Here is a 60,948-nt window from a genome sequence, read left to right on the forward strand (position 1 = left end):
GGGTCATGGAATCATGCATGAATACATCAGATACAGTAGACAGCAGGTGAGAAGGGTCATGGAATCATGCATGCATACATCATATACAGTAGAGATATCAGGTGAGAAGGGTCATGGAATCATACATATATACATCAGATACTGAAAAGATAGCAGGTAAGAAAGGTTATAGAATCATGCATGCATACATCAGATACAGTAGAGATAGCAGGTAAGAAGGGTCATGGAATCATGCATGCATACATCACATACAGTAGAGACAGCAGGTGAGAAGGGTCGTTGAATCATGCATGCATACATCAGATACAGTAGAGATATCAGGTGAGAAAGGTCATGGAATCATACATGCATACATCAGATACTGAAAAGATAGCAGGTAAGAAGGGTTATAGAATCATGCATGCATACATCAGATACAGTAGAGATAGCAGGTAAGAAGGGTCGTGGAATCATGCATGCATACATCAGATACAGTAGAGATAGCAGGTGAGAAGGGTCATGGAATCATACATGCATACATCAGATACAGTAGAGATAGCAGGTGAGAAGGGTTTTGGAATCATGCATATATACATCAGATACAGTGGAGATAGTAGGTGAGAAGGGTCATGGAATCATGCATGCATACATCAGATACAATAGAGATAGCAGGTGAGAAGGGTTTTGGAATCATGCATATGTACATCAGATACTGAAAAGATAGCAAGTGAGAAGGGTCATGGAATCATACATGCATACATCAGATACAGTAGAGATAGCAGGTAAGAAGGGTCATGGAATCATGCATGCATACATCAGATACAGTAGAGATAGCAGGTGAGAAGGGTCATGGAACCATACATGCATACATCAGATACAGTAGAGATAGCAGGTGAGAAGGGATTTGGAATCATGCATATATACATCAGATACAGTGGAGATAGTAGGTGAGAAGGGTCATGGAATCATGCATGCATACATCAGATACAGTAGAGATAGCAGGTGAGAAGGGTTTTGGAATCATGCATATATACATCAGATACAGTAGAGATAGCAGGTGAGAAGGGTTATAGAATCATGCATGCATACATCAGATACAGAGGAGATAGCAGGTGAGAAGGGTCATGGAATCACGCATATATACATCAGATACAGTAGAGATATCAGGTGAGAAGGGTCATGGAATCATACATGCATACATCAGATACAGTAGAGATAGCAGGTGAGAAGGGTCATGGAATCATGCATGCATACATCAGATACAGTAGAGATAGCAGGTGAGAAGGATCATGGAATCATACATGCATACATCAGATACAGTAGAGATAGCAGGTGAGAAGGGTCATGGAATCATGCTTGCATACATCACAGACAGTAGAGAGAGCAGGTAAGAAGGGTCATGGAATCATGCATGCATACATCAGATACAGTAGAGATAGCAGGTAAGAAGGGTCATGGAATCATGCATGCATACATCAGATACAGTAGAGATAGCAGGTGAGAAGGGTCATGGAATCATGCATGCATACATCAGATACAGTAGAGACAGCAGGTAAGAAGGGTCATGGAATCATGTATGCATACATCAGATACAGTAGAGACAGCAGGTGAGAAGGGTCATGGAATCATGCATGCACACATCAGATACAGTAGAGATAGCAGGTGAGACGGGTCATGGAATCACGCATGCATACATCAGATACAGTAGATAGCAGGTTAGAAGGGTCATGGAATCATGCATGCATACATCAGATAGAGTAGAGATAGCAGGTTAGAAGGGTCGTGGAATCATGCATGCATACATCAGATACAGTAGAGATAGCAGGTGATAAGGGTCATGGAATCATGCATGCATACATCAGATACAGTAGAGATAGCAGGTTAGAAGGGTCCAGGAATCATGCATGCATACATCAGATACAGTAGAGATAGCAGGTGAGAAGGGTCATGGAATCATGCATGCATACATCAGATACAGTAGAGATAGCAGGTGAGAAGGGTCATGGAATCATGCATGCATACATCAGATACAGTAGAGATAGCAGGTTAGAAGGGTCGTGGAATCATGCATGCATACATCAGATACAGTTCAGATAGCAGGTGAGAAGGGTCATGGAATCATGCATGCATACATCAGATACAGTACAGATAGCAGATGAGAGGGGTCATGGAATCATGCATGCATACATCAGATGCAGTAGAGATAGCAGAGGAGAAGGGTCGTGGAATCATGCATGCATACATCAGATACAGTAGATAGCAGGTGAGAAGGGTCATGGAATCATGCATGCATACATCAGATAGAGTAGATAGCAGGTGAGAAGGGTCATGGAATCATGCATGCATACATCAGATACAGTAGATAGCAGGTGAGAAGGGTCATGGAATCATGCATGCATACAACAGATAGAGTAGATAGCAGGTGAGAAGGATCATGGAATCATGCATGCATACATCAGATACAGTAGAGATAGCAGATAAGAAGGGCCATGGAATCATGCATGCATACATCAGATACAGTAGATAGCAGGTGAGAATGGTCATGGAATCATGCATGAATACATCAGATACAGTAGAGATAGCAGGTGAGAAGGATCATGGAATCATGCATGCATACATCAGATACAGTAGATAGCAGGTGAGAAGGGTCATAGAAGCATGCATGCATACATCAGATACAGTAGAGATAGCAGGTGAGAAGGGTCATGGAATCATGCATGAATACATCAGATACAGTAGATAGCAGATGAGAAGGGTCATGGAATCATGCACGCATACATCAGATACAGTAGAGACACCAGGTAAGAAGGGTCAAGGAATGATGTATGCATACATCAGATACAGTAGAAGGGTAGAAGGGTCATGAAATTATGCATGCATACATCAGATACAGTAGAGATAGCAGGTGAGAAGGATCATGGAATCATACATGCATACATCAGATACAGTAGAGATAGCAGGTGAGAGGGGTCATGGAATCATGCGTGCATACAACAGATAAGGTAGAGACAGCAGGTGAGAAGAGTCATGGAATCATGCATGCATACATCAGATACAGTAGAGATAGCAGGTTAGAAGGGTCGTGAAATCATGCATGCATACATCAGATACAGTACAGGTAGCAGATGAGAGGGGTCATGGAATCATGCATGCATACATCAGATGCAGTAGAGATAGCAGGTGAGAAGGGTCAGGGAATCATGCATGCATACATCAGATACAGTAGATAGCAGGTGAGAAAGGTCATGAAATCATGCATGCATACATCAGATACAGTAGATAGCAGGTGACAAGGGTCATGGAATCATGCATGCATACATCAGATACAGTAGATAACAGGTGAGAAGGGTCATGGAATCATGCATGCATACATCATATACAGTAGAGATAGCAGGTAAGAAGGGTCATGGAATCATGCATACATTCATCAGATACAGTACAGATAGCAGGTGAGAAGGGTTTTGGAATCATGCATGCATACATCACATACAGTGGAGATAGCAGGTGAGAAGGGTCATGGAATCATGCATGCATACATCAGATACAGTACAGATAGCAGGTGAGAAGCGTTGCATAATCATGCATGCATACATCAGATACAGTGGAGATAGCAGGTGAGAAGGGCCATGGAATCATGCATGCATACATCAGATACAGTACAGAAAGCAGGTGAGAAGAATCATGGAATCATACATGCATACATCAGATACATTAGAGATAGCAGGTAAGAAGGGTCATGGAAACATGCATGCATACATCAGATACAGTAGAGATAGCAGGTGAGAAGGGTCATGGAATCATGCATGCATACATCAGATACAGTAGAGATAGCAGGTAAGATGGGTCATGGAATCATGCATGCATACATCAGATACAGTAGAGATAGCAGGTGAGAAGGGTCATGGAATCATGCATGCATACATCAGATACAGTAGAGATAGCAGGTAAGAAGGGTCATGGAATCATGCATGCATACATCAGATACAGTAGAGATAGCAGGTGAGAAGGGTTATAGAATCATGCATGCATACATCAGATACAGTGGAGATAGCAGGTGAGAAGGATCATGGAATCATACATGCATACATCAGATACAGTAGATATAGCAGGTGAGAAGGGTCATGGAATCATGCATGCATACATCAGATACAGTGGAGATAGTAGGTGAGAAGGGTCATGGAATCATGCATGCATACATCAGATACAGTAGAGATAGCAGGTGAGAAGGGTCATGGAATCATGCATGCGTACATCAGATACAGTAGATAGCAGTTGAGAAGGGTCATGGAATCATGCATGCATACATCAGATACAGTAGAGATAGCAGTTGAGAAGGGTCATGGAATCATGCATGCATACATCAGATACAGTAGATAGCAGTTGAGAAGGGTCATGGAATCATGCATGCATACATCAGATACAGTAGAGATAGCAGTTGAGAAGGGTCATGGAATCATGCATGCGTACATCAGATACAGTAGATAGCAGTTGAGAAGGGTCATGGAATCATGCATGCATACATCAGATACAGTAGATAGCAGGTGAGAAGGGTCATGGAATCATGCATGCATACATCAGATACAGTAGAGATAGCAGGTAAGAAGGGTCATGGAATCATTTATGCATAAATCAGATACAGTAGATAGCAGGTGAGAAGGGTCATAGAAGCATGCATGCGTACATCAGATACAGTAGAGATAGCAGGTGAGAAGGGTCGTGGAATCATGCATGAATACATCAGATACAGTAGACAGCAGGTGAGAAGGGTCGTTGAATCATGCATGCATACATCAGATACAGTAGAGATATCAGGTGAGAAGGGTCATGGAATCATACATATATACATCAGATACTGAAAAGATAGCAGGTAAGAAGGGTTATAGAATCATGCATGCATACATCAGATACAGTAGAGATAGCAGGTGAGAAGGGTTTTGGAATCATGCATATATACATCAGATACAGTGGAGATAGTAGGTGAGAAGGGTCATGGAATCATGCATGCATACATCAGATACAGTAGAGATAGCAGGTGAGAAGGGTTTTGGAATCATGCATATATACATCAGATACAGTAGAAATAGCAGGTGAGAAGGGTTATAGAATCATGCATGCATACATCAGATACAGAGGAGATAGCAGGTGAGAAGGGTCATGGAATCATGCATATATACATCAGATACAGTAGAGATATCAGGTGAGAAGGGTCATGGAATCATACATGCATACATCAGATACAGTAGAGATAGCAGGTGAGAAGGGTTTTGGAATCATGCATATATACATCAGATACAGTAGAGATATCAGGTGAGAAGGGTCATGGAATCATGCATGCATACATCAGATACAGTAGAGATAGCAGGTGAGAAGGGTCATGGAATCATGCATGCATACATCAGATACAGTAGAGATAGCAGGTGAGAAGGATCATGGAATCATACATGCATACATCAGATACAGTAGAGATAGCAGGTGAGAAGGGTCATGGAATCATACATGCATACATCAGATACAGTAGAGATAGCAGGTGAGATGGGTTTTGGAATCATGCATATATACATCAGATACAGTAGAGATAGCAGGTGAGAATGGTTTTGGAATCATGCATATATACATCAGATACAGTGGAGATAGTAGGTGAGAAGGGTCATGGAATCATACATGCATACATCAGATACTGTAGAGATAGCGGGTGAGAAGGGTTTTGAATTCATGCATATATACATCAGATACAGTAGAGATAGCAGGTGAGAAGGGTTATAGAATCATGCATGCATACATCAGATACAGTAGAGATAGCAGGTGAGAAGGGTCATGGAATCATACATGCATACATCAGATACAGTGGAGATAGCAGGTGAGAAGGGTAATGGAATCATACATGCATACATCAGATACAGTGGAGATAGCAGGTGAGAAGGGTCATGGAATCATACATGCATACATTAGATACAGTAGAGATAGCAGGTGAGAAGGGTCATGGAATCATACATGCATACATCAGATACAGTAGAGATAGCAGGTGAGAAGGGTTTTGGAATCATGCATATATACATCAGATACAGTAGAGATAGCAGGTGAGAAGGGTTTTGGAATCATGCATATATACATCAGATACAGTGGAGATAGTAGGTGAGAAGGGTCATGGAATCATACATGCATACATCAGATACAGTAGAGATAGCAGGTGAGAAGGGTTTTAGAATCATGCATATATACATCAGATACAGTAGAGATAGCAGGTGAGAAGGGTTTTGGAATCATGCATATATACATCAGATACAGTGGAGATAGTAGGTGAGAAGGCTCATGGAATCATACATGCATACATCAGATACAGTAGAGATAGCAGGTGAGAAGGGTTTTGGAATCATGCATATATACATCAGATACTGTAGAGATAGCAGGTGAGAAGGATTATAGAATCATGCATGCATACATCAGATACAGTAGAGATAGCAGGTGAGAAGGGTCATGGAATCATACATGCATACATCAGATACAGTGGAGATAGCAGGTGAGAAGGGTCATGGAATCATACATGCATACATCAGATACAGTGGAGATATCAGGTGAGAAGAGTCATGGAATCATACATTAGATACAGTAGAGATAGCAGGTAAGAAGGGTCATGGAATCATGCATACATTCATCAGATACAGTACAGATAGCAGGTGAGAAGGGTTTTGGAATCATGCATGCATACATCACATACAGTGGAGATAGCAGGTGAGAAGGGTCATGGAATCATGCATGCATACATCAGATACAGTACAGATAGCAGGTGAGAAGCGTTGCATAATCATGCATGCATACATCAGATACAGTGGAGATAGCAGGTGAGAAGGGCCATGGAATCATGCATGCATACATCAGATACAGTACAGAAAGCAGGTGAGAAGGATCATGGAATCATACATGCATACATCAGATACATTAGAGATAGCAGGTAAGAAGGGTCATGGAAACATGCATGCATACATCAGATACAGTAGAGATAGCAGGTGAGAAGGGTTTTGGAATCATGCATGCATACATCAGATACAGTAGAGATAGCAGGTAAGATGGGTCATGGAATCATGCATGCATACATCAGATACAGTAGAGATAGCAGGTGAGAAGGGTCATGGAATCATGCATGCATACATCAGATACAGTAGAGATAGCAGGTGAGAAGGGTCATTTAATCATGCATGCATACATCAGATACAGTAGAGATAGCAGGTGAGAAGGGTTATAGAATCATGCATGCATACATCAGATACAGTAGATAGCAGGTGAGAAGGGTCATGGAATCATGCATGCATACATCAGATACAGTAGAGATAGCAGGTAAGAAGGGTCATGGAATCATGCATGCATACATCAGATACAGTAGAGATAGCAGGTGAGAAGGGTTATAGAATCATGCATGCATACATCAGATACAGTGGAGATAGCAGGTGAGAAGGATCATGGAATCATACATGCATACATCAGATACAGTAGATATAGCAGGTGAGAAGGGTCATGGAATCATGCATGCATACATCAGATACAGTGGAGATAGTAGGTGAGAAGGGTCATGGAATCATGCATGCATACATCAGATACAGTAGAGATAGCAGGTGAGAAGGGTCATGGAATCATGCATGCGTACATCAGATACAGTAGATAGCAGTTGAGAAGGGTCATGGAATCATGCATGCATACATCAGATACAGTAGAGATAGCAGTTGAGAAGGGTCATGGAATCATGCATGCATACATCAGATACAGTAGATAGCAGTTGAGAAGGGTCATGGAATCATTTATGCATAAATCAGATACAGTAGATAGCAGGTGAGAAGGGTCATAGAAGCATGCATGCGTACATCAGATACAGTAGAGATAGCAGGTGAGAAGGGTCATGGAATCATGCATGAATACATCAGATACAGTTGACAGCAGGTGAGAAGGGTCGTTGAATCATGCATGCATACATCAGATACAGTAGAGATATCAGGTGAGAAGGGTCATGGAATCATACATATATACATCAGATACTGAAAAGATAGCAGGTAAGAAGGGTTATAGAATCATGCATGCATACATCAGATACAGTAGAGATAGCAGGTGAGAAGGGTTTTGGAATCATGCATATATACATCAGATACAGTGGAGATAGTAGGTGAGAAGGGTCATGGAATCATGCATGCATACATCAGATACAGTAGAGATAGCAGGTGAGAAGGGTTTTGGAATCATGCATATATACATCAGATACAGTAGAGATAGCAGGTGAGAAGGGTTATAGAATCATGCATGCATACATCAGATACAGAGGAGATAGCAGGTGAGAAGGGTCATGGAATCATGCATATATACATCAGATACAGTAGAGATATCAGGTGAGAAGGGTCATGGAATCATACATGCTTACATCAGATACAGTAGAGATAGCAGGTAAGATGGGTCATGGAATCATGCATGCATACATCAGATACAGTAGAGATAGCAGGTGAGAAGGGTCATGGAATCATGCATGCATACATCAGATACAGTAGAGATAGCAGGTGAGAAGGGTCATTTAATCATGCATGCATACATCAGATGCAGTAGAGATAGCAGGTGAGAAGGGTTATAGAATCATGCATGCATACATCAGATACAGTAGATAGCAGGTGAGAAGGGTCATGGAATCATGCATGCATACATCAGATACAGTAGAGATAGCAGGTAAGAAGGGTCATGGAATCATGCATGCATACATCAGATACAGTAGAGATAGCAGGTGAGAAGGGTTATAGAATCATGCATGCATACATCAGATACAGTGGAGATAGCAGGTGAGAAGGATCATGGAATCATACATGCATACATCAGATACAGTAGAGATAGCAGGTGAGAAGGGTCATGGAATCATACATGCATACATCAGATACAGTAGAGATAGCAGGTGAGATGGGTTTTGGAATCATGCATATATACATCAGATACAGTAGAGATAGCAGGTGAGAATGGTTTTGGAATCATGCATATATACATCAGATACAGTGGAGATAGTAGGTGAGAAGGGTCATGGAATCATACATGCATACATCAGATACTGTAGAGATAGCGGGTGAGAAGGGTTTTGGATTCATGCATATATACATCAGATACAGTAGAGATAGCAGGTGAGAAGGGTTATAGAATCATGCATGCATACATCAGATACAGTAGAGATAGCAGGTGAGAAGGGTCATGGAATCATACATGCATACATCAGATACAGTGGAGATAGCAGGTGAGAAGGGTAATGGAATCATACATGCATACATCAGATACAGTGGAGATAGCAGGTGAGAAGGGTCATGGAATCATACATGCATACATTAGATACAGTAGAGATAGCAGGTGAGAAGGGTCATGGAATCATACATGCATACATCAGATACAGTAGAGATAGCAGGTGAGAAGGGTTTTGGAATCATGCATATATACATCAGATACAGTAGAGATAGCAGGTGAGAAGGGTTTTGGAATCATGCATATATACATCAGATACAGTGGAGATAGTAGGTGAGAAGGGTCATGGAATCATACATGCATACATCAGATACAGTAGAGATAGCAGGTGAGAAGGGTTTTGGAATCATGCATATATACATCAGATACTGTAGAGATAGCAGGTGAGAAGGATTATAGAATCATGCATGCATACATCAGATACAGTAGAGATAGCAGGTGAGAAGGGTCATGGAATCATACATGCATACATCAGATACAGTGGAGATAGCAGGTGAGAAGGGTCATGGAATCATACATGCATACATCAGATACAGTGGAGATATCAGGTGAGAAGAGTCATGGAATCATACATTAGATACAGTAGAGATAGCAGGTAAGAAGGGTCATGGAATCATGCATACATTCATCAGATACAGTACAGATAGCAGGTGAGAAGGGTTTTGGAATCATGCATGCATACATCACATACAGTGGAGATAGCAGGTGAGAAGGGTCATGGAATCATGCATGCATACATCAGATACAGTACAGATAGCAGGTGAGAAGCGTTGCATAATCATGCATGCATACATCAGATACAGTGGAGATAGCAGGTGAGAAGGGCCATGGAATCATGCATGCATACATCAGATACAGTACAGAAAGCAGGTGAGAAGGATCATGGAATCATACATGCATACATCAGATACATTAGAGATAGCAGGTAAGAAGGGTCATGGAAACATGCATGCATACATCAGATACAGTAGAGATAGCAGGTGAGAAGGGTCATGGAATCATGCATGCATACATCAGATACAGTAGAGATAGCAGGTAAGATAGGTCATGGAATCATGCATGCATACATCAGATACAGTAGAGATAGCAGGTGAGAAGGGTCATTTAATCATGCATGCATACATCAGATACAGTAGAGATAGCAGGTGAGAAGGGTTATAGAATCATGCATGCATACATCAGATACAGTAGATAGCAGGTGAGAAGGGTCATGGAATCATGCATGCATACATCAGATACAGTAGAGATAGCAGGTAAGAAGGGTCATGGAATCATGCATGCATACATCAGATACAGTAGAGATAGCAGGTGAGAAGGGTTATAGAATCATGCATGCATACATCAGATACAGTGGAGATAGCAGGTGAGAAGGATCATGGAATCATACATGCATACATCAGATACAGTAGATATAGCAGGTGAGAAGGGTCATGGAATCATGCATGCATACATCAGATACAGTGGAGATAGTAGGTGAGAAGGGTCATGGAATCATGCATGCATACATCAGATACAGTAGAGATAGCAGGTGAGAAGGGTCATGGAATCATGCATGCGTACATCAGATACAGTAGATAGCAGTTGAGAAGGGTCATGGAATCATGCATGCATACATCAGATACAGTAGAGATAGCAGGTGAGAAGGGTCATGGAATCATGCATGCATACATCAGATACAGTAGATAGCAGGTGAGAAGGGTCATGGAATCATGCATGCATACATCAGATACAGTAGAGATAGCAGTTGAGAAGGGTCATGGAATCATGCATGCGTACATCAGATACAGTAGATAGCAGTTGAGAAGGGTCATGGAATCATGCATGCATACATCAGATACAGTAGATAGCAGGTGAGAAGGGTCATGGAATCATGCATGCATACATCAGATACAGTAGAGATAGCAGGTAAGAAGGGTCATGGAATCATTTATGCATAAATCAGATACAGTAGATAGCAGGTGAGAAGGGTCATAGAAGCATGCATGCGTACATCAGATACAGTAGAGATAGCAGGTGAGAAGGGTCATGGAATCATGCATGAATACATCAGATACAGTAGACAGCAGGTGAGAAGGGTCGTTGAATCATGCATGCATACATCAGATACAGTAGAGATATCAGGTGAGAAGGGTCATGGAATCATACATATATACATCAGATACTGAAAAGATAGCAGGTAAGAAGGGTTATAGAATCATGCATGCATACATCAGATACAGTAGAGATAGCAGGTGAGAAGGGTTTTGGAATCATGCATATATACATCAGATACAGTAGAGATAGTAGGTGAGAAGGGTCATGGAATCATGCATGCATACATCAGATACAGTAGAGATAGCAGGTGAGAAGGGTTTTGGAATCATGCATATATACATCAGATACAGTAGAGATGGCAGGTGAGAAGGGTTATAGAATCATGCATGCATACATCAGATACAGAGGAGATAGCAGGTGAGAAGGGTCATGGAATCATGCATATATACATCAGATACAGTAGAGATATCAGGTGAGAAGGGTCATGGAATCATACATGCATACATCAGATACAGTAGAGATAGCAGGTGAGAAGGGTTTTGGAATCATGCATATATACATCAGATACAGTAGAGATAGCAGGTGAGAAGGGTCATGGAATCATGCATGCATACATCAGATACAGTAGAGATAGCAGGTGAGAAGGGTCATGGAATCATGCATGCATACATCAGATACAGTAGAGATAGCAGGTGAGAAGGATCATGGAATCATACATGCATACATCAGATACAGTAGAGATAGCAGGTGAGAAGGGTCATGGAATCATACATGCATACATCAGATACAGTAGAGATAGCAGGTGAGATGGGTTTTGGAATCATGCATATATACATCAGATACAGTAGAGATAGCAGGTGAGAATGGTTTTGGAATCATGCATATATACATCAGATACAGTGGAGATAGTAGGTGAGAAGGGTCATGGAATCATACATGCATACATCAGATACTGTAGAGATAGCGGGTGAGAAGGGTTTTGGATTCATGCATATATACATCAGATACAGTAGAGATAGCAGGTGAGAAGGGTTATAGAATCATGCATGCATACATCAGATACAGTAGAGATAGCAGGTGAGAAGGGTCATGGAATCATACATGCATACATCAGATACAGTGGAGATAGCAGGTGAGAAGGGTAATGGAATCATACATGCATACATCAGATACAGTGGAGATAGCAGGTGAGAAGGGTCATGGAATCATACATGCATACATTAGATACAGTAGAGATAGCAGGTGAGAAGGGTCATGGAGTCATACATGCATACATCAGATACAGTAGAGATAGCAGGTGAGAAGGGTTTTGGAATCATGCATATATACATCAGATACAGTAGAGATAGCAGGTGAGAAGGGTTTTGGAATCATGCATATATACATCAGATACAGTGGAGATAGTAGGTGAGAAGGGTCATGGAATCATACATGCATACATCAGATACAGTAGAGATAGCAGGTGAGAAGGGTTTTAGAATCATGCATATATACATCAGATACAGTAGAGATAGCAGGTGAGAAGGGTTTTGGAATCATGCATATATACATCAGATACAGTGGAGATAGTAGGTGAGAAGGCTCATGGAATCATACATGCATACATCAGATACAGTAGAGATAGCAGGTGAGAAGGGTTTTGGAATCATGCATATATACATCAGATACTGTAGAGATAGCAGGTGAGAAGGGTTATAGAATCATGCATGCATACATCAGATACAGTAGATAGCAGGTGAGAAGGGTCATGGAATCATGCATGCATACATCAGATACAGTAGAGATAGCAGGTAAGAAGGGTCATGGAATCATGCATGCATACATCAGATACAGTAGAGATAGCAGGTGAGAAGGGTTATAGAATCATGCATGCATACATCAGATACAGTGGAGATAGCAGGTGAGAAGGATCATGGAATCATACATGCATACATCAGATACAGTAGATATAGCAGGTGAGAAGGGTCATGGAATCATGCATGCATACATCAGATACAGTGGAGATAGTAGGTGAGAAGGGTCATGGAATCATGCATGCATACATCAGATACAGTAGAGATAGCAGGTGAGAAGGGTCATGGAATCATGCATGCGTACATCAGATACAGTAGATAGCAGTTGAGAAGGGTCATGGAATCATGCATGCATACATCAGATACAGTAGAGATAGCAGGTGAGAAGGGTCATGGAATCATGCATGCATACATCAGATACAGTAGATAGCAGGTGAGAAGGGTCATGGAATCATGCATGCATACATCAGATACAGTAGAGATAGCAGTTGAGAAGGGTCATGGAATCATGCATGCGTACATCAGATACAGTAGATAGCAGTTGAGAAGGGTCATGGAATCATGCATGCATACATCAGATACAGTAGATAGCAGGTGAGAAGGGTCATGGAATCATGCATGCATACATCAGATACAGTAGAGATAGCAGGTAAGAAGGGTCATGGAATCATTTATGCATAAATCAGATACAGTAGATAGCAGGTGAGAAGGGTCATAGAAGCATGCATGCGTACATCAGATACAGTAGAGATAGCAGGTGAGAAGGGTCATGGAATCATGCATGAATACATCAGATACAGTAGACAGCAGGTGAGAAGGGTCGTTGAATCATGCATGCATACATCAGATACAGTAGAGATATCAGGTGAGAAGGGTCATGGAATCATACATATATACATCAGATACTGAAAAGATAGCAGGTAAGAAGGGTTATAGAATCATGCATGCATACATCAGATACAGTAGAGATAGCAGGTGAGAAGGGTTTTGGAATCATGCATATATACATCAGATACAGTAGAGATAGTAGGTGAGAAGGGTCATGGAATCATGCATGCATACATCAGATACAGTAGAGATAGCAGGTGAGAAGGGTTTTGGAATCATGCATATATACATCAGATACAGTAGAGATAGCAGGTGAGAAGGGTTATAGAATCATGCATGCATACATCAGATACAGAGGAGATAGCAGGTGAGAAGGGTCATGGAACCATGCATATATACATCAGATACAGTAGAGATATCAGGTGAGAAGGGTCATGGAATCATACATGCATACATCAGATACAGTAGAGATAGCAGGTGAGAAGGGTTTTGGAATCATGCATATATACATCAGATACAGTAGAGATAGCAGGTGAGAAGGGTCATGGAATCATGCATGCATACATCAGATACAGTAGAGATAGCAGGTGAGAAGGGTCATGGAATCATGCATGCATACATCAGATACAGTAGAGATAGCAGGTGAGAAGGATCATGGAATCATACATGCATACATCAGATACAGTAGAGATAGCAGGTGAGAAGGGTCATGGAATCATACATGCATACATCAGATACAGTAGAAATAGCAGGTGAGATGGGTTTTGGAATCATGCATATATACATCAGATACAGTAGAGATAGCAGGTGAGAATGGTTTTGGAATCATGCATATATACATCAGATACAGTGGAGATAGTAGGTGAGAAGGGTCATGGAATCATACATGCATACATCAGATACTGTAGAGATAGCGGGTGAGAAGGGTTTTGGATTCATGCATATATACATCAGATACAGTAGAGATAGCAGGTGAGAAGGGTTATAGAATCATGCATGCATACATCAGATACAGTAGAGATAGCAGGTGAGAAGGGTCATGGAATCATACATGCATACATCAGATACAGTGGAGATAGCAGGTGAGAAGGGTAATGGAATCATACATGCATACATCAGATACAGTGGAGATAGCAGGTGAGAAGGGTCATGGAATCATACATGCATACATTAGATACAGTAGAGATAGCAGGTGAGAAGGGTCATGGAGTCATACATGCATACATCAGATACAGTAGAGATAGCAGGTGAGAAGGGTTTTGGAATCATGCATATATACATCAGATACAGTAGAGATAGCAGGTGAGAAGGGTTTTGGAATCATGCATATATACATCAGATACAGTGGAGATAGTAGGTGAGAAGGGTCATGGAATCATACATGCATACATCAGATACAGTAGAGATAGCAGGTGAGAAGGGTTTTAGAATCATGCATATATACATCAGATACAGTAGAGATAGCAGGTGAGAAGGGTTTTGGAATCATGCATATATACATCAGATACAGTGGAGATAGTAGGTGAGAAGGCTCATGGAATCATACATGCATACATCAGATACAGTAGAGATAGCAGGTGAGAAGGGTTTTGGAATCATGCATATATACATCAGATACTGTAGAGATAGCAGGTGAGAAGGATTATAGAATCATGCATGCATACATCAGATACAGTAGAGATAGCAGGTGAGAAGGGTCATGGAATCATACATGCATACATCAGATACAGTGGAGATAGCAGGTGAGAAGGGTCATGGAATCATACATGCATACATCAGATACAGTGGAGATATCAGGTGAGAAGAGTCATGGAATCATACATTAGATACAGTAGAGATAGCAGGTGAGAAGGGTCATGGAATCATACATTAGATACAGTAGAGATAGCAGGTGAGAAGGGTCATGGAATCATACATGCATACATCAGATACAGTGGAGATATCAGGTGAGAAGAGTCATGGAATCATACATTAGATACAGTAGAGATAGCAGGTGAGAAGGGTCATGGAATCATACATTAGATACAGTAGAGATAGCAGGTGAGAAGGGTCATGGAATCATACATGCATACATCAGATACAGTAGAGATAGCAGGTGAGAAGGGTCACGTGATCCCATGATACACATAGTGTCTGAGATAGAAAAGATCATCAATAGATAGCTAGTGTTTGTAACAAAATTATTTTATTTTTATTTATGAAAACAGTTTAACCCCAAAATCCACTTTCATGACATGAGAAAACAATTGAAAGACAGCTTTGTTTACTGTAACATATATTTTCATTGACAACAATTCTAGCCAACCAAGGATCAGTTCATTGATACAAGCCTTAGCCTTGTCAGAACTGGCCCCAGAACATAAATACTCAAAATAAAAACCTCTTTAGTATTTACATAAACTATGATAATAACAACACTTGGTTATGTTAATCCATTTTAATGATCACCATACACTGCTTTCATTATTATCCCATCAATTTATTTCTTAATTTTATGATTTGTTTTAAATTAAAGCTTCACTACAGATGAGTAATCAGTAGTATAAGTCTACCAACCTGTCTCCCAAAAGTCTAATCGAGGCTCAAATTTACAGCATTCGTGCGTAAAATTCACAATTATGCAATTTATGTACACATTCGCATAGTTTGTTTTCATTTAATGAGTACTATTTTGTGCGTAACATACATTATAATTCAAGCACCGAAGCAATTCTTTACTGTTCTGTAAAAAAGCCCGGCCTGTATTTGTTCCAAAACGTAGGTGCACTTGTTAAAATTTTCCCTATTTTGGGAAAACTACATCATTAAAATTGACACGACTCAAGACTTTTGATGTCGCATTCAATCACTTCCCTTTGTTATGTTTGATGCAGGAGTGATGTAGCACATGACAGAAATCAAACCCTGTCACTGAACACAGATTTTCTCTCATCAAAATATTGCATAAGCAGAAAAAAAAGAATAAGGTTATCACAAGAATACCGCAAAGTTTGTATTTAGGCAGTACAGGATCGCATCAACCTTTGTTGCACATCACTCAATATGATCACCTTGTGCATACTTATCAGTAATTGAATGATAACTTCATATTACTAAAACAAAATACATTTCAACTAACATCAGCTTTGAAAATAACATGTCCTAGTCAAGACATGTACAGTAATGTACAAGGGTGTTAGTACTTTAATTAGAGCTGATAGTGATCATATATATGTAAATTAGCGATATAAATGTAGATTTGATGACAAAAGGGTTAAGCATATGATGGCAATCTACTTTAATAGTTACTACTGTCAAATTGAAGTGACACATGCATCACACTCAATACGACAAAAAGTTGTGACAAAAAATGTTCTCAAAATTGGATTGCATGAGACTGAATCTTTATGTCTGTAAATAATTGCAAAAATATTCACTCTATTAGTATTCCATACACATGTGTTAATGGTCAAACTTCAATGATCTAGAATACAATAAATGAAATGTTTTGTTTGAATGTGCTCAGATTGGAGATACACTTTTAATAAAGCAAATACAGGATAGATGCCCGTGCCAAAGTAATGAACAAAATCATACATCCTGATGATGGTGAAATCTTCTCCATCACAACTACAATGTAGTCATGCAGCGTACAGAGCTGCTTTTGGTCAACCTGTCATTGAGATTTGCGTAAATCACCTTCATAATGTATACTTGCAACACATATTTCAATTATAAGTGTTAGCCCACCACACTGAGGATTGAATAGTACCGGTAATGGTAATTCTATGTTTTATTGAAACTTTTCAATATTTTTAAAATTTGAAACAAAATGAATTGGCAGACATTTGTTACCAAAGATGTTTGATGTAAAGTGTGTTAAAATAAGTAATTTAAAGCGTGGTGGTCGTCGCGCAGCGCGTGTTCGAATTTCATATAAATAAACATTGTATTTTACAATATTGTATACTTCGCTATGAGTCTAATATCGAACAGGACGTGGCACGACGACTGCCGCCCTTTAATTATGCAACACGAGCATGACAAATAAGCTTTATATGAATGGGATCAATGAGTTAGTGCGTTACTGACAAAAGCGCAAAAACAATGTGTTAAAGGGTAGAGGCTGTCACGCAGCACATGTTAAAATTTCATGTAAACTATGTATTCTACAAGTGGTATGTACATCCCGCTTTGAATATGCAACCTTAAGGCGTATAATGGGCAACGCAAATGTGGAAATTGACAGGATGCACAAAAGTTGTACTGCAGGTAACAACAAAACAGAAGAGTAAGAGTAGGATGATAGGGAGGAGTTCCTCTCTAAAAACAACCACAATCACATCACAAACACAAACCAAGTAGAAATTTAACAGTTACCAGACAAATATTTACAACACTCCAAGTTTTGAATTAATGTGAAAGGCATGTAGTCATGAAAAATATTAAATTTATATTAAGATTAGCCAGGCTTGAAGACATAACTATAAAGCTTATAAAAAAAACATTAAAATATTCACAAAGCACTCTTCCCCAAAAAAGAAATTCTTTCAGACCTCCAATTTTATCACAATGGCTAAATAAAATCAGTCACATGAACTAATGGATGTAAAAAAATAATAACTTCTCATATACAGTTGGAACAAAAACAATAACGTAAATACAATTTTGCATTCAATATTCGGCGTAATCATTTAAGCGTTTCTTCACCAGCATATACAAACGAATGGCCGAGGTAGTACCGAATAGTATCATCACCTCACGCTCTGCACTTAGACTATCATGCCACCATGTGTAGACATCATCGTCCAGGAAGGACCATGCTTCCAATGGAGTAGCATCCTCGTCATCGTTGTCACGACCGGTTATCGTGTCAAGATCCAGCATGGTATCATTTCTCGTTGAAGACATTCGGCATGTTGTCTGCACGTTGGATGTGTCAACTTGGACGCCAAGTTCTGAATCGAGAAATAAAAGATGGGAGTCATGAAAATCATTTTCTAGTGCTACTTTATTTAATTCAGGGCGATGATCTCTATTTCTACAAATGGCCAGGCCTGCAGATTCCTTTGTTCCCCATTGATATTGGAGTGTCTGTAGAGACCTTCATAAGGCAATGTGTTATTTTGAATATGTACGTGAAGACGTCCGGTCAGTCCAAATAAAAAAATAAATATTTTTTTTTTTTACAATTTGAATAGAGAAGTCATTTGATTGGCAATCACACATATAGTCGAGCTATAAATTTAACTGCAAGTGTAAAATTTATAATTTATTTCACATTTTAAATAAACCATTCTATACTAAAAACAACAAGGTTGTAAATTCATTAAGTCTGTAAATTACACGCTTGCACGGTGTCAATGTTATTTATAATATCGAGGTCACGACCTAACAGCTCTTTGTTCGGGTTGTTTTTGTCGCTGCTCACACAATAACACGGAATATGCCCGTGGAATGTGGCGGACACACTTACCGTACACCCAGCAAAGTGCACGTCGCACCACCTCCAACCACTTCTGACGAATCCGGTTTTCGTACTGATCCCATTCCAGTTTACCGGTACCAACAAATAAGCTCTCTTTTGCTGAACAGCCATTGCAATTCGCACAGGAAACCTCCTCTCCATCACCGCCAAGTTTTGTTGTGCATCTGTACGCCAAGGCGATAGTACGACTGTTGCTTTCTAAACCTTCATCATGACTGCTGATTTTTGATAGATGCACTCGACAGACACCGGAAGTGAAAAGAAAGAAAAGTATAACGAAAATAGAGCTTTGTCCTGCCATGTTTGTTTCTCTGTGCTACTGCGACACCAACTGAAAATACGTCATGCGCGGTATTATAACTAGCCTAGGGAGTCAAATTGCCACGGCTCGGCTAGACTTCGGTAGTATTTTCCAAAACAAGCTGAAGGGTTGATTATTAGAGCTGGGAAGCAGATGATCGTACGTAGAGGTTTATTTCAAGACCTACTTGAAAAAAAATATATTTTGTTGGTAATTACATTGCATTGAGGCGGGTATTTTAACTGCCATTTTTATTTTAGTTTGTTATTGTCGTTCAATATTTATTTTCATTAACTGTCATTTTCAGTTTTTATTGTCGTTGAAAACTATTAACAAATTTCAATTATTTTTTTCATTATATTTTTATTATTCAATTTTTGTTTTTTTATATTTAAACATCATACCTGCTTTGAGAAAATTTACTTTTAATGTTTTACTTTTATAGTTCACATGCTGAAATTGTGTCACATAAAATTTACTTTTATTGTCATCCGTTTGATAAGTCATGCCGTAATTGTTGCCAAAGTATTATCGGCTCCGCCTCTATGTTTATTTTCAAAAAATAAAACACGGGTCAAAATTTGCAGGCCATGTACCGGCGGTGCACTGAAACACAGAAGTATGTTTGTTAGTACAAGTGCGACTTCCTGGGCAATAAACGCGCATATTTCTTAATAATAATAATAATAATAATAATAATAATAATAATAATAATAATAATAATAATAATAATAATAATAATAATAATAATAATAATAAGGACAATAAATGTCGGCTGTTACCTGTATTACCTGTGTTACCCTGTATTAAATAAACACTTCCGTCGAAACGACATTACATGTTAAAGTATTATTATATTATTTGTAAATTGTGGACCAAACTGTTCAAATATTTAAAGAAACATAATAGTTATAATTTTAATGATCTGGTTATTAAAGGTACTCGACATTGCATTGAAACACGAGTCGAAAATACGTAATAATTTTGTAAATGACTTACATGGGCAAACGAGCTCGAGTTACAAACTTCGTAGCAACAAAATACATACCAACAATTACACCGTAACTAAACAACCAGAGAGCCCTAGTTTTACAGAGTACAGTCAAATATTATTATTTTTTGTATTTTTAAAATCATAAGAAAGAATTTAACAATTTAAGATGTGAATGAACATGTCGTTGCTAGTCATATCGTTTTATACAGCCTGGGTGTACACGATGGGGTCAGCACTATGCACGATTTACCTACTGGGATGTGTCGATAAAATGTTATGGTTTATATCAGAGGTACATTACTTGGGGTTTGCAACGCGCATAGTACTGTATGGTGACATCATGTCAAGATCCCATTCAAGTCTCATCTCGTAAATAGCGAGACTGGTGCTACGACCTTCTAACATGAGATAGGCGGTTTGTAATAAAATAATAAAACATGTATTACCACATTCATAGTGAAAAAATGTAATACATCGAAAATGTAAAGAAAATATAGTTATCGTAATCCGTCATATCGTGAGCAGCTATTTTGATCCACCTGGACATTCCAGTATCCTAGTTACCTCGGGCATGCGCATTCGAATTTTTCTGAGTTGGAACACTTATGCGAGAGCGAGATTGAAACGGGATCTTGGTATCATGTCACCGTAGTTGCAAACCCCAAGTAATGTACCTCTGTTTATATTTATTGTATTCCTATATTGGTATGCTTCAACTTACTGTCACCCATCTCGCATATATTACAAGCAGAAATCGACAGTTTCCCAGTCTGAGTCCGCCTACAGTGGTAAAAATAATAAGTAATATTATGTGTAATTATATTTTATGCCCTGCTTTTTTTTTATCTGGATATATGAGACATCAAACGTTGTAGTTGATATAAATGGAATAATTTTTTTAGATATAATATGGGTGTAATTTTGTTAGCTGTCAAACTATAAACATGGTCACACTTTTGAGGGTATGACGGCACCCCCCCCCCCTGTGTTACAATGTATTCAGGCGTGAATTTGTGTTACTGAATACTTGGTGAATACTTAGGGAATATTTGATTTCCGAATCCTGAAATATTCGTGTACGCCTACGCTCTCGCTAGAGGGACACTTTCCCGGGAGGAGAGAGAGTTCTTAATCGGCTTCCCGAGAGAATTGAGCAACTTCAATCCAATTTCTAAGTAGTTGGTTATATGAATGACAATGCAAGGTGGTTGCCAACTTGAAGTAATTCTGTGGTATCTGTACGATTGAGGAATTAGTAGACAAAACAAAAATGATGTTTTTTTTAAAAAAAATGAAAGAATTTTCTCAAAGAGTTCTGGTATTTCAAAAAAAATTACTTACGCATTCCCATCCATACACAGGCGAAACAGGAATACAAAATAAAAAAATACAAATATAATAATGTTGCACATCGGGTATTATAATTCAAAGTTGACTTCTTCACAATGTGGCTACAACCAAAATGTGCCAATTTGGCCAAGCATCTGTTATTACATTGTATATGTGTTATTAAATTGCAGCATAAACTTGAGGAATACTTTCAGTGGTTAAGAAGGGTCTGGTTAACAGCTATTAATACCAAAGATCACAGAACGACATGAAAACTGAAACTGCGGAAATATTTTACCAAACAAGGAAACCGCTCGTTATAGTTCCTTGTCGATCCACATAACACAGCATCGTTACCATCATGGGGGGGGGGGGTCGTCACCTGGGCACACACGGGAATTGAGTCCCGGGCGACCATAACAACACGCTAAAACGCAAAGGCTCGTGGGTAGACGCTATGACCATTTGACGCATGCGCAGGTGACGACTCCTCCGCTTTAAATATCTTGGCGTATGCTATTATGTTATCCACCAATAGCTGCAAGCCATTGACAGATTATGTAGTTTCTATAGGTATTAACTCCCATGGGTAAATGGCCCTATAAATGCTTACTACAGAATATTTTTAAACATAATTACTACGTTCACGTTACTGGATCTGGGCACGTGCCGAAATTGTTAATCAGTTGTATTTGCAGAGGGATTACAGCAGTTGTGTTCACGTTATTCAGGACCCACTTAGGACCGACTGGGCTCGTGCCGAAATCACGCTCTCATTCGTCGATCTGTTGGCCCAAACGATACGCATATGACGATAATATTATTTGCTATAGTGAAATTATATCCATTTGTTGCAATGCTGTTTATTACGAGCCATCGTGCACGCGAACGGCAAAGAAGATTCAAAACACAATTATTTTTTTCACGTCAATGTAAAATGTGCAAGAAAATAGAGGTTGTAGCAGCACATAAATATGCGTCGCTGATGTTTACCATTCGATAGGATATACGCCCATTATATGTTTCAAGTTTATGTTGACGATTCATTGCTTAATAAGCATGGGATAGCAAGCTTAATAAGCATGGGATAGCAAGCTTAATAAGCATGTGATAGCAAGCTTAATAAGCATGGGATAGCAAGCTTAATAAGCATGGGATAGCAAGCTTAATAAGCATGGGATAGCAAGCTTAATAAGCATGGGATAGCAAGCTTAATAAGCACGGGATAGCAAGCTTAATAAGCATGGGATAGCAAGCTTAATAAGCATGGGATAGCAAGCTTAATAAGCATGGGATAGCAAGCTTAATAAGCATGGGATAGCAAGCTTAATAAGCATGTGATAGCAAGCTTAATAAGCATGGGATAGCAAGCTTAATAAGCATGGGATAGCAAGCTTAATAAGCACGGGATAGCAAGCTTAATAAGCATGGGATAGCAAGCTTAATAAGCATGGGATAGCAAGCTTAATAAGCATGGGATAGCAAGCTTAATAAGCATGGGATAGCAAGCTTAATAAGCATGGGATAGCAAGCTTAATAAGCGTGGGATAGCAAGCTTAATAAGCGTGGGATAGCAACATGTACGCGATTTTCTGTCAATATAGTGACACCACGGTACTAAATAACCGGTACTACTACTAAGTAACCGGTACTAAATAACCGGTACTAAGTAACCGGTACTAAGTAACCGTGGTGACACGTTACATATAGTTGCGTCTTGCATGCATATATTAAATAATAATCTACAAGTATTTTTATATTAATTTGATAGTTTGGTCGAGATGCATTGTTTCGTAGTGTGTCATTCATTTTTCTCTAAAAGTAAAAAAAAACTTTGAAAACAAAAGTTTTGAATTGTACGTTTCATATTCAGAAGATAAACATATTGATAAATCCTTGAATTCCTGGATGTGTATTGTCGCCACGTTACTTTCATGTCATACGTGTTCAGTAACTTGAAACTTGACTGCCATAATAAATAAAATAACACAGTGTGACAGGACTTGACACTCGTGAACATATAATAGTAAAAACCGGTTCCACACAACAGCAATGATGTAACGATGATTATACGTGTTTATGAACATAGGTGGCGGCAAGAAATTGAGCATGAGGGGGAGATCTTACTAGGGGGTCAAGGGGCGTACTCTAACTTAAAAAATTTGAAATCTATACCATCTGAAACGCTATTTCCTGCATTTTCAAAGACAAATTGTGCTGACACAAAGAGTATCAGCTTGATTTGGGGGGGGCGACGCCCCGACACATTTGTTCCGCCTCTCTGCCCCCTGTGCCGCCGCCACTGATTTTTACTTACGAAATACCGAAACTAGCATGCTAATGGGCATGTTTATTATATACTAATTGATCAACAAACGGTTATAAAGTATATTTCTTTGCGATTTTCAAACAATTACATCTATTAGGTGTATTCTTAACCCCATAAAGAGAGCTCTAGAACGCCGTCTACCATGGAACGGTTTTGAGTTTATCATGTTTAGCACTATAAAGTTTTAAAACGCTGGTAACTTTTTCTAATTTAATTTAATTTATCTTTATTTTGAAATTTTCTAATCGACAATTGCACCTTGTATTGTTTACGCTTGATAACATGGATAGCATAGGACCCAACAGAGCAATCTCTTTCCCCATATCTTGTAACATACTAGTATCACAAAGGCTTTTTCAAAATTAGAACTTACAAAATAAATTAATCCTAAATTAAAGAGGTGATCGTGAATGTGTTTTTTCTAGTGTTTTGAAAAGAACAGAAAAAGCGAAACCCGAAGTCGTCAACTGAAATGCGTTTGAAATAATAATATCAAACATATCCATATTATTTGTCTATAAACCCTGGTGGTTACTAGTATTTCATTGTCTTCCAGTCCTATTGTTTTTTCCATAGGGTCTACAAAGGGTTGACTCATGGGGGAGGAGCTAACCGTAATTACTCGACAACTTTAAGACAGATTGATCAAGAAACTGATCGGCATATATTGTACCTAAGACATGGGTGATATAGCTGAATATGAACAGCAATGTTTAATCATGTGTCTGGACCACGAAGTGTAAAAGTGTTCATAGGTGTGGCTGTAATGGTGCGGCGAACCGGTACGACGAACAATGCACTTTTCAACGACTTTGGTAGAGTTTATTGCAATCATCGAGGGCTTTAACAATACGGTCTTACGATAAGTTAACGTCGGTTAATTTATGAATATCGACATGAACGAGAGACATTTTTAACATAAACAAAAAGTCGATAAACGTTTGCCCATTTTCTCAATTTCACGGCACTCGTAACAAAGTATGTCCCTCCATTAAGTGTCAAGTCGGTGTACCCTGTTTAAAATGGAAAGTCCTGAACTCGTTCGCATTGACGCGCCCCTTGTATTGACAACAACTATTCGACAGAGAACCACTGACTTGTCGTTGGAAACACACCCAGCAGGTATTTTATTTTCTCGTACACTAATCGTTTAAATCTGCACACAGTTACATTATATAATTTTGACATTATCAACCGTAGAATAGTCAAATCTCTCAGGTTATGTACGAGAATGTCAAAACTAACCATGTAATGCTAAACTGGGACACTCAATGGACTTTGGAACTTTAAATTCCACATGTTTACGTTGCAGAAGAGAAATTTCACTGAAATGACACTTTTTAACTTTACTTCACGGCTGACTGTGTGATTTATCTCACAACTCGAAGTTATTTGCTTTACCTTCGAGACTAAAAAGTACTCGAGTCTAGAGTTTGTGACCGCTGGTAAAAAAAAAAATCACGAGACCACTATAACTTCACGGGACAACAATGAGTGCCAGCTCAGCACTTACATACAGGTAGACGGCACAGTAACCCGATACCATTGAAAACCGGAAAAAAACTCAGCTAATATTTGCTTAATGTCCAATATTGTGTGAAAATATTACTTTAGGTTTCCGAGCTCTATGAATCATAACTGATTACGGATATGTCAGCCCCGGTTTTTACGGCCAAGTCGCGCCCTAGTTTTGTCCTTGGTTTATAAAGGTGAAAGGAATAAAACAAGTAATCGAGGTCTCGGGGTATGTGTCTCTATTCACTAGACAAATATCGCAATGGAAGGCGAGAAAGCCAAAGACAGATATATACTGGTACTGAAAGACGGCACCGAAGTGCCCGTTGGAGATGATGTACCGGTAACATACGATAATCCAGTAGCCCAGAACCAAGCTGAAGACGTCGACATAATAGTTCCGGCGGTAAGTTCATTCAATTTAGTCCTTATTTTCTAAACAGGTACATGTCGGTACTTGTTCTTACTCAGTTTGTGAGTGAGATCTATTTTTACCTCCATGGTTTTTGAATGTTATTTAATCACCTTCATAAGCGTTCCACATCGGCTACTCATTGCAATTGTATACCTACAGTCTAGTGTGGGGTGGAAAACGAACAACCAATTGTTGAACTGCATTGAAGCCTGATCCCTGAAGGTCACATGACCTCGCAAAAGCTGTGCATTCATTATAAAACACTTTACGATGTTGTTATAACAAGTAATACAATTTAGGGTCCGGTGTGTTGTAATTTTGTTCGCCAGCAAAAGTTATACATTGCATAAATATCAGAGTGGGTATTATATTAATGTATATTGGGTCAACCCATTCCCAGTTAGATATGTCGCTCAATGGAGCCTGGTCCACATTCTATTCTTACATTCTCTGCATCGCGGACCGCCTTCTCATGAATAAGTTACTGACAACTACCTGGCTAAATGATTGATATATTTGGCTTATGAACATATGACCGCAGAGAATGGAACGACTCGAAATGTATGATTGGAAAACTATACATTTGAAATAATGGATCTGTCTGTCGGTAAACAACATCAATGTGGAATTATTGTTTTTTATCCCAAGATGTCCCAGTGCTTTGGGATCCGTGGTCGGGCATTAACATTCAGGAAGTATGAATATTGATATGCACTCAGTAAAATGCAATATACTGGTAGTGAAACCCGATATGCTCTGCCTGTGACAAAAGCAACAGTTGATATATAACCAATGGAGCTCAGTGGCATACTTTAACAGTCTGTAATTTCGAATCGCAATTTATTCATAAATTATTATATTTTTAACTGTTTTCTAAGATTCACACATTTCGGCGAATTAAGGTTGAATTCGGTCTCAGTCGACATTTGTCAGTAATAGACAACCCGTATCTCAAAAATGCATTTTAAATATTTTAAATCTGCGTATTGAAACTGACATGTGATCACACAAAGTTTGTACTAAACGAATTATTCAAATCGAGGGTCAATTTTACTTTATATCCCCCTTTCAATGATTTGAGAACTCGGCTTTTGATTCATATTTGTTTTGTTAATTTCACTTTTGTCAAGTTTACTTCAATATTTCAGCCAGAATACTCGCCTTTTTCCATGAAAAAACGAGTTGAACTTGAAACTAGTTAAAATGTTTGTGAAGTTGACAGTACAGAGTATTGATAGCTATATTTAATGTTAATTAGAATTAATATTTATTTTGCGGCGCGTCTCTATTTTCAAAAGATGCTGTAGATATTTATACAATTTGGCTGGGGACAATTTCGATTCGCAATTTAATGATATATATTCGTCCAACTTTAAACAGGGTATAATCTCAATGCAACAAATTTTACTGTAGAACTTGTCAATACGAGATTTGGAGTCAAAAAGTTAAACCTATATATTAATTTTAAATTGCGTAAAATACTCTCAGTCGTATTCGGTACTGCTTAAACATATGTTCAATCAATCACGAAACACTCAGGACGAAAAGGTCTGGGACAAAAACAGCAGTGGGACGAAACGGCATTGAGATGAAACGGGATTGGAGCGAAACAGCGTTGGAACGAAACGACAACAAACCACTTGACCAGCCCACAGGCGAATGCCATGAGACGACCATTCATGTCGTGTGGTGTAAAGTACAAACCTTCATTTGACTATAAAAGAATACGATGTCAATAAAAAAACGTCTGTCTTTATTTGGTGCAATGCCCGAAGTGTGTACACTGTGTCTATGGAAGTTTAACCTTGATAACCAGTTGTTTCGTGTGCCCATTTAAGAAGCGAGTATAGTAAAACAAGACGATGAAATAATGACATTCATTTCGCTATCCAGGGTCGGTCATTCATTCATTCATTCATTCATTCATTCATTCATTCATTCATTCATTCATTCATTCATTCATTCATTCATTCATAGATCAAAGGACTGCTTTTAATAGACGCAACGATCATTTTATATATTAATGAAGACGTAAAAATATTCGTTTTGGACAAATAAGTATATTATTGATAGTCTATAGAATTTTCGACCCATATACCATATCTTCACAATACAATTTGTAGTTTAACGCACGCTTGTGTAGAGCGTAATTGATTTCCATATTGTTTACGACTGGGAAACTAAGGTCCTTAAAAGGGTAGTTGAAAAACAACACGCACATAAGTAGTTAATGACGAAATGTTTTTAATTGTGATCCAAGAAAAACGCATAAAATGTAATTTTAACTACAGTTTCCATGGACCACAATGAAAACACATTTTGTCAGTAAAACCCCACTAAAAGTGACGCCATTTTTTATACTTCTAGACATGATCAACTTGAAGTACATTGTAAGACATTCTGTATTTTTCCCCATATGTCACTGACTAACATAATTTTATGACAGATGCGGCGGCACAGAATTTTGCATGGGCCGGGGTGGGATCTGCTCAACAACCTTGCACCGAAGGGCATGCTCCTCTTAAAATTTGAAAATCTAGAACCTCTGGAAAGCTATTTTCTGCATTTTGAGGGGCAAATTTTGCTGACACAAAGGGGTTTCAGCTTGATTTTGGAGGGACAACATATTTTTCAAGGGGGCGTTGGCCCCTCTGCCCCTGTGCCGCCGCCACTGTATGATTTTGAAATATATCCTTGCCACGGAAAACAGTGGTAAAATGTCCTAAAACAGAAAAAGCATGTTATTTTCACTCAATTTTGTACGATTTGCTCTGAACCGAGCACGGTAGCCTAATGTTTTCATTCACTTTGCTTCATCTTCTTGACTTGAAATGTAAGATATATAAAAATAAATAAAATGACATTAGTTTTACTTTTGAGTAGTATTCAATCTTAAATATTCCAAATTCGAAAAACAGAAAAAAAAACGGATACAGTAAATAGCAGTAAACAAATATTAAACAATGGTCGTAAGATGTCTTAATGAATAATAAATACTTGGGACATGTTGGCAGAGCAACCACATACATGTCTTTGTTGTTTACTTGACACGTGAAGAAACAATAGAATACTTTTGTTATCATAGGAAAGCGACGGCTAGCGTTATTGTCATCGTGTCGCGAAGAACAACGGAACTTACACTACAATAACAGCGTCGATCGCTCTGTAAACTCTCCTATCTATCAGTCTGAGAAAGATGTCATAATTTGACTACTAAATATAAGTTATTTTGTGTAGATTGCAGAATATCGAAACTCTAGTTCCGTAATATCTGTGATCAGTACCATCTCATGAGATATAGAAAAAACAGCCTTTGAAAATTCAAAGGTCGTCTTTTGTATTGTTGAGTGTCACATATAATGATTAACTAGGATGTCCACCGTGTATAGAAGACGATTGTACTAATGGGAACGCCAACATAGACGTTCTTTCAAATGATCATGTAAAGAATATATTATATAGGTTATAGAACCGGGCGAGTCATTGTATAGAATTGATGCAACATCAGTTCTTACAGACGAACAAGTACTATAAAATGAACTTTGTCTGTCTTGTTGTCGGCATACTGGCACAGATTCAACGCTTTATTGTTGGACCAACCTGCATTACAATTAAAGAGCGCATGCGTAGTAAAGACAAATTCTACCACAGTTCAAAGTTGATATTTCCTGTAGCCATTTGTAAATAAACTGATGACTTCGCGACCAGGAGAATGTGCATTATAAACAGTTTCACTTCGAAAAAAAACTTCACGCAATTTATTATGGTCGCGCAACAAATTCAATATAAGTCGTCGTCTTAGCCAACTGACCTACTGTTTATTCATAATCACGTGAATTCTAGCGCGAGATTGTATGTATCTGTTTATTTGAAAAAAATATATATACACGCCCGGTTTACATACGATCATAAACTATGCACACTGAGGAAGTTGTGCAACCCTCGCTCGTTGATTTCCATCATTTTGTAATTTTGTTACCATAAAACTGTCCTTTCATTAATAATCTTCGCTGACGTCAATACAAAAACGTATAAATTGAAATTCACACAATCATTTATGTATCAATAAGTCAAAGGGATATAAGACCCGATATCTTTTTCCATGCTCGACAACGTCGGCATAACAGCTTGCAGTCAACCGACTTCACCTGGGGAATCATGGTTTGGGCAAATGCGTCCCTGGACGCCAACTGATTGGTTGTAAATTCACCAATCAGGGAGCGTGTTTTTTTTTTTAATCGGGGGCGGGGTCGTCACGTGCGCACGCGCGGGAATTGAGGGTAGCCACTTGTTTGTAAACAATGACACGCTATAGCCACCTGACGCACGCGCATGTGACGACTCCACCGCTTTAAAATAAAACTTACTGATATTGTCTTTGTTACTTAGGATGCTGTTGGTGATAACACAGTACACCCAGTATACGTTGTAGAGAAGCTTGTTGAAAAGAAGAGATACCCACACGATTATTTGGCTTGTTCTATTATCAGCATCTTATGTTTCCTACCCCTAGGAATACCTGCTCTATACTGCTCAACCAAGGTACGTGTCAACTCTTCAAGTATAGTTCTTGCATACCAGTTTCCTGGCGATGGTGTGGATGTGTTGGGTTGGGCAGGGTTGTGAACTAGTAGTAGTTTAAAACGTACTATGTGTTATTGGGTGGTGCCTGAATAGAATAGAATAGAATAGAATAGAATAGAATAGAATAGAATAGAATAGAATAGAATAGAATAGAATAGAATAGAATAGAATAGAATAGAATAGAATAGAATAGAATAGAATAGAATAGAATGGAATGGAATGGAATGGTATATTGAAGATAATATTTGGTAATCGTAGTCCTAAATAACTATTAAAAATGGAATGGGATGGAATGGGATGAAATGGAATAGAATAGAATAGAACCTGGATCAGAGAGAGCTTCAGTTTGACTGAATACTTCAAACATGCATTACATACAAATTATGTATTGGGGTGTGCCGATAAAATGGGATTCATTACGGGTCATATTTATTGGATATTCGATTGGAATACAAATTATTAATAGTTTTTAACCGTTTATATACCTCAATTAACTTTCCTCCATACCTGTTACATGTCTTCTTGTCTGAGTCATTTACAGTGGATAAGGTTTAGGATAATGATTGTGGTTAAGATTATCATTTTGAATTTTAGTTTCACATAATGTTATACGGTGTAACATCGCTCTCCATAGTTGATATTCGGCCAACTGGCCTTAGCTGGCTCGCACCTCAGGAATCATGGCACACCAGCCACAACATCAGGCTTTATCTGCTCCCTTCTCAATTGTAATTCTACACCAAGAAATCGGATTTGGAAAAAATGCTTGTACTAAGAACAGAATACGTAAACTTGAATCCACAATACAGTCCCGGAATACACATAATCAACGGCATACACATAATATGTAGCGGGAGGTGGTCGTTATACTCGTACGTGCCTCGGTACACCAAGTTAACATGTTTTATTCAATTTCACCTCTTACAATAGCCATTGACGTTGACAAATAAAATAGTACGAAATATGCAATTTGTGGCCATGGATATCGTGTAGGGGCGGATGTAGGAGGCAGATAGAGTGCGCATTTTTACAATCATTATTTCTTTGCGGCATTGCATTTCGGGAAACATGTGTAACGATGAAACATATACTGTAAAATACTTTATTTTCGCTAGGAATTAATTTTCGTTATTTTTGCTGATGGAATGATTCAGTGAAAAAAACAGCGAATATACCCTTTTTTCTATATTTTACATTCAACTTGTTAAAAATCAGTGAAAATAAATTCCATACAAAACAGCCAAAAGATCTTTTCAGCGAAAATTAATTCCAGCTAAAATAAAGTTTCTACAGTTTTAGAGGTGTGCGCGCCCCCTACGCCACACCCAAATCCGCCACTACCGTGTGTTAACAACTGAGACTAAGAACAATAGAACACCAGGTAATTATACACAAATCATATCACCTGGTGAGCCCAACAAATAACCAAATACATGGGTTGGATAGCAATTATACGAAACGCATTTAATTTTCCAATCGTGTATGCCCTCTAGCGACCAAACATGGTGTCAAAACACATACAAGTAAATTAGTGGGGCAATTTACGTCAATGTATTTGATTGGTTGCATGGACAAAATCGAATTCTGTGTCCTAGGGACATTGCAAATCAGGTTCGACCAAAACGACTGATGTTTTGACTTAGAAACAGTCTTCCTCACAGTCTATAACTAAAAATAAGCAAATAAAAGTGTATAATTTTCTTCGAGACAAATGCAGGTACCAGGCAGTAGCACATAAAAAGGGATGTACTAGCAGTGGCATAGGCTTACCATATAAGTGCGGGGTAGATTATAGCTCATAGCAGTAGAAGTTACAACAAGAAGAAAACAAAATAGTGTCCCTAGCTAGGTGCAAACTAACATTCATTCCGAAGGGCGGGTAGTGTTTCGAATTTCTACAAATATTTGATTTCCAGTTTTTTCTAGTTTGTATGAAACTTGAGATACTTTAGTAATGCATACGAACTTGGTGTTCGTTAAATTATTATTGGAGGAATTAAAGTACTAAGGTTGTGTGTAGGCTGGCTTTTGTGTTTTACTTAAATTGTATGCGACGACGGGGAGTTCTTGAGTGGTTCGTCATTTTTGAATAGTGTAATTATTTTACATTGATGGACAGATACATCAGCGCAATATCGACAGTGGCAGCCCTTGTTTTTCAGTAGTTCGAGTCACAGAAGCGTTGTAACGTGTCGCTAGCAACGGCGACTCAATTGGCAACTGACATATTAATTATTTTCTTTGAGTTTCTGAACATTCTGTCACAGGGACTGTGATTCGGTTGAAGTTGTTATGGACGTTTAATTTACTGCGCGCTAATATTATACATTTAACATGTTAACCTAATGTGGACACGTATTCATTCACATTTATATTTAATTCTATCTCTAAAAACATATCTAGATTCAAGATGCATCACTAGCTGGCAATTACCAAGCTGCCAAACGAGCTGTATTCTGGGTAAGATTGTTGGTGTTCCTCGCCTTCTGCTGTATGTTAGTCTGGGTCGCATTGGTTATTGTCGGGGTTAACAATATGAATGAAGCTAATCCAGTGAACGCCACCGAACCAGAACCGCAGTAGGTTTCAGTGCTCATCCCAGTAACTTTAAAAGACATTTTTAACCCAGAATGACCCGAAAATGGTTTTGAAATCACATGAACCTCTGAATTGGACTTGTGTAAATGCTTCACGATGAAGAGTCTCACAACTACACTACCATACAGTTCATATTGCGTTACGTTTACTAGTACGCCCGGTCTAACCGGTCATTGTGTACATGACAAGATGATACACCCTTGATACTACACATCATAAACCCCACAGAAGAAAATTCCTAACTTTTTTTTCTACGGTTTGTACACTATATTCACACTGTATATTGGAAATGAAAAGTCAATTCACGCGATCATCTTCATTACTGTTAACACCTCAAGTTTGCTGCGTGCTATTTAGATGACTTACATTGTACAGCGATGATGTTGTTCTTACGTAAGTTTTTACAAATTCTTACGTTTGCCCTTTTTTGAGTGATCAAAGTTTGTCTGAGAAAAAAAACACGCCAAATCTGAGAATAATCTGACTGTCACGGTGTGAACTGACATTACAATACTTTAAAGCGGGGGAGTCGTCTCCTGCGCATGCGTCAGGTGGCCATAATGTGTCGTTGTTTACAAACAAGCGTCTACCCATGAGTCTTTGCGTTTTAGCGTGTGTTTTTATCGTCGCTTGGTACTCCCGCGCGTGCGCATGTGACGACCCTTCCGCTTTAACCCCATGTATAGTAATCAAATAACAAGGAATGTATTTATATTGGCTACATGAACTTATCAGCTTTCGTTGTCGTAAGTTGAATCAAATGCATGCACATTCGTGTATTTTTTTTTTTGAATTTCTAGTGTTTTTATTATTAAAAAATCCTGGTTTTGTTTGGTTTCATTTATTAACATTATATTTGATAGTGCAATTCTGTTTTCTTTATCTATCGTTTTTTTTTTGTATTATTGCCGTTGAGGGTATACGTCATTCAAAATTTACGAGTTCAGTGCTGTTTATTGTGAATCCAGGCTTGCCAAGTTTTATTGGTTTACAATCTACTATATATGCATAAACATTTGCGAGATTTGTTTTCACCCTAAAACAAAGCCCTTTTCACAAAATGTATTTATTTTTGTATCTTCTGAAGTGATATAACTAAACTGCTATTTTGTATTCCATAATTACTGTGAATTTCATAAAGGCATGAACATATTTTATGGAAATTTATAAATATTTATAAGACAATTACCACAGAAATTCAAAGAAGACTCTTTCAAAGAAGACTCTTTCAAAGAATACTCTTTTAATTCAGTTATCGGCCGATTCACCACCATGCATCCCTAAATGTGTTGTAATTAATCTAGTTGTTTTCAACCTTCATTTGAAATTTATAAAAAAAAATTATAAATATTTTTTAAAAAACTTGAACGTACCTGAAATTCACAGTATAGTAATGGGATTTGATAGTATTATTCATTTTAAAACAATTGTAAAAAATATACTAAAAATAATCGGCTTGTCGATATTACTCTATTAATAAATGTAAAATAAATAAAAAAAATATTATATTGGGACAGTTTTAAACTAAAACCAATTTTATTGTATCATATGTTTCTATAATTTAGTGCAGCGGAAAATACAAGGTTCATTTGATAAAAGTGTAACAGATCTTTTTGTGATGCAGTTACTATTAACAGTTTCCAGATGTTTTACAATCTGAAAAAATATTATATTATTTTTCGGTGCTATTATCATCTACTTTAATATTTCCTAGTGACTAGTATTTAGACACTGGCAGTAGTGGCCAACTTGAAAACACACATGATCGTTCCTATAAACTGTGCCCTCTAGCGACGAAGTGTTCCACGTGACGTAAATAGATCTTATTTGAATCCGTGGTCGTCCATCAATACAATACACTATATTCTAATTAAAGGCGACCATACGAACCAGTATAGTCAGTGAACAGTGCCCATATCACGGAGCACTTCTCTCTAGAGGGCGCTACTTGTAGGAACGGTGTAAAGCAAACCGAAATTATTCCACACACCGAGGCCGAGCCGAGACTTATGTGTATGACAAGATTTACAAAACATTGCTCAGGTTGTTGTTGATCCCTTAGTGTTCTAAAAACAAAGACATGTAATTATTAATAAACTCCGTTAATATAGAATGTATGTATGATTGCATGGCATATTTACAAATCATAGCATTGAATAGTGGGAATCACCAATTTACTGTATACTAGTACCATTCTTTGGGAATACGCTTTGTATTGACCAATTTTCCGGGCCTACACATTGTATTGACAACCAATAGCGCAATTTAAAGCGCCAAAAACGTCACGCAGTGCGCGTCAACTTTTCCACAATCCAAGGTACCGCAGCTAGTCTAGACTCGGACTTGCATACAGTCTTCGCGGTTATTTCACGGAAACCTAACTTTCGTTTTTTACACACTCTCATGATATTTTATTTTATTGAAAACAACACCAAACACCATGTAGTCAGACAATGCAGTTATTCTTTTTTTCTGTACACTGTAAACACTCGTTCGAACGAGAAGAACGGAAGTGAGAACGCCACATGTGTCTTCTGTTATATAAACTTCGCACAATGTGTTCGATGCATACATACGCAGTGAATTTTGAGTGAAAACTCAAAATGTATGTATGTATGTATATGATGGAACAATACTATTACACTGGAAAGTCACTAAAATTAAATGTCATTTAAAAAAATGTTCTAACAGTATTAGAATTCATATCAATATTCATATCAATAATAATAATGTCAAAGAGCGAAATTTCGAGATATGAAGAAATAATTTCATCTCAAAACCAGCGCAAAAATACAAATTTATGTCATTTTTCCATGAAACTAGAACCCTTGTTTTCCTGACCTTTTTTCATTTCTATATCCTAATGATATCATACCCATACTAATGAAGCATTAAGACGATATGGTATAATATATGAACCGAACCTCCGTAATGTCTGAATTCATATGTCAGCTGGTACAATTGTTTAGGCAACCAGTGACCTAGTTTAAGCCAGTTACAATACATTTTTATGGGACATGACAGGCCACGTGACTTTTAGTAGCCGTATAGATAATCACTGACCTTTAACCTTTAACTTATCGTACTTTTACTCTCTGTATCACCGTTCAGATATTTTGTTGTTTGTTTTTTCTATCAAACGTTGTCATCTATCCAATTATTTGATACGAGCTGCGTAATATTTTCTATTTTTTTAATCTATGCAATTGAGCAAAAATTACCTTTATTGTATCAAGTGAGTAAACACATTGTGATATATTATGATGTGATATGATATGATATGATATGATATGATATGATATGATATGATATGATATGATATGATATGATGTGATGTGATGTGATATGATATGATATGATATGATATGATATGATATGATATGATATGATATGATATGATATGATATGATATGATATGATATGATATAATATGATATGATATGATATATAATATTTAAGAACGTACACAAACAAAAGAAAGGTAATGTTCAAAAGAGCAAAATACATTACTACAAGCTTAAACAGATCTAAAATACAAAAAACAACAAAGGAAAATTGGAAAGGATAAACTTGTCACAACTGGAGAAAATTTCAATTAATAGATCATCAATACTGAAATTTTGAAAAAAGTGACTCATAAATGAATAGAGCTGAGAGAAATTTCTGTCTACATTCTTTGATAATGCTATATTGACATTGAAATAGGTAATGTTTTTCATCTCCAATCTTTTTACAATCATGGATTTTACATACAGTCTTTCCTTTCTCTTAATACCTGAATGTCTCCCAGATTAAACTGGTAAGAAATGTGCCAATACTCTAAACCTAGTCCGAGCAATCCTTTGTTTTTTTTATTTGTAATGTCATCTAAATACTTTTCAAAAACATATTTATTATTCTTACATTGTTTGTATAAGTCTAATTTTGTGTTGCCCTGTATATTTATTGCCACTTATTCTGGTACACATTCCTTATTCTTTCTCTGAGTAAACTGAGTAATTTCCAATAAGTTATTAATAAACTGAGTAATTTCCAATAAGTTATTAATAATATTAATCCAGGGATAATTCTGACTCAAACTATTTTCTACAAAGACAGCATTAAGGATAATATTATTAGTTTGTTGACAATAAAGTCGTTGATAACATTTATAAAATTATATACTAGTACTATATAATGACAATTTCCCACTTATCTTGTTTTTTAGACACGGGGTGTTCATTTCGTACCTCAGCGGTGCTTTTGGATCGGTTTTACTCGATTCAAAATTTATGACAAAAAACTCGGCTCATGCCCCTTTAATGACGTGCGACTATATATTTATTTTATTTATTTATTAACACACAACATCCCCCGGAGGGGATGAAAAGGGTTACAAATCAGATATTAGTAAAAGAAAAATAACTACATAAAAAGTAAGGCAACAAAAAAGCATTAAAAAAAGATAAAAATTTGTATACAAGTAATGTGTTACTGGCTTAGTTTATGTAGGTGCTGCTGTCTTGTATTAAAACAGGTTTTTTAAATATTGCGCTAAAGAAATTGACATTTACTCGTTACTTAGTAATGATATGAATTTATTTTCATTACTAAATTTATCAAAATTTGGTATACATTTATTAGCTACAATGTAAAGTTTTAATCTTATTTCATTGTAATGAGGACAATTTATGACAAAATGTTGTTTATCTTCAACATGGTCATTGTCGCACATATTGCAGACTCCACACGAGACTCCAGCTTGTCTCCTATACAATTTTCCTTCCGCCCACTTATTTTTAATATTCATATGACCTTTGCACTGACATCGATAGCCAATCGCATTCGACCGCGGACGTCACTCTAAATAAACAACTGAATAAATTAATATACCATATTTGGAAGATAGCGGGTAAATTCAACGTTGTTGGTGTGTTCCTTCGGGTTCCGAAGTCGCACGAAACGAGTTCATGTTCCGTTATCGTTCGCAAGTAAAACAGGTCGATATGTATTAAACATGGCATTTGTTTTCTTGTTTTAACCCCCTTATTACGCAAGCTTCCGTCGAAGTGGTGTTTTTTTCGACGATTTGTGGCATGTTGCAAAACGAACGAAACATTGCGGCATTCTTAGCGGTGGATAAGGGATCGACTATGTCGTCACATTTATGTCTCGTTTGAAAGAGAATAAACAACCGCTCAGAAAAATATGTTGCTAATATTTAAGTGCGGTGCCTTGAAATCGCCTGCCCGACGTCCAAATTTCAAAAGGATGTTCGATTTGCAATGACGACCGTTCATATGTACTAGGCGACGTTACTAATTACTACTAGGGTCGGTGTTTGCATTAAGAATTATAGAACAAAAGATCAGCAAAGCGGTGCTTTTGTCGGCGATTTTGTCAAAGGGAATATTGATAAAATGTTGCAAAACAGAATCGCGAGTTGGGTGAAAAATTGCGCCGGCGGCATTCTCAGCGATGGCGACACCTGAGAAACACCGTGTCACGGTGCATTCGTGCATCAGTACACCGAAGAAATACATACATATTGTTGCGGACGACTATTGTAGACTGTGTTCGTGTAGTCTTCGAGTTTGTGGACAGTTAAAGTCGTGTGTGAATTTATTCAAGCCAGGAAAAGCAGGAGGGATAACTTATGGAAATCGTCTTTCCAATTTGATCCAGTGCGACGTTGTGAAAGGAGCGACTCTGTCGTCTCATCTATGTCTAGTTTGTAAGAGAAAGATTGATAGCGCAGAAAAATCCGCCAATAATGTAAAACAGTGGCGTGAAATTGTCAGTCATTCTAATATCTCCCAACCTGTGAACGAAAGGGTTAAGCGTGCTGCCTTGAAATCGCCTGCCAAAACTAAAATGGCGCGTGTCACGTGACTTTGTTTACTAAAGATAGCGTGGGCGTTTGATTGACACTCAACTCATTAGTATTCCACCAATCACAGCTACATCTACTTTCTGGATGCGCGCAGTCAAATTGTATAGGAGACAAGCTGGAGTCTCGTGTGGCGATAGCGATAACACCGGGACGAATGGTCTGGGGTATGCAGACTCTGTCTTTAAAATACAATCCTATATGCCGGCCTGTTTCAATTTTCAGACAGTGGTTTTGTTAAGGATTTGCGAAGTTCAATGTTTTTCATAATTGTTAAGTAGTTTTCTTGTTCTATTTTGGTTTTAAAAAGTTTGTAGGTTCTTAGTTTATTTTTAGAGATTATTTTTTTCCTATTGTCATTATTTATTTCATTGTTCACTCAGTTGTAAACTCTTCTTTTAATTTCTCATCAATTGTTTTTAATTTTGATAATGAGATAATATTTGTTTCATTTAAAAGATAAGAATGGTTTATACTTTTTAATATCAAATCAAGTTTTTTAAACCATTTACTTTTAATAATTTTATTGACATAGTATGCTTCTTGAAGTAGAGTATTTGTGGAATTTGCAATGCGATTGGCATATTTTATCATTTGTTTCTTAATAAAAGAGTCAAGAGGTAATTTTCCCAATTCACTATATATTGCCATGATTGGGCATTATCATAATAACGCACAGACTATATCGAAGGCAGTGTAAGAACAACGTACAATCTGTATCAAGGGCATTATAATGATAATGCACAGCCTTCAACAAGAGCATTAAAATAATAACGTACAGACTACACCAAGGATATATATATATATATATATATATATATAACAGCACGCATGTGCACGCAACTTACCCAGTAAAGAATAGATGCCATTCAAAGTTATCCCATTTATCCGACCTTCAAGTAACCGTTTTGTCCGAGTCGGGTGCAAAATTATATTTTAATTATTAACAGCACAGTTTACTTACATATATTTAATGGGAAGGCATATAGAAAGGGGCACACTACTCAACGAGTTGTACTTGGGGAAATCGAGTATTGAAGAAAAGATAGCACAGAACGTAAGGTCAGAGTTCAAGGAAGCACCACGGTTGTAAAATGGCAACAATGTGTCTGATGTGTAATCACAGCTGGTGACGGCGGCGATATTGTCATGGAATACGGATGGTCCGGTTTGATTTCATACGATCTTCTCTCTCCCTGCTATTGTAATTTTTTCTTCTCTCAATTTTCATATATAAATAGAATTAGTATGTACACCATGACGTAGACGAGAAGATTCAAGATGGGCCGTTGGGGTGTAAGTTTTTACACTAGAAACCGACCATTCTTTGTTGTTGTGTATAAACAGGTTTTTGTTTATTACAGTACATTGAACCATGGAGCCACGACGCTATTGTTTTAGCTTTACCCTATGATCGTTTGTCAATGTTTGTTCACAAACATTGGTTCTTGTTAGCTCTTGGCGCAATTACGCTAATTTCGAGCATTCGGTAATATTCGGAGCATGTTCGGTAGCAGGATAGACGAACTGCGCATGCACGAGATTGAAAATGACATTTAGTTGGAATGTTGTTGTTTCTTAAGATCTTGGCGAATTTTAATGAAAAATTGGCAGATATAACATCGATTGATGAACTATCGTGATTTTTTGGCCTTTGTAATGGTGATGAGACGTAATTAATAATTGCCTGTGACAATAACGATTGCATTATTCAATGGTACAATCGTCAGTGCGTGGAATTGACGCCCGAAACTATTGAAATTAGTGCCTTCCATGATTGGAGACAGAAGCGTTAATTTAAAAGCACTTGACGGAAATAGAATTCCATCAATAAACTCTAATATTTCGGCTAAAATCATTATTAAAAAAGGGGAAAATAGGTATAAATAATACAATTGCCACGAGAGACCGCAACGTATGCAGTCAAGCCGTAAGGGACTGAACGCACAACCTCTGCCACGCGTCGGTCGATATGATCGTCATACAGCCTTTGTACATACTTCGCCTCCAAGTTCATATATTTGTCCTGCCCCCAGAGGCGGCGGCGCAAAATTTTGCACAGGGGCAAGATCTGCGCTGTGTGCCGAGGAGGCAACCTTACTAGGGGTGGTGGCCGGACAATTTTGGAAATCTAGACCCTCTGAAACACTATTTCCTGCATTTTGAGTGGCAAATTTTGCTGACATACATAGCTGAGTTTAATTAGATCTTCAAGGAAAACTTACTGACCAACGGGTTTCAGCATCCCCGGTGCCGCCGCCACTGTGATTTTAGTTATTTTTAGTTACTATAGTAACTATAATGACATGTTCTAGATTAGAACCGTGGAGTTTAATCGACTTTTATCAGACAGTAATTATAGTTCCTTCATTACTCAGTATAGTTTTATGAAGGTATTGTTGATCCATACAATGCAAGACAATATATCGTGACGATAGGTCTGATTACTACATCGCCTGTCAGTGGGTATCAGTAAAAACTATTAATTACTATCGAAGACCCCTGAGGACGTGACAGAGTTTTATTTTTAGAGATACTAGCCGGAATATAATCAATCAATAAAGGGTCATCGGTAATCAGACGAGGACATGCAAAGAGGTGGAACAGAACAATCTGAGTATTCTCCTTGTGACTGATATTGTTTTCAAAGAAACTGACTGAAACAATATATTTCTGCAGAATAGATGAACAAAAAGCCACCTGGAGATTTCCCTTTGTGACAATGCAGTCGACCCGTGCCCCCCCCCCCCCGGGACATTAGCAGCGAAGCGTCGTGAAGCGTGAATGACTTGATAACTGTATCGTGTTACACATTCGCATATAGAAATTAACGGTGAGGACCCAATTGAATATGTCGGTTCCACCGCGCTTTAAGTTGACTTTTCGAACAACTTAATACTTCCCACACCGAACTTTTGCGGAGACTTGGACAAAAATGGGGTTGATACCTAGAATTTAAATTTTAAATACGTAGCTCGTAAAACAATTTCAGAAAATTAAAGTAAAAAACCCGAGACATAATGATTCATTTTCACCGCTCATCACTTTAGATCACTCACGAATAATCCAGTCGAAAGACTTTTTCTCAAAATCGAAAAAACAACGTGAAACCCATTCCTAATTTACTTACTATAAAAAGCTCTGAATGAAAAAATTAAACAATCATTATAATTATATTCGGCAGTTGACATTATAGGGAGAATCACATTTTGGTGAGAATATTTATAGCGTTCAGCGGGGTAAGGTTGACTACTTTCTTCTCTACGATTAGAAGAAAAACTAATAACAAGGAACATCACTTATATGTAATAACTGCACTAAAAGTGTTATGGCGTCACAGACTCTAGCAGTGCATTGTTAAAGAAATATTCTTCTTTCTGCTTCACCAACTCACGTGATTAAGAGTGGCGCCAATGTGTTGCTCAAAATTGAATTCGCGGTCACTGTGATTTTTCAGCAAATGATCTGTCTCTGGTTCTCTCATACTGCAAATGACAAATTGCCGAGTGTAGCCTGACATGTAGGTGTGAGTGGCGCCCTCGTCGGACGAACGGCATCAGACCTTACTAATGCCTGACAAAATAGTCTGAGTGTATGTCGGCGTCGTGTTGGGTTTGGAGTTACGCGGAGACCGTTGGGCGAGGCATGGAATTCCAAGAGTTATCTTCAGCCTCGAACATTTTGTACAGAAACAAAAATAACACCCAAATAAAAATTATTCCGATTATGCCAGCACATGCCGCCATATGGTATAAACCACTGAACACAGTCTCTCTAAGACTGGATTGTACCCAGAAACAGAATCATTTAATAACCGGGTAAACGTCACACCAGTCATTACCTCCATCATAGACCCTCTAACAGGGTCTATGCCTCCATGCACTAGTCTTGAGGTGATTTTATAGGTGTGCCTAACAAACGCACCCTCTCATTTACGCCATTCATTACTACTATTATATTGAGGGAATAGTAAATTAGATGCAATTGCAGACAATGGTGTCTTATACTGAGAATAATAATTCAACGTATTCGACAAACTCGCACGCTCTGTAAAATTCCACGGCGGGATTAAAATGGGAACTTGTTACAACATAGAACTTCCCAGTGTACAACCCAGAAAATGATGTATTCCATAAACATCCCCTCTTTAGCTCTATAGATGAACCCCATGATAAAATGGAAACGCCCAAACTGGTCAACGTAAATATTTGGCTGTCGCGCGTGGTCGGGCATAGCACTCTCCTAGTTCGCGAAGGTCGCTTACTTTTAACACGGTTCGCTTGGAATGGATACGCAAACAGGCAAGTGTTCATCTTATATTCTAAATGATTAACATCTGTGAAGTAATGCAGGGTTGTGGTGCGTTACTACACCACTAGTTGATGATGCAACAGTTACAGTCCTGGATTAACAACACACGATGACCGCCATGGAGCTCGCATTGTAAGCAAACATGGATCATAAATATAACACAACTCGCTATAATTTAATAACTGTGTAACGTGCATGGCGTATAAAACATGCTTGGTCAAGCATGATCGGAGGCTCTCCCCAGTATGAATATCGTTTGAGTCGCTTACAATATTGTGCACTCGTTGTTAATTAGGGTTGGGCTTGTTGATATAATTTGACAATAGATATTATTAATATTAACTACATGACCTGTTATATTCGTGGTTTACCGTTTCGCTCGTTAATGCAGTGGCAAGGATTGCTCCCCGAAGGCCATCAATCTAGATCCAACTGGATCCATCTGAACATGACCTAGTTTCCGAGTATTTTACGAGGAATAGTGAATCAATTTGTTTCAGACGCAGCAAGCAAGGAGTCAATTAACAAAGATACTCTCTATCCAAAGCTTGATGAGTGTGAAAAAAACAATACAGATAAGGACGAAGATGGTAAATTGCCAGAGGAGATTGAATTACTAGAGAGGCGCAACGATGACGAAGCACCGGCAATATCTGGCAGGCGTGTTCTTACTCTAGCGGATGGGCTGTGTGTGCCGGTCCCAGAGGATTATGTGTTGCCTGTTGACGCCAGTAAATGTCACAGCGCTGTATTGGCGAAACAACCACAAAATTATGCTGGAGCAGAGCCAATGGTAGGTAACAACCGGCTCGGGCACTCGGGTGCCATTTTATGTTTACATAAAACTGGGAGAAACAAAACGTGCACATTTCTGTAACACGAGCCTAGATTGGTTTACTGTATTTATTTGCAAGATAATACCATAATAATACAAAACATGCTACGTCATAGGAGTTACTTATTGTTAGCTTAGGGGGTTCGTAGAATCGGTACGCTGCAATTTAGTTTTCACATCTGTAGGGCGCCGAAAAAACTGTTTCTTAATGTTTCTAATTTGTACTTCTTTTTTATTTTATTTTTCCCGATTTGCAAATTGCATGTGTAATTATATCGTTAATCAGTTGACCACGTGGTTTGAGCTATTAGCTGAAAGCAATATGACTGTTTTTAAGATCGTAAAAACGATATTGCACATGTATGTACCTTACCGTACACTAGAGAATAGAAAAACTTGTCCCCGGGGTCCTGTTCGCGCGAACTAGTCTTTTGTATCGAGTAAAATAACGGTGTTGTTTACTGTTGTTCATATTAAATACACATGTATGTGCGCTTGTCAACAAAATAAGGACGACGTTGTGACAGCAGACCGCGAGTTGGTGCCCGGGGGATACATAGAACTTGCCTAATGGGGACGTGTCCCTGAAATGGGTCTCGTTTTTGGATTTTAGGTATAAGTATCGCTATTATTTCTGGTCAAGATAGGTATAAATATCGGTAATATTTTCCCGATTTGGTATATTTATGGGTCCGTATATGAGCGAATATCTCAATGATGACAGAAATGGTACTTTGATATAAATATGGGTATAGATTTTGCCACTATCCAGGTATAAAATGGTCACAGTTTTGAGCACTCAGGGGCACCTCCCTACCCAGCTATGTATTAACTGCTCCCGGGAGTTGGTGCTGAAACGTAAGTGCTCTTTTTTGTCATAATTGAAAGCGCCCGGGACATGCGCATACTGTATGGCAAAGAAATACAGAAGAAACCACCCTCGTCAATAATGAAACTAACCAGTCATTCACCTCGGCTTTCATCTGGATCATGATTTTGGCCACTTTCATATTTGTTAATGTTTAGCGTCCTGTCAACATCTGTAAAGGATGAGCCGATTAAACAACGTACATACTGTGTGCTATGTTACATGAATTTATATCTATGTATACCCCTTGATACCGTGATTATACCTTGAAATTCTAATTACCCCTGCCAACTACCCAGGGATTTCGACAACATATGTTTGTGTCAGTTCCCATCAAAAATATTAATTCTAGAAACCTCTAATATGCATAACATACAACTACTTCGGCCTTAAACATGAAAACATTGAGTGGCTCACCCCGGTGACCTTTGCCCTTCGTGAAACCGTAAACACACGAACAAAGCATACAGGAAGTTTAATTAGAAAGGAGACGTCCAGGCACCCATTGTTGACAGCTGTTAAACTCAAAATGTGTATATGTAGACTGTAGTTGTATTCTTCGTTCGTTTCCATCGCTGAACAGAGACGACATTGTCTCCGCATCAACAGGGCATTCAGACATGCAAATAGTAAAATTCTTTATTTATCTGGTGTCTACCAGGGGCTTGTTAATGGAAGTTCCGTGGGAAAACTTTTGAATGACATATAATACTAGTACTCAGTTACCTCCCGTTGCTACCCCATCGAGGGTTTATGCACTTCGGCGGGAATTTGATGTCATCGCAGACATGAAGCAAATCTCGAGGCTATATCGCTTGCCCGTCACTTGTAGATAAACTCACTCGGTCACGTGATTTAAAACAATCCTTCAGTAACTGATAACATAATGAGCGAAAAAGGATTTAAAAAGGAAAAAAAAAATCAAAATTGCGAAGGTACATTCGATTGTAAGTCCTTTCTCGTTTCCAAAGTCTACGCCATGAATAAAATATACCATCTAACAATCAAGTCAAATGATCTCACAAATGTGACGTCATATTGTTTCAAATCAAATATTTACCTGCCATTGCAGTGATAAATATTTCGAGAACGATTTTCATGATTGTTATTTGCATGACCGGACAGGAACGAGACAGAATTTATTATTTAACGCACACAGACAAAAACACCACGTGGTACTGACAGTCGAAAATCTATTGGTTGATACACATGTACTCAACAATAATAGATCAGACGATCCCCTGTAACTAGTATTACGGCATCCCAACAGAGTTTTCCTGAAGAAGCCTTAATTCTAGGGCGAAACATTGAAAGGAATAAACGTCATTATTACAGAACTGACCAGGTGTATTGTTGTGACGATCTTTGTGTTATTTGCATATTGCTTGATGATAAGTGTGTTTTTTCCGTACTTGACAACTGACCGTGCATAGAGAACATAGTTATGTAATTTAATCCAACCATAGTTATTCTGTTTTAATTAATTTAGTACATATCGACCACCATAACACTCGATCGCCAGCATTTTTGACGTTTGTATTTTAATTTTATCGTAGTCCCCGAACCAAAGATGGACATGGCTTTTGAGTTGGTGTGTGCATAGGTTTACTGTTACGTTGGTAACGCATATGTTACACTGTTTTTTTTAATTTGCATATAAGTATTCACATCATGTGTATATGATGTCAACTGCTTCATTGTTTTAACTATTTACGTGTCACGTGTTCTTTTTATTTATAAGCGACTGGTTAAAACTTGTTCTGAATCACAACTCTGTAAATCGACACTGTATTTGTGTCGTGTTTTAAAATAATTCACACATCATAAAAAAAACGAGCACAATGGCATCCGCTGCACATAGCTGAAGTTCCCTTTGTGACGCTATTTTCTTTTCTCCGACACGCCGCAGTTCATGCATGAGACACTACAAGAGAACTGGTGATGGTTGTAGAACCATAACTGCCTCAGCTCAAAGATTATTATGTAATACAGGGGAATGTGAAGGGAAATGTATTGTAGTGTTAGCTCTGTGTAATTTACAATATATCTGCATTAACCTTCACTGTGAATGACAATATGGGAGTTGACTCAAATGACTGGTAGAAGCAAGGCTGGTCAATTTTTGCGAAAAAGTAGTTAGAATTTCCAGATACAGATTTGACACATTGTGGGATATCAAAATATGGATGATAAACAGCAAGTGATATTTCCCGAGATGTAGTTGGAATTGAAGCAAAGGAGTGGCCTATTAATCCATGAAACATACTCACACATATCCGTACATATCCTGTCTTATTGCATGTGAACAAAGCTGTCATGCATCATCGGAAAAATATGTTATTAGTGTAAATAATTATGAACAATAAAAATTTAAATTTAGAAAAACTATGAATAATTAATAAGGAAATAGGTGATTTGCTGTACAGTTTCCATAAAATTATTACAAGTCCCAGAAGTGCATACGAGTCGTCAAAACGTACAGTTTGGTGACAGTTGGGAATGATACCAAGATTTAACAATTCCATGAGAACATCGCAATGTTCTTTTAACACATGAAACAGATGTGCATTGGTCGAATTTTGTATAGTTTCAATAGGCATACAAGCACCTGTATATATTTTGACAATAAACCCCTCATTCACATTGTGCAAATACAAACAAGACATTAAACAGTCTTTATATTAACAAGTAAGTGTTGTATAAACCCGAATGAAAAGTCCGGAGTCACGGCGAATACTAGCGAGTCATCCCTCTAAAAATGTCATTACTGTGCCAATGACATTGAACTTCGCTCTTCTATAAAGCAGCAGTTTCCATCATCAAATAATCAAAATAACCTTGATATCCTGGCGAAGCATGTCTATTGTTTCACAACGACTGTCCCAGGGGATTTTCGTCTTCTCAATTTCTCAAGATAAACGTCCTGTCCGGTTGTTTTGTTTACTAGAAGGACATGTCTTTTGGCAGCATTTCTTGTATTAATTTCCATTGCACAAAAAAGTAGCAAATACTGTTACTGAAGCACTGAATTTGCATGATTTTTTTCTCTCCGGCCATTCACGCAAACTGCAAACGAAGTCTTTTACCTCATCCATAGTTGTTGACACAACCGCCTTGATGGATGTATTGTGACGTGTTTTGACCCCGGATTTTGACCTTGCATTCTGGCTACATTTACTGCCCTTTCATACCACTTCAATTTCCTTTCATTATTTCATCCAGATTCCACGATATTTAATATTTAAAACCAACCTTCATTTCACAGTCACTCTAGTTTTTACTTTTCTAAAATTATTTTACTGATCAAAAGACTTTGCACTCCCATCATGCAATCCCCCATAGTACTTCCGGAAACACAGAGGCAATCGCCAGCATATCTACAAATAACCTCGCTCTCAGGAGCTGAGGAATAATTAGTCTTTGCTCTTATCACTAACATCTAGTCACTGACTGTCTTTAATAATACTGCGTTCTATTGATACCATCGAGGTCGTTAGCCGTAACATGATTTCTGGGCGTGACTTGTGACCACGTGACGTAATGGAAAGGTCACAACGAACTTGGAAGCTGATATGTTGACCAATCGGAACGCATCCCGTGGGCAGCGCGCCTGAAATTTTTCAGCCGAAGGACTTTTTATTATTTTATAATAACATTAAACTTTCATTGAATTATAATACCATCTTTAAAGTTTGTATTACAATAACGTCTGAACAATAACAGTTTATTTTGGGGTCAGTGGGTCTAGAGATACGTTTAGCCTGAGGTGCGCTCTGCACGACAAAACCTGTCGACTGCAACTTTAAAAAAAGACTTTTCCTTTAACAGAGTCGCAGTCACCAAACACGTTTAGCCAACTATATATAACAATCACACCCCATGTATCTGTAACATTTCAATCCATCAAGGGAACATTGTCGCTAGATATTTTACAGACTTCAATAACGTGCAGTACGCAATATAACCAGTTCATTACGGATGCGGTATAGTTATCATGCTCTAAAAAGTAAGAACTGTTTTCATGAGGAAAAGTGTTTTGAAGCGTAGCAAATTATATATTTTCTTGAAGCCCTTGTTCCTGGCTTTTTGAAAAAAAAAATGATCTGCGACATATACCACGAATTAGTCACGTGACTAGCTGAAAAATCAAGGCAGCATCAGCCCCGTCAATGCCTCGAGAGTGTTAGAACGTAGATTGCATATTTGTTTACAATGACATCAATTTACATTTTTCCTGTTATTTCACCTATAGACAAAAGCCTTTTATTTTTCATTGCGAGAAGTTATCAAAAAATGCTTCAAGGGTTTTATTCTGCGCCAATACGTTATCAATGTGTGTGAATTTCGTGAAAGTAGGCCAATTTCTGACGACGCACAACTCACTTGAATGACCTCTATGGCGTCAGATTTCTTCTGCCTGAAAACGCCAAAAAACAAAACATTTGTCACGTTGCGCTAATTTTTGACATTTAAAGCATCAGATGGACTGATTTTTACAACAAAACACATAACATGGAGCCACTTAGTAGCCTTGCAGTATTAAAATCCAAAACTATAAAGTTTTGGGCCCGTATTTGTCCTCCAAAAAGTAACGAAGTTGTTACAGTACACAGCGGCCCCGCATAACGTTGAACAGTTAGAGAGATAAATGACGTCATCTCACTATATGTTCAAATCATGTTTACATGCGAAGCGTGGTCTGTAAAACAAACGCTTGCCTAGTAACTATAAAGTATCACCTTATTACAACCTTGTCGGTTCTACGCATGTAGACAAAATTAAAAAAGTTGCATTCCGACTTTTCATCTGTGTGCGGCACCATCCTTTGGCCTACCTCAGACAACCCAGGGGCCAACGTATCCACTGCCAACTATTGAGAATGCGGATAGATAATGAGAAATTGTGTACATTTTTAACAAGTTTCCTCCCGTGCGTAAACACCATTGGGTCTATCCGATACTGTAGAATACTTTATTTTAGCTGGAATTAATTTTCGCTTTTGGGTGTTTTGTATGGAATTTATTTTCACTGTTTTTTAACAAGTTGAATGTGAAATACAGGAAAAAAGGTATATTCGCTAGATTTTATTTCACTGAATCATTCCATCAGCGAAAATAGCGAAAATTTAATTCCAAGCGACTCCAAGCACGTATTTTACAGTATGCAAACATACGAGATTAGCTTGAATCTCAGTTATTAAACCAAATATAAATCAGTTAGTATAAACAAGCTCGTACAGCAAATACTCCTAAGTCCTGTATTTGCTCATTTTTACTGACCTTCTGTAATATCTATTTATTAACCACGATGGTGTGTATATGCGATAAAACGTTGTTTACTTTATTCTAGGTCGTCGGTGAGGGCGCTCAACAACACGTTGTATATGTTGTGAAAGTGACAGCTCCAAAAGAACGCCTCCCACACGATTGGTTGTCATGTTCTGTCGTCAGTATGTGTTGCTTTCTGCCCCTCGGGTTAGTTGCAGTTGCGTACTCCGTTAAGGTAACGTGACAATAACATAGTTAAACTAATATAGCCTTTGCTACAATTTACATTAATTTCAATCACAGGATTAGGTCAGAATATATTTCAAATTCATGACGTGTTGTACTATCGGGATAAGTTGTAGAAATGGTATCAATAACTTTAAATTTGACGGGAAGACCGACTTTTGTAGACAGAAATGTACATTTTACAATAGAACAATCTTTATAAAGGTGTTTGCAGGAAGCAAGAAGCTGCTAGAACGCATGGTGTAGTGAAACATACCAGCGGTCTGGTATATTGTATTTCATTGGAGCAGACGATCAAGTTGTTGCGGAACAACATGTCATTTTTTAAATATATATTCACTTATAGAGAAGCTTGGTATATCGTCTTGGGCAATTTAAAACTAGTGTCAGCTAAATCGTTTTTTTTTTATTGATTATGACATTATTTGTAAAATTTGACTATATCATAGTAAATGGTTTATACCTTTTTCTCTTCACAGATACAAGAGGCGTGTCGAAAGGGTGACATAAAAACAGCAAAAGCAGCAGTTCGCATGGTGAAACGCCTACTACTTGGGGCATTATTATGCGGCATTTTTATCACGTTTATAATAGCTACAATAATATACAAGAGAGCATTAGCATAAACATTTTTGGACAACACAGATTGTGACCTAGAAGTGCCTTACGAGGCTATATATGACGTCATCACCTGCTTTTAATTGGGTTTTAGTTTATCACTGCATCAGTGTCAATATATGATCTCATGAATATTGTAATTTGCAACGAGGTTCGCTGTGATTGGGGCTGAGATATGACGTAGAACATCACACAGAACATCAGACCTTATTTGGGCATCAACATCTATACGTGAAATGTATCAGACATTCATTAAAGTTGGGTAGTTACGCTGCATTTGCAGGGCTTGGTTATCATGGTAGCAATGAATTTGCTACATCAGGATCTGCCAGCACTGATGTTGATCACCTATGGCCAGATTGTTTTACAAGGGTTGGTTTGTAATTTCGATTTTATTAACAGTATAACTTATAGTGCGCCACCTACCGACATTACTTAACTCAACTTTTTTAAAGTCCTTCCGTTTTCAGTTGTATCGTGAAAGTTTGTAGTGCACCTTTTGCTTGTCACGTGACAACATATCGTATTGATATTGGATAATCACAAACTCTTTATGTACATGACGACTTTTACTCAAGATGTAAAGAACACAAACACAATGTTTTAAATTGCAATGTATCGAGCAGTACTCTTCAGGGAAAATTATATGACCTGAATTATAGGTATATAATCCTATGCCGCCATCTTTTAAATAGGAACATTGCATTAATAATTCACTTTTTGCGCCGAGATGAACGCACAGTCGCTAAGCCTAACTATCAAATATGTCGCGTGGATTGGTCGCTTGGGCTACGGTTAGCTGGCGGCCGATATTTACTATATAGGGGTAGCCATTTTTATCACGACTTGAAGCTAAATAAAGAGACAAGTTGAGAAATTGTTTTTTCGGATTCCTGCAATTCAGAAAAAAATACAAATTAGTCAAATGATTCGTTTGGGCAACATTAATTCGGCTGATTTACAAGAAGATTATTTTCCCTGGGTATTTGAAACCGAAATCGTACGGCCTCCGCTGATTGGCTCCTTAGTTGGGTGAGTATTTTGCTTTCAAACCTCCCGGAAAGTGTTCTAGGTTCTTTGTAGTATGCAAGAGATTTATCAACATAAAAACGACGAATTTTGTAAGTAGTTGGCCTAACCCTGTCTAAACGAGTCACTTGGCTGTGAAAGTTTGGTATTTTTCCTGATATGTAAGAATCTAAAAAACTCGGAATTGACCGTCGCCCAAAGAGAGGGTTGGGTTGAATAATCATGTTTTGAAATTAACAAGGGTAATGTTTTCCTATTTCACAAGAGCAAGAGTATATTTTGTGTATCACGAGTGTGTTTTATCTTATCGGGTTGTTGGACTTGTATGCAACACTCATTCTAAGAAATAATAAACGTTAGTAAAACTACTATTTTTAAGTTGAAGAGAAACAATTTACAAAACTTGTGAAATATGTCAAATCTGACCATGATGTGTATTTTGTTTAACAAAAAGGACAGTTCTCATCTACAATTCAATTTTCTTCAATTATGTGTAATAAAATGACAAAGCCCTTCTTTTCTCGACTGTCACGGTCTTTTATATTGCTCTTATTCCGTGTATGTGGATAGTATTGCAGCCTTTATTACAAAATACTCCACTCATTTCAGCAAATCGAACGCAAGTTGGCTTCAAGAAATGGATGTATACGCGTGTATATGTTAACCAGTGCTTAGCGACCGTACAAATAGTGAAATAATATTGTGATCGTTTCCAGTACGTGCTGACTGGAAACATGTGTCTGTAGATAGCATATATTGTACACTTCATCATCGCCAGCCAAGGTTTGTTTATTCGACCATTGTATCTACAAATGTAGTGTCTTTATAAAGCTCGCGAAACCATGATTCTATTCGGAAGATGTGAACATTCATTGACTATCATCGTTTCAATTTATAATCTCCTATACATATACATTTTTAATTGATAAATAAATATTAGCTTAACCTTCTTGAAAAGAAATCCTTGGTGATCAACAACAACATCCCGGGCCACTAAAACAAAACTATTATTATTATGGGTAATTGACTTAACGGTTTTATAACCATATTGTTACAATGGTCATCTGTGATCATGGCTGGATGCTTTCCAGTTTAGTGGTATTCGGGGAATTGGCCTTATTCGGAGAACATCTTTGCCATCCAAGTTTCATTCATTCGGTCGTAGAAACTGGATGGCCGGCTTTGAAACCATGTGAACCGCACAATGGGGAAACTCACGAAGCAGCGAAGGCAGTGTCGTTGACCTATTCCCATTCAAAATAGACTCGCATAGTCAGGAAACTACCGTTAATTCATGATCAACGTTAATTTAAAACTAACAAAAGAGTTTCTTTTTTATTTTAGCCGCAGATCATGTATTATTCCTTAATCCCTAAACTCAACTCTAACCATAGACCTTTTCTAAGGTCTATGCTCTAACATTATCCCTTATAACAGTTACATGTAAATGTAGTTCTTTTACGCTCCACGTGCTGGCAAAACAGTCAAAGTTACGAAAAGACGAGAGTTGCACCTCAGATAACCAATCTGAGGTTGATCCTAGGTAACATATAAATGTGAAAATTGTATGTTATAAAATTACAATGCAGTGTCTGATCTGGACTTGTAGTATTGACAAATTTAAAGCGTACTGGGTTCAAAGGTTATTGACGTCATCAGGGTATATACGGTGAACATAAAAATCAAGTAAGACGACGATACTGAAAAATGCTAAAAAATATCAGGCGTACTACACAAATGAATATACTTTCCACGTAACATCGTTTACAATACCATTACTTAAACATATCTGGTTTCTTTGCATTCAAACTTGTAGCGAAGATGTCAAATCGCCCACTCACAATGGTTTCGCATCAAATATCAGTAACAATATTTATATAGATGGTGCTCTATGTGATGTATATTGACATGAAATTTCGTCTCTTCGTATGCATTTCAAAAAAAGGCAAAGACTTTCACGTTAAAAAATTGTTTTTAAAATGCATACGCAGAAACGAAATTTCACGTCAATATACATCACATAGAGCACCATCTATATTAATATTTCGTTCACAGACAGAGAACCTATCAAATCACGCGTAAATTTATTCCTACGGTCACGCAAGAACAATCTAGTTCTGAAATAAACAGTCATCTCGCAGTAAATGGGTATTGTTGAGAACAAGGAAACTAGTAAACAATTTAAGATAAGTGTAATGAATAATCATGATAACAAACCAAGAATCATTCATAATATATAAATATCGCAAATTCTACAAATCATCTTATTTTCCATGCTATAGAATGTAAATTATAAGATATACAATTTCTGAAAACGAAAAATCCCCCAGCTCCTGTCGAAATAAGATTTCAAAATAACGTCACTCTGTAGTAACATTCTAATCCTCTGAGAGCCAAATGCAAATTGTCACAAAATATTATTTTTTAAAAGCTTTAATAAATGTATATTATTACATATATTCCATCCAAAGTGGACAAAATAATTGGAGAAAAATTTATTTTGAAAATGTTGTACTTAATCGATGGTGGGATGAATGAGGCACTCAGAGAGTTAAATAACACCATATATATTATCGGCGTGCGTCAATCTTCATTTTAAAGTTGTACTCTGAGATTATTATTTGGACGACCCCTTGTCTTGTTTGATGGTCTAAATCAGTACGAGTGAATTGTGGGAAATATTTGAAGATTCGCCCGGAATCCCCCTCATTCAGAATCACTGCAATACACACCTAATTCGGAACCGGCGAATCCGGTGAATTCATGCACCTAGGAATACTATTCCAAAATGATCGCCAACATTCATCCACATTGAATATCATTGCAATTTGAACGATTAGTACATGGCATAATTTCAACAATTAAAAACATACCATAGTCCCATACAACTCTCACAACAGTCGTACATCCTTACACATCAGTTTGAGAAGTTTTCACTATAACCTGCTTTATCGTTTATTTTAACCAGCGACTCGCACACATTTGACCTACGACATTCCAGTTTAACGTTTCAACTATAAACGTTATAATTTGGCGACCTCTACTTTTCTATGTACAGAAAGGCAGTAATTAATGTCACATGATATTCGGAGAAAATGCATCCCTGATTACCTCAATATAAAATATAAATAGATCTGAAGTATAAATATTAATAATCAATTGATCACGTGATGACGCAGCAATCCTTCACGTAAGACACATACAAGTTCGCAGGTAAATAACACCAAAAATATTAATCGCATCTCAAAGAGAGCGCCATCAACGTTGGGGTGCCATGACGCGAAGACGTCGAGTCCCATAAATCCCCACACGTGTACATTCCCCGCACCAGCGTTTTTAGTTTGAATTCCACATGGTTCGTTTCTATGACAACGCATTTCTGAAATATAAAAGCAAATAATCATTCTACTTAATGAAGACCAGATATGTTCACGTGACCCGAAAAATCATGTTGTACATCATGGTCTCGTCGCCCATGGCAACTGCTAGCGGCGACCAAATTCTGTATAATTATTTATTGGTTGTTACTCACACTCTTACACAGAGTCAGATATTTATATTTGTTACAAAATTCATTATTCAAAGCACCTGTGACGAAATCAATTTGGGCTCAATTCAATAAGCGCGGTGTTGCATGGGATACATTATATGCAAATCAACGCGTACATGCAACTGGCATTTGAATTAAACAATGATGTATCACACTGTGCGTACACATGCTGCAACCAATCGATGAATTCTAATCAATAATATATGTGTGTGCTAGGCACTACGCCATTTATAGTACGCAATATAGATATAAAGCATTGCGTTGTGAAAATGAAACCATAAGTTCAATGACCTTATGCAATCTGCGTAATTTGATAGCTGATATTACTCAAGAAAATCAACGTTTATGACAGCAAAGACACGTACTGTAAAATGACTAATTTCCACTGTGATTAAATTTCACTGATTTAACATTTCAGGCATATTCAGTGGGTTTTAAGTTGACAGTTTTATCATTTAGATAATGTGTTCTATGCTAAATTTTACATATTCACTGGGTTTTAATTTAGTGCATTTTCAAGTCCGCGAAATAAGCAAAATTAAAACCCAGTGAATAATTAACCCCTTTACAGTAATTCGGCCATGTCACCTGAGATATAATCCGAAGGCGGATATAATAAAAGCAAACGAACCTGATATGGATTCCTGTCGGTACCAATCGTTAAAGCGAAAACCTCTTTGCCGTTGTAGACCTACATCAGCTGCGACGTCATCTTTTATTCGACTGACTACTCCGCTGACACGATCGACGTGATCGTTGAGGTCAATAATCTCATTAGCATCAGCAAACTGCCTTGAGCTAATTAGTATTAACAACACCGTGGACACGAGTGCGGATAGTACGCAAATATTATCCATTGCGAAGAGGTGGTGGTGTATCTCTCTGACGAAATGAAATAACAACAAACCTGCTGCGACATGAAAGCTGAGAGCGCACTCAACGTTGTCAACATGAAATTCATTTCGTTTTCAACTTATTCCCGGTAGGTATGTGAAAGTGTATTTCACTTGATTTCAATCAATCAATCAATCAATCAATCAATCAATCAATCATTTGATTATGAGTAGCGTAAGTCTAAAGTTGTCGGTAATTTTCATGACATTTTTAAAAGGGATTGTCTTTGAGACAATGATATCCGTCCAATTACAATTTGCAAAAGATCTGAATCCTGTCGCCATGCAGCTATGACGTTTGCCAAAATTCTTGCAGGGGTTACACCAGAAAAAGAACCAAGGGATACGTTGGGAGATAGCTGGATCCGGCTTACATGGAAATTGTTTTGAAGAACTGTTGCCGGGTAGGGTCATATTTAATAATAATATTTTACAGCTGTCGTATTTTGGTTGTTCTATAACTGTTTATATCATTATGAATAGTAATTTATATAAATTGAAATGAAAATATTATAAAATATTTATAAAACATTAACCCCGGAAGATCCACGTGGTTCAGACAAAAAGACGCTTCATAGGATATAGAAGGCATTGTGGGGTTTATTCAGTCATTGCCCGATTTACTGCCATGCATCCCCAAACGCGTTCTGATTGGTCCAGTTGTTTTCAAACGTCAACTATTTATAAAACAAATTTATGATTTCGTGAATTTAACAGTAGTACATAGAACATGGTATGTGAACGGCAACAGATACTCAAATATCCTTCTCAGTCACGTGATACTTTAAAACATTTAATTTCACTTATTTGATGCTTTGAGCAATTTCACTGGGTTTTAAAGTAGGAGGGTCGTCAGCTGCGCACGCGCGGGAATTGAGTCCCAAACGACGATAAGAACACACGCTAAAACGCAAAGGCTCATGGGTAGACGTTTATTTGTAAATAATGACTCGCTATGGCCATCTGACGCATGGGCAGGTGACGACTCCCCCGCTTTAAGTTTACAATCTTGGCAGGGGGAAATTGGGTTTTATTGTTTTTTACATGTTCATGTGGGTTTAATTTGGCGGATTTGTCTATCAGTGAAAATAGGTAAATTAAAAACCAGCGAATAATTGGTACGGTTACCGTATGGTTGACTTGAATCATACACAGACTCTATTCGGGGCCAACCATTTAATATCTCGGGGTGGCTTGAAGAGTGTGATCTCTGCAATTCTTTTCTCGGTGTGGCATACTAGGTACATTTTTCTTGAATACGCCAACCCGTTGCATGCTATGTTTGTCTTTGTTTACTCTCTCTCTCTCTCTCTCTCGGTGTCTAGTTTGCAATTTTCAATAAAATTTTCGGCCATTCTCCATGATTTTCGACCCCATGCTGTAGGTCGGCCCGTGACGTGCATTTAGCAACATTAGGTGAAAAAAAATTGTTTTGTTGCCCTCAGCGATCGATCGAAAAATATGAAATATCGGGTCGCGTTTTTTTTTTCCATATATCTCGGCTATTTACGATACTCTTAGTTTTCACGAGTTTAAAAAACAAATCCGATCGACCGACCCAATTTTTCAATTTTCCGACTTGAGGGCAACATAAGTTGTTGTTTTTTTTTTTGGCCTTAGCATAATGGTACCATAATAACAATAACTGTATGTGTGGCAGCACGACCGGAATCCAATGGTGTCACCAGCTGCGTAGGATCAGTAATATGCGTCGAAACGTTACAACGGCACATTTTCCTACGTGCGTTTGGTACGGTGACGTAATGTCTGGTTAAAACTCATCCTGCCAAGTTAGACATAACATGAAATAACTCTCTCAGATAAAACCGCATATTATGGTATGCCTTGTATCATTTTGTACTTGAGTGATGATTTCACAGCAAATGTCTACAATGTATTCATCCGCCAGGTCACATTCATGACATGCCAATATAATCACCTTATTACTTCATTAGAATGATGGTACATCAAATGCTTAATAGGTGATTTTTGTCGTTCACTGCGAGATCTCGCGGATCGAACGTCTGCCCTCAAAAATCGAATTATTTGATTTTGAACTTCATTTTTTTTAATAGATCTATGTCGAAATGCCGAGCTTGGGGGGGGGGGCTGTTACTTCAATAAAATTAACCATCATCAAATGGGTATAGCACACACACAAAATTCCGCGTTTCTCGAACGCCACGCTATCACGACCTCCCCTTGTTTTATTTTTACGTTCGATTTCACGAGTAACGCGTCTATTTTATAGATTATAGGCCAACGAAGCAGGCTAAGAACAAAAAAAAAAACTTGTTTTTGGTCAGGCTTTTTCCCGTTCACTAATTTATTGAAAAAAAAAACATGAAATAAAATCATCATCGAACTTAGAAAGGGAGCGATTGTCCCCATTAAAACCTTCTTTACTCGTACAAATGTATTCCACAACCCAGTGCGGCAATGACATCATTGTAAAAGTGTACCCATAACAGCACACTTTTCACCTCTGTTAATTTTTTAAAAAGGACGTGTGTTTCAATTGTCTGGGATATATCTGTGATCGCATACGAGACATAGTCTTAGGGTACTGATTGAAATTAATGACACACACCGCGATGTTATTTACACACTGCAATAAAAAGAGAAATCTGACACGACCAATGACTCTCACGACAGACTCTTCAATCACAAATACTGTAGTACATTTGCCTACTGTAAATATACTGGAATGTAAATACATGTAGTCGATTGCCTATTAACAGTAGTCTTCTGCTCATAAATGAACAATCCAGTTTGTGTCTACAATTTCTCATAATTTGTACACCAACCCGATATAAGAAAACTTATTTTATTTGATAAATGTTGGTTGTTTGCCGCTTTGACTCTCTCCTTTTGTCGTTTATACCAAACACCACACTTGTGTGTGTCGAGTGAACGTGAAGACAAATATAACTGACGTGATTTTATACTAGTGATTATACTGTAAAACTTAATTATTTTCACTGATTTTTAATTTGAAATTCACTATTTTGGTGTTTTGAGCATGTTCACGAATTTGTCAAGGAAACAATGAGTTTTATTGTTATTTTACATGTTCACATAGATTTAATTTAGTAGATTTTAATTATCAGAAAAAATAGGGAAATTAAAACCCAGTGAACAATTAATTCATTTATAGTATTTTGGAAGTTTGGGAAATAGTAAAATAACTCTTTATCATTTTGTTTCTATAGAAACTGTCCTCGTGTTTGACACTATGGCCCACCCTGAGTGCAACATAATATAACCATGGTTACACACATGACTACGCAATATTTACGTTGATCACGATTGAGTAATACTCCAACGACTTAATTTTAATGTCAGATATTGCCAAGCTATTTTACCAATTTTCTCAAAAATTATGGGTACTGGTGATATTTTATCGCTGTTCATCTCATTGTCCCTGGTTCGAAAGTACATACCTCATAGGAATGTGACCTTTATGACCCTAGCACATTAATCCCTTAGTATGCGGCATTCACATTTAAAATACATTGGACAACGCAACGACGTCGTTAACGCCGTGAAAACGCCGCCGGCGTGAATATTATACCAATGAAGATAGACGAACTCTGCGTCACGTTTTGTCACCCATTAACATTAACGCACGTACTGACTGAAACATATCGTGGGGGTGGACATCCGGGCATTTTCACCGCCTGGCAACCCTCGCGGTGAAAACAAAGGCCAACAACTCGCAGAAAACGGTACCGTTTAAGTTGGGATGGTTGTTGAGACTCCCCTGAACAGTGTAACAAGATTAGCCCTACGCGTGTAACATTACTAACATATATAAATTTGATTGTTCAGGATTACTTAAAAGTTAAGTTTGTGTTGTTTTCTCGAATTTTCACCGGCTCGACCGGCGTTCCACAGCAGCGCGCACAGAGCCCATAGAAATGCATGGTACAGTGGTGCGCGTCGTAGCAACGTGGAACGTCTTGTGAAGTAGCTCCGCCCGAGGATAGCCAATTACCCGGCCCAAATTCTGAAACATGCCACGTGAATCACATGACAGTTATCAAT

At 37.9% G+C, this 60,948-nt stretch overlaps 4 protein-coding genes across 4 annotated transcripts; 2 read left to right on the forward strand and 2 right to left on the reverse strand.

Annotated features, from left to right (window-relative positions):
• Positions 1-18,295: 18,295 nt before the first annotated feature.
• On the reverse strand, positions 18,296-19,709 carry LOC100369543 (uncharacterized). The gene is made up of 2 exons (XM_002740488.4): positions 19,339-19,709; positions 18,296-18,820 (listed from the first exon to the last, which is right to left on the reverse strand). Exons 1-2 carry the CDS (start codon positions 19,649-19,651, stop codon positions 18,537-18,539), a joined length of 597 nt encoding a protein of 198 aa, XP_002740534.1. The 5' UTR covers positions 19,652-19,709; the 3' UTR covers positions 18,296-18,536.
• A 5,611-nt stretch (positions 19,710-25,320) lies between these two features.
• Positions 25,321-34,007, forward strand: LOC100369394 (uncharacterized). The gene is made up of 4 exons (XM_002740487.4): positions 25,321-25,425; positions 26,069-26,224; positions 30,623-30,775; positions 33,221-34,007. Exons 2-4 carry the CDS (start codon positions 26,081-26,083, stop codon positions 33,398-33,400), a joined length of 477 nt encoding a protein of 158 aa, XP_002740533.1. The 5' UTR covers positions 25,321-25,425; positions 26,069-26,080; the 3' UTR covers positions 33,401-34,007.
• Positions 34,008-43,476: 9,469 nt separating this feature from the next.
• LOC100369990 (uncharacterized) lies at positions 43,477-51,705 on the forward strand. The gene is made up of 4 exons (XM_078014200.2): positions 43,477-43,585; positions 44,096-44,388; positions 50,648-50,800; positions 51,291-51,705. Exons 1-4 carry the CDS (start codon positions 43,570-43,572, stop codon positions 51,435-51,437), a joined length of 609 nt encoding a protein of 202 aa, XP_077870326.1. The 5' UTR covers positions 43,477-43,569; the 3' UTR covers positions 51,438-51,705.
• Positions 51,706-55,388: 3,683 nt separating this feature from the next.
• Positions 55,389-56,933, reverse strand: LOC144363584 (uncharacterized). Its single transcript, XM_078014198.2, has 2 exons — positions 56,640-56,933; positions 55,389-55,837 (listed from the first exon to the last, which is right to left on the reverse strand). Exons 1-2 carry the CDS (start codon positions 56,863-56,865, stop codon positions 55,614-55,616), a joined length of 450 nt encoding a protein of 149 aa, XP_077870324.1. The 5' UTR covers positions 56,866-56,933; the 3' UTR covers positions 55,389-55,613.
• Between the last annotated feature and the right edge of the window lie 4,015 nt (positions 56,934-60,948).

The sequence above is a fragment of the Saccoglossus kowalevskii genome, chromosome 5 (assembly GCF_978046115.1).
Source record: "Saccoglossus kowalevskii chromosome 5, keSacKowa6.1, whole genome shotgun sequence".
NCBI classification, from domain to species: domain Eukaryota; kingdom Metazoa; phylum Hemichordata; class Enteropneusta; family Harrimaniidae; genus Saccoglossus; species Saccoglossus kowalevskii.

Coding starts and splice junctions, on each gene's coding strand:
- LOC100369394 (XM_002740487.4), top strand. CDS start 26,081: ATGGAAGGCGAGAAAGCCAAAGACAGATATATACTGGTACTGAAAGAC. Junction 26,225..30,622: donor TCGACATAATAGTTCCGGCG/GTAAGTTCATTC, acceptor TTTGTTACTTAG/GATGCTGTTGGTGATAACAC. Junction 30,776..33,220: donor CTCTATACTGCTCAACCAAG/GTACGTGTCAAC, acceptor AAACATATCTAG/ATTCAAGATGCATCACTAGC.
- LOC100369543 (XM_002740488.4), bottom strand. CDS start 19,651: ATGGCAGGACAAAGCTCTATTTTCGTTATACTTTTCTTTCTTTTCACT. Junction 18,821..19,338: donor TGCACTTTGCTGGGTGTACG/GTAAGTGTGTCC, acceptor TTCTCGATTCAG/AACTTGGCGTCCAAGTTGAC.
- LOC144363584 (XM_078014198.2), bottom strand. CDS start 56,865: ATGGATAATATTTGCGTACTATCCGCACTCGTGTCCACGGTGTTGTTA. Junction 55,838..56,639: donor CCGACAGGAATCCATATCAG/GTTCGTTTGCTT, acceptor TTTATATTTCAG/AAATGCGTTGTCATAGAAAC.
- LOC100369990 (XM_078014200.2), top strand. Junction 44,389..50,647: donor ATGCTGGAGCAGAGCCAATG/GTAGGTAACAAC, acceptor ACTTTATTCTAG/GTCGTCGGTGAGGGCGCTCA. Junction 50,801..51,290: donor CAGTTGCGTACTCCGTTAAG/GTAACGTGACAA, acceptor TTCTCTTCACAG/ATACAAGAGGCGTGTCGAAA.